Raw genomic sequence first — 72,089 nt, 5'->3', positions numbered from 1 at the left:
CCTGGGTTCAAATGCAATGATCTGGATGGTCAGGGTCTGGAGAGGCAAGAGCTAGACCATCAATCAGTTATGCTTCCAAAGCAGGGGGTCTGAGTGGCCCACTTTCCTGGCCACTGCAATAGCCTAAAACCACATGACCAGTAAATAAATAATAAATAATGGGACTGGGATTTGAGCTGAGACCTGTCTGACTGAAAATCCCACTTTTTTTGCCATGACATCCTATACCTACGGTCTTGGGAAGACAGACTTTACAAACTTCCCAGTCATGCTAAAGGCTTTCCTGATGGCATAAAGTGCAGTGTTGATAAGAAATGCCACTGGGAACGTGTTTGGAACTTTCTCAGATCATTTCAAAAAGCCATGCAGACTCCTGCAGCACAGATTTCTAACACCAAAATCTATCTGGGTAATGTGCACTTTATTTATGTTCTGTGGGAAAGTTCAAGGTGCCCTGAGAGAGAAAGCAGGAGAGACCCGGTGGAGATGGGGGAATGGGGAGTGTCAAAACGTCTAAGCAATGGATGCTCCAGGGAGGAACGGGGTTGGTGTCAATAGACCAGGGTCTAGCCCAAGGAGTGTGTTGTTGGTTCCTCCGAGCATGAGAACTGCCGGAGGCCAAACCCCTGCACTTGACTTCTCTTCCACAGGCCCTGTTTGTATCTTCCAGTGGGCTTAGCACATCATTTTTAGAAGAGGGTGTTACTTGACTGCGATGTTTACAGTGTTTGAATTCTTATTCCCTTGCAGTTGATTTGGAAGCATATAAATAAAATAAACACACCATATGGTTCTAAGCTTATTTTTTTTTCCTGGGAATAAACTAGATTGATCAGCTGGCTGTTTGAACTATCATGCATATAATGATTAAAACCTACATATTTTATGCTGGCGGTTGGTAAAATAGCAGGGAGTGCTCTTCGATTATATTGCTTAAAGGTTGTAAAGCTCCCCTCTCTCCTGGTTACAAAAATGTTTGCCTTTTGGTTGACTGATTTTGAGGCTCACTTGTTATACTACTTATTCAGGTTGGAAATCATTAAACAAAATGATAGCTCTTGGTTTAGGAGACTGACATCTAAAAACAAAATGCTTCTTGCTATTGAGTGCTCATCAGTTTCTCACTCCTACTAAAAATCATTCTTTTCCCATATGGAAGCCCACAAGACCAAGCTTTTGTTAAACAGATTTAAAACACTTACCAATCATCACCTCGTTAATCTTCACACTCTTCCCTGTTAAACGGGGACAAGTGCCATTACACCACACTGGGCCAAGACCAGAAAGAGTGCAGTTCAGTGGGCAATTATAGGTCTTACAGGAACAAACAGGGCACTCAATTTCCACTAAAGTATCAAGGTTGAATCACAGAATGATAAAGTATTAAAGCTGGAATTTTCTGTAAAGATGGAGAGGCAGGGTTTAAGAGCAAGTGCCCTGGAATTACCTAGTGCTCCTCTCAAATGGAAGCTCTGATTTTTACCTGCTTTGGCAAGTTTCTGAACCCCATTAGGCTCAGTTTCCTCATCAATAAAATAAAACTAGTGAAAGTATCTGCTTCATACTGTGGTTGTGAGATCATGCACATTGAAGCACTTAACACTCAGAAAAGTGTAGTTTAATATTATTATGGTCAAGCTCAAATCCTCGGAGATTTTAGAGGCGAAGCTACTGAAGCCAGAGAGGTTGTGCCCAAAGTCCCAGAGTTGTGCAAGTTCATTTAAATTTAATCCTGCTGGACAGACCGGAGCAGACTCACTGCCTCTCCGTCCACCCCTTTACACAGGGAAGACTTCACACAAGTCATCTCTCTCTTCTTTTTTTTTTTTTTTGAGATGGAGTTTCGCTCTTGTTGCCCATGCTGGAGTGCAATGGCACGATCTCGGCTCACCACAACCTCTGGCTGCCTCAGCCTCCTGAGTAGCTGGGATTAAGGCATGCACCACCACACTGGGCTAATTTTGTATTTTTAGTAGAGACAGGGTTTCTCCATGTGGGTCAAGCTGGTCTCGAACTCCCAACCTCAGGTGATCCGCCTGCCTTGACCTCCCAATGTGCTGGGATTACAGGCGTGAGCCACCATGCCCAGCGAGGTCATCTCATCTTTTTACGTCTCTGTTTCTCTTCTTCAAAATGCAGAGTGCTCATCTACGGTCCATGGATGATGCTCTGAAGGTGACTGTACTGAAGCTTGACTGAAGAGGGTCAGTGGCTTTCATTATGGGCTCTGAGACCCAAAGAAAGTATTAGGTAGGTGCAAAAGTCACTGTGGTTTTTGCCATCAAAAGTAATGGCAAAAACCGCAGTGACTTTTGCACCTACCTAATAAAAACCACTAAGAAAGATGCTCAGATCTCTCTGTAAAATTCTGTGACTCTAAGGGTGGATAATGGCCCAGCTGGGCCATCTTAACTGACTGAACACACCTGCTTCCTGAGCAACAACTTGTTTTTGTGTTGGACCTTGTCAAAGCAGTATCACATAGTATTTCACAGCAAAACCCAAGGTGGGCATTTGGGCACCACTTTATAGAACTTGAGATACAGAGAAAAGAAGTAACATAAAGGAATAGTGAGGCTTTAAGGAATAAAAATATTTAGTTTTCCAGCCGGGTGTGGTGGCTCATGCTTGTAACCCCAGCACTTTGGGAGGCCGAGGTGGGCAGATCACTTCAGGTCAGGAGTTCGAGACCAGCCTGGACAATATGGTGAAACTCCATCTCTACTAAAAATACAAAAATCAGCTAGGCATGGTGGTGGGCGCCTGTAATCCCAGCTACTCGGAAGCTGAGGCAGGAGAATCACTTAAACCTGGGAGGCGGAGGTTGCAGTGAGCCGAGATCACACCACTGCATTCCAGCCTGGGCATCACAGTGAGACTTCATCTAAAAAAAAAAAACCAAAAATCTAGTTTTCTATCATGAAGTGAGGGGAAGGGAAAAAACAATTTCATCTTTTTCTGGAAATGAGCAGAAAATGGATAATATTAATTATGTCAGTGAGGATCTTGAGAAAGCAGAGGATGAGTCAGAGTCAGGAGTGTGAGCGATTGATTGGGGAGCAGGGAGAGTGAAAAATAAAAGGGAAAGAAGCCAGACTGGGCAGGAAAAATCTTCAGACCCTGATGCAGCTCTGACATCTGCAAAATGAACGTGCATGCAAAGCATGGAAAGCATAAGTGGGCACAGAAAGCTTCGGAGCACCATGTAGCTCTGGCAAAGTCTTGGCCAACCCATGAGAGGAGTTTTGTGTTGGGCAGAAATATCCGTGCCCTAGTGCGCCCCACCAGCACCATGCACCATGCGCAGTTGTTGGCTGAAGGGGCTAACAGCTAACTGCGCTCTTTACAGCTGAATGAGAAGTTCTTTCTTGGAGAGATATCTACACAGTGCACCTCAATGACCACCACTCAAATTTAATTCATTCCCTGTACTTTGGGGAAGCAAATGAAAGGCAGTCATCTCTGATCCCAGTGGAAACAAGGGCTGTTTGGTCAAATGTCAGCAGAAAATGTCATCACTTATTGGAGTAGTTTGTTGCCAGGTACCAGGACTCCCCTGCAAAGGTCTATTATTTGACTGGCCAGCAAGTCCTTGATAAGGGATGCACATCCATTTGTGAAACCTCTGCAAACATCACGGATGGATAACCAGACTACTCTTAACCCAAAGTCGATTTCCACGGACACACTATAGGGCACGGATATCTGATTTGGAAGTCTGAAGTTTGGAGTGTAATTCTTTTTCTCTTTCCAAGGTGGGAAGTGGTGTTAGATTTCATGTTTCCATAGTAAGATGAACAGATGAATGTGGTACTTATGTTTTAAATTATGTAAGTGATTGTTTCTGTGACTACCTGAAGAGAGAGAAAATGAACAGGTTGTGTAGCTGTGTCCTCTCTGGAAGGGATCCTCCTAATTTGTCTTTGGATTGGTTCAAGGTGATTTGTAATCCTTTGCTCTTTCCTTGGGCACCTTTGGTTCCAGTCTTGAGTCTATTTCCCTCAGAGAGCAGCCCATCAGGGCAGCTTCTGTCTGGGAGTGATCAAAACCAGCTCCAAACTCAAACCAGTTAGGGATGCCTGGCACTAACCTATAAGATGAATCTCATCAGCTCTCAGGCACAGTCCCTCTGGGGAGCACCTTGTTACCTCTCTTTGCCTACAAAACTTCCATGAGGGAGTTTTTAGGGTGGGGTTCAACTCCAGCTCCTGCCAGGGAGACTGACAGGAGCCAGAATGCCCGCCAGTTAGGATAATTTTGGCTGTAAGTAACAGAAAGCCCTGATTCAAACCGACTCAATTATAAGGACATTTCTTAGCTCATTATATATCAAAAACTATTGTAAAGTTTCAAATACAAATTTTTTTTTAATATTGATAAATAGTAGGCTGGGTGCAGTGGTTCACGCCTGTAATCCCAGGACTTTAGGAGGCCCAGGTGGGTTGATCACTTGAGGTCAGGAGGTTAAGACCAGCCTGGTCAACATGGTGAAACCCCATCTCTACTAAAAATACAAAAATCAGCTGGGCGCGATGGTGTATGCCTGTAGTCCCATCTGCTTGGGAGGCTGAGGCAGGAGAACCGCTTGAACCCGGACAGAACGCGGAGATTGCAGTGAGCCCAAATCACGCCACTACACTCCAGCCTGGGCGACAGAGTGAGATTCTGTCTTAAATAAATAAATAAATAAATAAATAAATAAATAAATAAAGTTGATAAATGGCGCTGAGTGCCAGGGACTCAGAGCTGGGTAGTATATCTAGAGCCATAAGTACTGAAGCATGGAAGTTCCTCTGGACCTGAACATGAAGTAGTTAGGAGCTTTGTCTATTTCTCTAACTGTGCTGTGCCTGGCTGTGTAGCTTCTAAGCCTGGCTCTCTGGCCCTCCTGAGGCTCTGAAAGCTACCTAGTATTTTAATAAACTCCTTAAACTAGTGAGAGTGGATTCGAATGTTGGCAACTAAGAACTCAGCTGGATTCAGAAAAGCATATGTTTAAGATTAACCCAAGCCAGGTGCGATGGCTCATGGCTGTAATCCCAACTACTTAGGAGGTGAGGCAGGAGGATCACTTGAAGTCAAGAGTTGCAGACCAGCCTGGCCAATATAGTGAGACCCCATCTCTAAAAAAAATTTTGAAAAATTAGGCAGTCATGGGGGTGTGCACCTGTAGTCCCAGCTACTGAGGAGGCTGAGGTGGGAGGATTGCTTGAGCTTAGGGGTTTGAGGCTGCAGTGAGCAGTGATTGTGCCACTGCACTCCAGCCTGAGCAACAGAGCAAGATCCTTTCTCAAAAAATAAAATAAAATTAACCCAGTAATGTTGCCACAATTCCCAAATGGTTGAGAATCAGTATCTCAGAAATTTTTTCCAAAGTAAAAGTACCTCTTTCAAATTGTAGCAAAATAAGAATGCTTTTGATTCTTCTACCTTGGCATTTACCTCCACTAATGTCAGCAATCACCAAGCAGAAGAATGTTCATAGGCAAGGAATCTGTTGAAACAGAAATTCCTACTTTGCAATGATATTTTGGATGTTTCTTCCATAGTCTAACAGCCTCATTAGCAAATGCCTGGCGCTGACCTATAAGAGGATCCTCAAAGTTGTACCTTTTCCTTTACTAGTACCACCATCTCTTACTCTTGTAATTATGATACTGAAACACCATGTATGATCCACTTACTGTAATCAGAAATCTCCAGAAGCCCTGAGGCAGTGTTTTATATCCTTCACAGCAAGGTGAAAACTATTTATGGTTATCAGAAATCTCCCTAGAAGGGTAAGGGAATAGAAATGTCATTGAAAACAAAAATGTCACATGCATGAATATGATAACAGACTTAACTAACAAAGTCGGCCCACTTCCCTCCATTATATAATGGACAATGGTAACTGTTACACAATTAATCCACTCTTTTTTTTTTATCTGAAAGGGGAAAATAGATGGTGCCATGAATTTCAGGGTTACTGGAATTTGCAAAAAGCTTTCTCTCTAGTGAAGTTTCAACTTTCCTTTACAAGAACTATCTAGAGACTCATAATTCCAGTCATACATTAATTTTTATTCTTACATTAAGATAGCCTTGAAAGGCTCGGTACGGTGGCTCACACCTGTAATCTCAGCACTTTGGGAGGCCAAGGCGGGCGGATCATGAGGTCAGGAGATTGAGACCATCCTGGCCAACATGATGAAATGCCGTCTCTACTAAAAATACAAAAATTAGCTGGGCGTGGTGGCACGTGCCTGTGGTCCCAGCTACCCGGGAGGGTGAGGCAGAGAATCGCTTGAACCTGAGAGGCAGAGGTTGCAGTGAGCCAAGATCACACCACTGCACTCCAGCCTGGTGAGAGAGCGAGACTCCATCTCAAAAAAAAAAAAAAAAAGATTGCCTTTAAAAGAATTCTGTGCTCCAAAACTCCAATGATTCTACATACAAAAAGCCTGTTAGAAATAATGAATTCAGCAAATTTGCAGGATACAAAATCAACTCACAAAAATTGGTTGTGTTTCTCATACTAACAATGAACAATCTGAAAGGGAGATTTAAAAAACAATTCTATTTACAATAACACCAAAACAATAAAATATTTGGGAATAAATGCAACCAAGGAAAGACATATACACTGAAAACTACAAAACATTGATGAAAGAAATTAAAGAAGACATGAATAAATGGAAAGACATCCCACGTTCACGTATTGGAAAACTTAATATTGTTAAGATGCCAATACTACACAAAGTGATCTACAGATTCAATGCAAACCCTATCAAAATCAAAATCTCAATAATTTTTTTGCAGAAATAGAAAAAAATCCTAAAATTCACATGGAAGCTCAAAGAACTCTGAATAGCCAAAACAATTTTGAAAAAGAACAATATAGATGATTCATACTTCCTAATTTCAGGACATTACAAAGCTACACTAATCAAAACAGTGTGGTACTAACATAAAGACAGACCTATAGACCATGGAATAGAATAGAGAGCCCAGTAATAAACGCATTCATATATGGTCAAATGATCTTTGGCAAGAGTGCCAAACCACTCAATTAAGAAATGGCAGTCTCTTAACAAATAGGGTTGGAAAAACTGAATATCCACATACAGAAGAACGAAGCTGAACACTTATGTTACACCATGCAAAAATTAACTAACAATGGATTAAAGACCCAAACTTAACACCAAAAACTATAAAATTCCTACAAGAAAACAGGGAAAAATCTCCGTGACATTGAATTTGGCAAAGATTTCTTGGATATGACACTAAAAGCACAGACAGCAAAAGAAAAATAGACAAATGGGACTACATCAAACATAACTTCTGCACATCAAGGGAAATGATCAACAGAATGAAAAAGCAATCCATGAAATAAGAGAAAGTACTTCAAATCATATATCTAATAAGGGTTAATATCCAGAACACATACAGAACTACAACTCGACAACAACAAAAAATCAAATAACCTGACTAAAAAGTGCACAAAAGACTCGAATAGACATTTCTCCAAAGATCATATACAAATGGCCAACAAGCTATATGAAAAGATGCTCAACGTCATGAATCATCAGAGAAATGCAAATCAAAACCACAATAAGATATCACCTCTTACCCATTAGGATGGCCACTATTAAAAAACAAAAACAGAAAATAAATGTTGGTGAGAATACGGAGAAATAGGAATCCTTGTGCACTGTTGATAGGATTGCAAAATGGAATGACCACTATGGCAAACAGTATGGCAGTTCCTCAAAAACTTAAAAATAGAACTACCATATGACCCACCAATCCCACTTCTAGGTATATACCCAAAAGAATAGAAAGCTGGGTCTCAAAGAGATGTTGCACATCCTTGTTCAAAGAAACACTTTTCACAATAGCCAAGAGGTGGAAACAGCCTAACTGTCCATCGATGGATGAATGTGGTATCTACATACAATGGATATTATTCTGCCTTAAAAAGGAAGGACATCCTGTCAAATGGTATGACATAGATGAGCCTTGAAGATAGTGAAATAAGTCCGTCACAAAAAGACAAATAATATATGATTTTATTTACACGGAGTATCTACAAATAGTCAAATTCATAGAAACAAAGTAGAATGATGGTTGCCAGGGACTGGCAGGAAGTGGGAGAGGAGAATTGTCTAATTTGTATAGTGTTTCAGTTTTGCAAGATTAGAAAGTTCTAGAGATCTGTTTCACAACAATGTGAATATATTCAATACTGCTAAACTGTACACTTAAAAATTAAGATGGTATCTCATGCCAGTCAGAATGGCACTTACTAAAAAGTCAAGAAACAACAGATTCTGGCAAGGCTGTGAAGAAATAGGAACGTTTTTACACTGCTGGTGGGAATATAAATTAGTTCAACCATTGTGAAAGACAGTGTGGCAATTCCTCAAAGACCTAGAACCAGAAATACCATCTGACCCAGCAATTTCATTACTGGGTATATAGCCAAAGGAATGTAAGTCATTCTGTTATAAAGATGCATGCACATGTATGTTCACTGCAGCACTATTCACCATAGCAAAGACATGGACTCAAACTAAATGCCCATCAATGACAGACTGGATAAAGAAAATGTGGTACATATACACCATGGAGTACTATGCAGCCATAAAAAGGAACGAGATCATGTCCTTGGCAGGGATATGGATGGAGCTGAAAACCATTATCCTCAGCAAACAAATGCAGGAACAGAAAACCAAACATCGCATGTTCTCACTTATAAGTGGGAGGTGAACAATGAGAATACATGGATACAGGGAGGGGAACATCACACACTCGGGTCTATGGGGAGGGGGCAGGGGGAGGGAGAGTATCAGGTAAAATAGCTAATGTATGCTGGGCTTAATACCTAGGTGATGGGTTGATAGGTGCAGCAAATCACCATGGCACACATTTACCTATGTAACAAACCTGTACCTCCCGTACATGTATCCCAGAACTTAACATAAAATAAAAAAAAGAATTTAAAAAATTAAGATGGTAAGTTTTGTGTTATGTGTTTCTTACTATAATAAGAAAAAAAGCCCAAAAATCTCTGTACTTCAAAAAATATAACATGAAGGTGCATGTCAAATCCAGAGACCTCTGCCATAAGCATGTACTCCATTAGCATTTGAGGGCATATCAACGTTTTCCATATTGATTTTTTTTCTTGTCCCATATTACTGTACAACTGGGATGTCAGACTTTGATTTCCAGTTCAAGTGAAGGCTGCCCCCCAGTGTGTCCAGAATGCAATGCTTAGGCCCTTACCTGCCCAGACTAGTAGAATCCATTTATTCCCTCTCTCGATATCCTCTTATGTGCTGAGAGCCCCTTGGGATTTTTAGCATCCTAGCCTGAAAATCCCACTTCTCTTTGTGAGAATCAGAACTCATAGCACCCTCTTGACATTGGATAACACCGCAATCATCACCAGCTGGCTACAGACCACCAGGCCAGGGGAACATTGCAGCTGATGGGACCACTTGTCCCCACCTATAGCTGCCAAAGAAGGGATGTAGCCAGGTGTGGTGACTCACGCCTGTAATCCCAGCACTTTGGGAGGCCAAGGCGGGCGGATCACCTGAGGTCAGGAGTTTGAGATCAACCTGGCCAACATGGTGAAACTCCGCCTCTATTAAAAATACAAGAAATTAGCCAGGCTTGGTAGCAGACGCCTATAATCCCAGCTACTTGGGAGGCTGAGGCACGAGAATCGTTTGAACCTGGGGGGCAGAGGTTGCAGTGAGCCGAGGTGGCACCACTGCACTCCAGCCTGGATGACAGAGCGAGACTCCATCTCAAAAAAAAAAAAAAAAAAAGAGAGAGAGAGAAAAGAAAAAGAAGAGGGGATGTAGACTAAGAAGCCATGTGATGTGCGAAACAACAAATCCAGTGGCTAGGACTCTTTGGACCCATCTACATGGCCAGGCTAAGCCTGTCCCCAGGAGGACTGCACTGGGACAAGTTCATTGGTGCCCTACACTCCAGACCTGGGAATACCAGTTCTGATTCAAATCTGCAGCCAGTCCACTGCTCCAATCTTCCCCAACCCCATAGCAACTGCATTGCAGGGTCCTTGGTGCCATTTTCTAACCCCTGTGTTTGCTTCTGTTGTCCAGGTCCACATCAACAGATTTCATACTGAATCTCAGTGAGAAGGCTTGGTGCTGACAGTGCCTTTCCTTTGAAGGCCCTTGGCCTTCTTATACAAATTTTCCCATCCCCCTGCCAGCAACCTTCAAACTCTGTATATCATAAATTTGCTGAAGGAGGAATAGAAGGAGAAAAACTTACCAGGTACAAAATTACAACCCTTCTATATTTTTTAAATGGATGAGTGGGATGGAGGTAGGGTCAGTTAGAAATGTCAAGGTGAAAGAACTTGGAGAATATTCTTCACTACAACTTTTTACCACCAGCCAGTGGATTCAACTCTGAAAAGCCCAATGACCTTTTAATACTCCAATCTTTCTCACCCCTCCGTTTCTCTTTGGATCTTTAATTCTGTCTTTGACGACTTCCTATAAGTGTTCATTGAGTTGAATTGTGTGTGAGGTAGAGAGACAAGGGTTATTTCAAACAGGCACACTCCCTTGGCTTCAGATCAACTGCCAATATATTTTAATAAGGCACAATTACCCCTAAAGGCAGCGGAAGGTGGGTTCGTTCTGGGTTTGGCAATGAGGATTCACATTAAGCTTTAAAGGTCATCACCCCCAGAATTCCTTGCTGGGCCTTGAGAGGTAGACATCTGCAGAAGAGGGGTGTGTGTGTGTGTGTGTGTGTGTTGTGGGCAGAATCACAAAACCAGCTACGGGCAGGAGAAATGATGCAAAGTCTGAGAACCAGGTTAGGAATAGAATAACCCTTGGATGGCCTCCAGGTGCAGAGGAACAGTTCTGAGTTTTCCACAGGGCAGTCAAGGTCATCTTTTTTTTTTTTTTTTTTTTTTCTAAGCGCTGAGCTTACTTCTCTATGAAGTTCATCTCGACACTGGTTGATACCTCATACCTTCCTGGAAGACAGTGGGAATTTTCCCAAGAAAATAGCTTACAGTCTAATGCATCTCCCCAGGTTTTAAGGTTATGATCTAGATTCTAAATTCCATCCAAGATAGGCTTATATTTGGTGATATTTTCTTCCAACCAAAAATATGTATCAGGTCCCTTCTGTGTGGTAGGCATCATGCTAATTGTGAACAACCTCTATTATTTCAGCCACACAACACCTTATGAAATATGTGCAATTATCTCCACTTTGTGAGTCGGGGAGCTGAATGTCAGAGAAGCCTCCAAATTCACATGGCTTGTCAGTGAAAAGTAGGAATTTCAAACCCACATCAGGCTGCCTGCTTAGCCCGTATGTGCCCACTATACCACGACACTGCAGTACCTAGAAGTTCCAGCTTTCTCTCTTCACCCTTTGGGATGGAGGTGGTGGCAGCCATAATGGATGGAGAAAGACGGATGGCAGGTGTGTGTCTAAGCATGGCAGAGAAAATGGGCAGAAAAAAATGGCCAGACAAGTGAATAACTGAGCAATGATGGAGAAGTGAGGAACACATTCCCAGGTACCGTACAGCCAAAAAGACCTGGGAAAAGTTTACTCCAAATACTAGATCAGAGAAACTGTGTCTTCTGTGGTATTATATACTAGAGTAGCAATTCTGTCTGTTCTTTGCCTATATAGTCCAGAACTTGTTCGGAAGTTTAAACTATGAGTTCAGGGTCAAAAGCTGATTCCTGTGTGATTCAGTTTGGTAAACATGTGGCATAGCAGATTGTATTGTTGTCCTCAATTCTTTGCCCTTCCCCACATCATACCTTTTGTCTTGTAGCTTTATAATTCCTCTCACTAGAAGCAGAGTGTATTTCCCCATCTCACTGATGATATTGGGCTTGGCCATGTGACATCCTTTGGCCAGTGGGATGTTGGCAGAGGCTTGAAATGTACTTTGCAGTTGGGCTTGTTCGTTTATGTCTGTGCCATTTTTGTGAGCAGAGCATGGCCTACACATCCTACTAGTGCAAAGAGGATGAGAGGCAATTAGAGTATACCTAGGCCCAGCCTGCTCCTTAGAACCAAGCCCAGTCAGAGCTAGCCTAGATAAGCCAATCCACAGATGCATGAGCAAGAATAAATGATTGCTGTTTTAACATAATGAATGTGTTTTGGGGTGGTTTATTATACATCATAATTGTCGCAGTAGCTGACTGATACATAAGGACATACAGGCATAAGCAGCACCTGACAATAAGTATCTAATGGTGTGTGTGTGTGTGTGTGTGTGTGTGTGTGTGTGTGCAGGCACCTTGAAGGGGGTTTCAGCATGCATCTTTCACCATGATGAGATGCAACACTTCTTCCACAGCATCATCCTCACACAGCCAAAAGGACCATGCCTCTACATGCATACCAATACCAAGGGAATTTCTTTTGCTTTTTTTTTTTTTAACTAAACAGTAGGACAGCTGTTTCTACAAAGCCCATAATTCAAATGTTGTGACTGGGATGCTTCTAAAGTTTCCCTTTTCAGTGGGTGACACCTGATAAACCAATTCCCTCCTGGGTATTCATGTGTAACTAGAAGCCTCAATGATGTAGACACACAGCTGTGGTAGGCATAGAAAGGATTGGCTATGGGGTTCAGACCAGTGGTGTGCTATAACAGACTTGCATCAACTTGCAAGAGCTGATTGTTAAATCACCAGGAATTTTGCAAGCCAGTTGTTAAACATAGTCATTATTAAAAATTAAATTATGGGCCGGGCACGGTGGCTCAAGCCTGTAATCCCAGCACTTTGGGAGGCCGAGACGGGCGGATCATGAGGTCAGGAGATCGAGACCATCCTGGCTAACACGGTGAAACCCTGTCTCTACTAAAAAAGACAAAAAAAAAAAAAAAAACTAGCTGGGCGAAGTGGCGGGCGCCTGTAGTCCCAGCTACTCCGGAAGCTGAGGCAGGAGAATAGCGTGAACCCGGGAGGTGGAGCTTGCAGTGAGCTGAGATCCGGCCACTGCACTCCAGCCTGGGCGACAGAGCAAGACTCCGTCTCAAAAAAAAAAAAAAATTAAATTACATAAACATACACTAGACCTCACCCTGCAGCTCAACTCTGCCCTCAGTTCCCAGGGCCCATCCTGTAAGGTGGCTATAGTAGCAGGTCACGTGACTGTGGCTGTGTCCCAGTTATGATTCCTGAACTTTTCCCTTGCCCCCAGGCACTGCCTGGTCATAGCTCCTCCCCCAAGCCCAAGCCCAGCTCCTGTCATAAGGAGTCTTCTTTGGTCCTGTTGTCTTTCTCTTCGGGGGATCTGATTTGGGCTGTAACTCAGAGCTCCTTGTAGGTTTGACTCTTGCTTTACTCTTGAAAATCACTCTCCCAGATTCTAATATCTTCTGCCAAACCCTAGCCAAGTGACCAGCACTTTCAGCCTCTCAAAAGAGCTGTATGTTGACTGTGTGCCCTGACCCAAACATTAATCATAACTCCTAACCCTAATCCCTATCTTCTAACCCTACACCAAACTTGAAATCCTAATGCTAACCCCAATCTAAACTCCTAAAATTCACCCTAAATCCTAGCCCTAATGGTGGCTCAGACACTTAACCCTAACCCAAACACCAAACTCCACCCCAACACTAACCCCAAATTCTATCACGTAACTCCAATCCCTACTCCCGAACCCTAACCCCCCAAACCCAACCCTAACAAGTAACTCCAATGCCTAACCTTAATCCCCAACCCTAACCCTAACTCCTATCCCTAACCTCACCCCAACCCCTAATCTCTTTCTCCAGGATCCTCTGCCCGCCTTCCCACCGCTACAACCACTTTTCCACGCTCCCTTACAGGGTGAGCTGCTTTTTCTAGAGAAGGACTCTATTTCCCCGTGCCCTTTAGGCCAGTCTAGGCCAACGGGCTGGAAACTCTTTGGTCAACACTTGGAGGCTTCTCTGAGTGCCTGAACCATATTTGAGTCTGTCTTTCCAATCCCAGCATCTCCCTGCCAACCCAATCCTGCTCTCAAAAATCGTTTCCCTCCCAGCTCAATCCCAAGACAGACGACAAGCTTCAGTTACCTGGGAAATTAATTTAGGGGAAAAAACTCTTCCTTCCAAATGTAAATTAGGAAGCTTGGACTCTGGAGCCAGCCTGCTCAGACACTTAACTCCTTGCGTAACCTTGGGCAAGTTACCTTGCCTCGATATCTTCCTCTATAAAATGATGTAATAATAGCACCTCTCTCATAGGGTGGTTGTGAGGACTAAAATAAGTTGATATATAAAAGCACTTAAACAGTACCTGGCACCATAGTAACCACTAAGGAAATGTTTGCTTTTGTAACATTATTATGACTATTCCCCAAAAAAAGTGTACATTTTCCTCTTCAGACTCAACTTGCCTTTTATAAAGAGGGCAAAAAAAAAAAAAAAAAACCCAACAAACTAAACATGCTTATTTTAGAAATTCAACAAAGAACAGAAAAATATTAAAAAGAAGGAAAAAAAATAACCCACATCCAGCTGGCTACTTAGATTTCAAGGACAAAAGATAATTGACTTTGCGAACAGTCTGCATTTTAGTAGATTTTGAATTGCTGCAGCCAGGCCCAGCCAAGCAGAGCTGTACTCTGATTTTATTTTGCTCTTGGCGCTCAACTATAATTCCAGGCATAACATGGGGTCTCTGTATGTTTGTCTTTCCCACTAGGTTGGAAGCTCCCAGAGGAGAGAAACAGTGTCGTTTTAATCTCTGCATTGCCAGTAATGCCCAGCACAGAGCCAGGCCAGGAAAGATGCTCTCTAAATGACTATATGCCTTGTTCCCCACAGTTGTAACTAGTTTGGAATTCAGTTTCACAGCCCTTTGCTCAGAAATACAGGTTTCTAGCAGAACTATCCTTGAAATAAAATGTAAGAAAAGAATTTCCCAGTGGAATTTGTTGGGTTTTTGTATTACCTCTTCTCACAAATCTTTCAAAAGACTGCTTTCCTCTATTGGGTAATTTCAAACATTTTTACCACTGGTAACATAGCTCATTAAAGCAGTGATTTTCCACTTGCAGGTACAAAAATGAAAAGAAGACTGGCCAAAACCATTCCCCAAAGAAACATGGCATCTGTTCAGAGCTTATTATTTTGACTAGCTGCCTGCCAAAGACCACAAACCAACAGAGGGCTCTTACTCAACACAGATAACTATTCTAATCGACATTGTTCCCTCTCTTAAGTAAGCTTACCAAGCGATAGCAAGTGCTACCCAGGCAGTAAAATGAGAAATGGAAACATGAGGCTTAATGTAGCATGAACATGGGGTTTTTTAAATTGCTTTTTTAAGAAAAATTCGGAGGAAGCAAGACAATTGAACAGACATGTCCATTTCAGTGGGTAATCCCGCTTTCCATCCTAGCCCACTCTGCCCTCACCTTTCACTTTGATCTTTTTTCCAGTTGGCCTGATATTTATAGCAGAAAAAGCTGGTCTAACCTCACTTTCCTCTTTCCATAAAGGCATTTTGTGATGTTTCCATGCACACCCAATATTCTTACTGACAGTGAAGTAGGGGACAGAGGCAATAAAAAAAGTGGATGTGCTAGCTTACAATACAAAAGAAGAAAGGGCTCTTCTCCCAAGTTATGAGCAGCTTCTGAATCACATAGAGCATCAGCATCGGCAGAAAATAGATGTGTATGAAAGATATGCTTATGTGTTACATAAATCTATGTGTCTGCCTACAAAAGCTGATAATTAAGAAGCAGAAGAAAGTAATCAAGACTTGACTCTGTATCCCAAAACTCAGGAAAGTGCCAGGGCTGTTTTGTCATTGGTGTTTTTCCTCCCCGGTAATAGATTCTCTTCCCTCTTCCACAAGCATTTGGTAAGGCTATGTTTAGAATAGATCAGAACTGGGAAACCAACCTGCAAAGCAAGACTTTCCCAAGGGTGTCATCTTGTGGTGCTTCTGTGTATTACAACATTGCTTCGACCTGATACAGACCACAGCTGGAAACAAGAGGCAAGTAACTGGGAATCAGTCCTTTGATTTACAAAGTTGAATCAGTCCTTTCATTTACAAAGCTGAACCTTTGCGACTTGGCATTAGATAGTGTGTGGTGGGTGTCAAACGCACAGGTGCTGAGAGATGGTTTAAAATTTTTAAGTGCTGCCATAATGTGGAAGTCATACATTAGGAGATGGAATGTTTGGTCGGCCTGAACATTCAGCTAGTTTCATAAAATAGCACACTCAGCATCCCCCTTTTTTTGTATCAAGACATAAAAATGTTTACAGGCTGGGCACAGTGGCTCACGCTTGTAATCCCAGCACTTCAGAAGGCCAAGGTGGGCAGATCACCTGCGGTCAGGAGTTTGAGACCAGCCTGACCAACATAGAGAAACCCCCATCTCTACTAAAATACAAAATTAGCCGGGCGTGGTGGCACATGCCTGTAATCCCAGCTACTCGGAGGCTGAGGAAGGAGAATTGCTTGAACCTGGGAAGCAGAGGTTGCAATGAGCCGAGATCGCACCATTGCACTCCAGCCTGGGCAACAAGAGCGAAACTCTGTCTCAAAAAAAAAAAAAAAAAAAGTTTACAAAGGGTCACCGAGGAAAGAATCATGAAAATACAACTTCTATAGAAAGGACTTAGAATCACTGCATTTTAGAGATAGAAGAATCCCTTTAGAGGTGGGTTTAAGCTGGAGACCATAGTCCTGCTTTAGGAAAAATGAACTCCCTGAAACTGAACATAAAGAGTAGTGTGTTGGCACATACCGGCATTTTAATACATACAGAATCTATCATTTTTATCAGATTATCAAAAGAGTCCGTGGCCTAAAGAAGATTAAGAACTAATGCTTGGGGCCAGGCGTGGTGGCTCATGCCCATAATCCCAGCACTTTGGAAGGCCAAGGTGGGCAGATCACTTAAGGCCAGGAGTTCAAGGCCAGCCTGGGCAACATGGTCATGGGGGAAGCCCCATGACCATGGGGAAACCCCATCTCTGCTAAAAATACAAAAATTAGCCAGGCATGGTCATAGGCACCTGTAATTCCAGCTACTCAGGCGGCTGAGGCAGGATAATTACTTGAACCTGGGAGGCAGAGGTTGCAGTGAGCCAAGATTGCGCCACTGCACTCTCCAGCCTGGGCGACAGTGAGACTCCATCTCAAAAAAAAAAAAAAAAAAAAAAGAATGAATGCTTGAGATCCTAGCCTCATATCCTGTACAAAAATTCTGTCTACAACAGCCTTGACAGATTCAGTTACTCTCAGTTTAAACTTTACTGTTGTAGAGACACCACTACCTTAAGGCAGTTGTTTCATGCTAATTGCTTCTAAGCATTCAGAAGTTTCATACTGCATTGGACTGTCAATGGAATGTCAACCCACTGGGCTTAGTTCTACTCTCTACCCTACCACAGCCTGGTCCAGACCTTTTCCAAATGTCATCCCTTTGCATCTTTTGTGCTAGCTTGATGTCCTTCCTCCATGTCTCCCCCTTGCCAGACTATACTTACCCAGCACCTATAGCTTGCATTTGCCATGACTTTCAGAGGCCTCATTTCCCAGGTATTTTGCCCTTTTTTATAAGAGACAACGATTCTTTGAAAACTTGACATACAAAACTGAATGCACTACCCCCAATGACAGCCCCTTCCACCTACAGATTGCCTTACTTGAACTTGTTTAAAACAGTCACACTCTTTTCTATTTCTGCCTCTCTCTCTCTACTTTAACCAGAGTCTCTCACCATTTCCAGTTTAAAGAGCATTCTCTTTAATAAACAATAAGAAAAAGGGGGAAACAAACTAGGAGTTGTACAATTCTTTCTCCTAGTCTTTTGCTTGTATCACTTCACTCACCCCAAGCAGACCTATTTTTTCCTTATTTTATTTCTGGTCTAAATATAGCATAAATGACTTTTGTATTGCTGACATTAGACTTTCTGAAAATCTGGGCCATTCTAATCTTTTGATTTCCAGTCTAATAAATTTTTGACATGATATGTGTTGATCCTTTACTGATGTCTGGTTTCTGTTTTTGTACATATCCCTTCAAAATCAAAGCTATTGAAGAGCTGAAGCCTTGACGGCTTCTTTAGATCCACCCCATTCCTCTCCTCTCCAGCTTCCTCTGTGGTTATATATTATGAACAGTTCTTCAGCAATCATTTTCTCTTGCTCATCTCTGGCTTTTGGACTCTCCAGCCATGAGGTCATGACCATATTTTTTTGGTAAATGTTTTGACGTGTTCTTTCCCAAACTCTGGGGACATGCCTGGGGATCCCTGTCTTGGCTATGTCAAATTGTCCTTGTCATTTTCTCCTGTTTCCTGTCACCTCCACCATCACCTCATTGATGATCATTAGCACTGGTACATCAGTTCTCCTCATGGCTTCATCAGCACTGTAAGGTAATGACAGGTAAACAAAAGGGACAGTGACAAATGATCAAGGCTGGTGATGAAACTAGAAAGAAATGGATAGGAAAGACAGTTCAAGAAGAAACTCTACAAATGCTGACTGTCTTGCAGTTCTCTTCTTGGGCTCGGCCTGGTGCAATGGTGGCAGGCATGGATTTTTAGAGATCAGACGTGGCTCCAATAGCTAGCAACTCAGTGAACAGAAAATGTGCAAGGCCAGGGTGGGTAGAAGCTAATTCCTGGGCCACCAACAGCACACATCTTCAGAACCTCATGAACTAGAGGACCTGGACCTCTTACAATCCTTTGGCTGGGATTTTCCCAGAAATCTGGCCAAACTGAAAGCATCAGAACGTGAAGCTGAGGGACTGAGGACCATTGTAGACAAGCAGATCCACCTAACATAAGCCCTGTAGGCAGCAGGCAATTTCATGTGAGAAATCGTCCTTGTTTGTGAAATGAACAATTTCCACTCCCCCTGGCAGACACTATAGGAGTCCTGCCAGTATCCGCTCAGCACTCACCAGGCTTGTACATGCTGACAGCTTTCTATTGCAAGCATCTGCAACTCTGCCTGGGGCTTTCTCCAGCTGCAGGGGGGTGCTCAGCAAATACCCAGGGTATGCCAGAAGTTTCAGGAAGCGGCAATGGCAAAACGCCCCGGCTTCTCAGATGTGCATGGTCTGAGAAGCTGGGGTCTCTCAGATGTGCCCAGCAGGATCAAACCCCAGTTGCCCACAGTGGTCAGCTGCTGACACTGGTAACATATCTTTTTTTTTTTTTTTTTTGAGATGGAGTCTCGTTCTGTCACCCAGGCTGGAGTGCAGTGGCGCAATCTCTGCTCACTGCAACCTCCACCTCCCCGGTTCAAGCGATTCTCCTGCCTCAGCCTTCTGAGTAGCTGGTACTACAGGCGCACGCCACCATGCCCGGCTAAGTTTCGTATTTTTTAGTAGAGACAGGGTTTCACCATGTTGGTCAGGCTGATCTCAAACTCCTGACCTCGTGATCCACCCACCTCAGCTTCCCAAAGTGCTGGGATTACAGGCGTGAGCCACCGTGCTCAGCCCAGTAACATATCCTGTACTGAGTGGCTGCCTTCTCTGCCCTGTCCCTCCATCATCCACTTCCCTACTGGTGCTTCCTGGGATTTCTTCCTAGTAAACTACTTGAACTCAGATCCTAGTCTCAGGCTTTCTAGGGGAAGCAGCTGAAGACACTCCCTGATTGTAGTTCTTTAGATTACATCCCTTGCTCCCCTTTCCCTCAGGGCTCACACAATGGCCACTCCAGGGAAATTGTTCTTCTGCATCCTTCCTGAGAGGAGCCATCTTGTTTTGTGCCTCCCCAGGAAGGTAGTCATGAAGCAGTTTCCACACTTTCCCATGTCTGTTCACCAGCGCACTGCTGATAACACTACGCACAGTGGGAACCCTGCCTGTGAGCCAGCCTGACCACTCAACCTCATCACCTTCCTGCCAGTCCCCTAAGGCAGTGATTCTCAGGGCATGGTCCAAGGATCCCCACATCCGAATTACCCAGGGAGCGTGTTGAAAATGAAGTTTCCTGAGTCCCACCCACTGAATTACAATTTCTGGAGATGAAGCCCGGAAATCTACATTTTAAACAACTTCCAGGGGATCTTACACAGCCTGAAGTTTGAGATCCACTGTTTGGAAGTTCGGGTGGTCACCAATTAGCAGCATCAATTTGCCCCAATAAGTTATTTGCCCAGCCTTCTTCAGCAAAACCCATAATATTCAGTGGACAATAGCAGCTGCTTCATTCAAATGGCGCCATCCTTTTCCTATTTCTGAGTGACCTTCCCCAAAATTCTGTATGCTTTTCCTGCCCATGTGGACTTCTGACACTGCTTTACTAATTGTGCCTGGAGGTTTAGGCTCCCTGGGGTGGAATTTAGCTAATGACCAGCAGGCGTGAGCATCTCAAAGTCCAGCTGCCTTGTTTGGATTTATGACACACTCCTGCGGTGTCACTTACCCCCGAGAGCTCTGCTGTGGGATCAGTCTGGGGCAGGGGCTTCACTTAAGATCATTTATTTGCTTAGCTTCCTCCCCTTCTCTGTCCTGTCCTCCATTCCCTCCCTGCCTCCCCTGGGAGCATGTCCTTAATAAATCACTTGCATGTGAATCCTCATCTCAAGGTCTACTTCTGGGGACATTTACCTAAGAACCTATTTTCCTTACTTTTTCCTGACTTCTGCTACATAAGTGAACTTGAAAGTAGCTAATTACACCATAAATAACAGTTCTACTCAGTATCAAGTTGATCACAAGGAGTTTAAGTTATATTTAAAGAAGGTGCCTGAGTGGATGTAGGTCATGAAAGCTAATGCCCTTTTTCCTACTCTACCGTTTCCTTCTCCCCTTCAATGACAGCTAATATTTAAGTAGCACTTACATATTCCAGGCACTGTTCTAAGCACTCTCACATATGTCATTTAAGGCTCATGGCAACCCTATAATATTGGCACATTTATCATTTCATTTTATGATGAGGAAACTGAGCATATAGATAGCAAGTGACTTGCCCAAGGTCACGCAACCAGTAAGTGGCAGAGCCAGCAATCCAGGCAGTCTGGTTCTGATGTCTTGGCCAAGGTGCATCTCTCCCTTCTTGGAGACACATTGTATTTATTTGTTTGGCATAACTTTGATATAATGGTGTTTGGCATAACTGACATTATGACATTTGGCATAACTTTGAAATTATGGCATTTGGCATAACTGTGACATTATGGCGTATCTTGTTTACCATGTACTTCATGTGACTATATCTTGTCTCACCTCAGACATAGTAAGCCCTTTGAGAGTGGATCCAACTTTTCATACCACTTGTAGCTTCTCCCTAGGACAGAACATGCCCTATATGTACCCGTATAGTGATTGATCATATTCTTCATCAATTTCCTCCTGCCCTGTCCTTGGTCCTTTAATCACCTCCTTTGACTACAGGCCCAGACTTCCTCTTCTTCCTCCTCATCCACCACCATCACAGACAATGACCAGCAGGTTGTCTAAATCTCAGATACTATACGATCACGTTGTGTGTACACAGGCCCAATATGATGCATATTAGTAAAATGTAAACCTATATAAATCCTCTAGTCCTCTTCCCAAATTAAGATATATTTTGCATACTTTTCTGTGTTGTCCAATTTGGTAGCCACTAACCACATGTGGCTATTTAAGTTTACATTTATCAAAATTAAAGTAAATTAAATCAAATTAAAAATTCAGTTCCTCAGCCCCACTAGCCACATTTCAAGTGCTCAATAGTTGCTGATTACCACAGGAGACAGCACAGACACAGAACATGTCCATCATTGCAGAAAGTCCTCAGACAATGTGACTTTGGAGGCTGGCACAGATGATTTTTCTCTTGAAGACTAAAAGTTATTTCTTTCTTTCCAGCTTCTATAGACTCCTATACACTACTACTAAAATCACATTCATGTCTGCCCTAATATACAAGAATGCTGGCTGGACACAGTGGCTCACACCTGTAATCTCAACACTTTGGGAGGCCGAGGTGGGCAGATCACCTGAAGCCAGGAGTTTGAGACCAGCCTGGCCAACATGGCAAAACCCCGTCTCTACTAAAAATACAAAAAATTAGCCAGGCATGGTGGCGCACGCCTGTAATCCCAGCTACTTGGGAGGCTGAGGCACAAGAATTGCTTGAACCCAGGAGGCGGAGGTTGCAGTGAGCCCAGATTGCGCCACTGCACTCCAGCCTGGGCAACAGAGTAAGACTCTGTCTCAAAAATAAAATAAAATAAAATAAAATAAAGAATGCTAATATGCTGCCTAGGATGTGGGCTGGAGGATGGAGATGAAGGTAATCTCTTCCCCAACCCCACTGGGTTTCAGAGAATATTGGAAGCTCCTGGAGTTTTGCTGGCTGCGTCCTTGCTTCTTCATTTAGGGAAACTTTCTGGATCATCAAGCACAGCCCACGTCCCCTGAGCCCCCAGTCCTCAGAAGACATGGGAATGTGAAGGCTTTTAACACAAAACTACACAACACACATTTTCCCTATCAATGTCAAAATCTCTGGTTAAAAACAAAATGGGACAACTCATTAATAAAAAATCAAATTACTTGATCAAAAAATGGGTAAGTAACTTAAATAGACATTTACCTAAAGCTGACATATAAATAGCCAAGCATAAGATGCTCAACATCATGCATGATTAAGACATGCAAATCAAAAGCACGATGAGATATCGCCTCACATCCATTAGAGATGGCCATTATAAAAAAAAATTTAAAAAAAAACAGAAAGTAACAAGTGTGGGTGAGGATGTGGAGAAATTAAAACCCTTGTGCACTGTTGATGGGATTGTAAAAGAGTGCAATCACTATGAAAAACAGTATGGAGGTTCCTCAAAAAGGTAAAAATACAACTATTGTGTGATCCAACAATCTCACTTCTGGGTGTACACCCAAAAGAATAAAAAGCAGGGTCTCAAAGATATGTTTGCACATCTGTGTTCATAGCAGCTTTATTCACAACAGTCAAGGGATGGAAGCAATCCAAATGTCCATCAATGGATAAATGGATAAACAGCATGTGGTTTATCTTGGAATCTTACTCTGCCTTTAAAAAGAAAGAAATCCTGTCACATGCTACAACATGGATGAACCTTGAGGACACAATGCTGAGTTAAATAAGCCAGTCACAAAAACACAAATACTTTGCCTGAAGGGGCAAAGGGAAGGAAGAGCTACCAAAACGGGTGGGAGCTATAGCTCTGGGAGAGGGCTGCCTGATGGAAGTTGTAGCTCTCACCAGAGGAAAAAAGTTGCCAACCAGCATAGCCTGGCAGGGAGTGAGCTGTAGGAATAAGTATGCCTACCTCTCTCTCTTCCTATCTCAGATCTCCTACTGGTGTCCTCCATTGACTGGACCAAACCAGAAGCAGCCACTCTCCAGACTGGATCTGGAGGGACAAATGGGGAATATTCAGCCCAGGGACTCAAGCTATTTTCCATTTGGCATTGAAGGCATCTGGAGACTTTGAAGACATCTGGGTTACACATATACCCACCAGAGCCATTATCTGTGGCTTATCTCTGTCTTATCAAAAGGCAGCCCCCAATTCATTTCTTTTCTAACAAAGAGCAGCCTGAAAAATTGAGCTACAGACATAGATAAGCAAGCTGGAAGCTTGCACAGGTGAATACCGGCAGATGTGCCAATAGAAAAGGGCTACCTGGAAGTCAGCTATATTCAACATGGAGGCTGCATCTTCCCTTTTCTTTGTCACCACATGTACAGTAAAGAACCAGGCAACAGCACCAGCCAGGTAGAGAACGCATCTGCACAATAAAAGATTAGGGTGGAGTGGCCAGCTTCTTCGTGCACTATGCAAATGGCACACCTGATCCAACCAATTTTTTGTGCCCTATGTAAATCAGACACTGCCTCCTCAAGCTCATCTATGGAATATTCTGCATCTCACTGCAGAAGTGGCAACCCATTTTCTCCTGGACCCCTCTCTGCACAGAGAGCTCTTCTCTTTCTTTTGCCTATTAAACCTCCATTCTTAACCTCACTCCTTGTGTGTCCATGTCATTGATTTCCTTGGCATGGGACAACGAAACTTGGGTATTACCCCAGAAGAATGACACCACTTCACTGGGATGATAAGGGCTTTGACCTCACCTCTCTCCATGTAGAAGAATATCTAGGAGATAAAGAGATCAACACAGAGAAAATCAGAGCTGAGTTGAGAGAAGGTGTGGCAGAGAGCACTTGATGTCTTAGAGTCTCTGAAACAAGTTATATCTCTGGACTTGCCAGTTTCCTAAGCCAATAAATCCCCCTCTTTGCTTTAACTGGTTTGAATTGGATTTCTATTACTTGCACTAGAAATGGTGTAATACAAAAGCCCTAACAGAAAATATACATTCAGACACACTGATCTATCCTACCCTCTTCACTGCAGTCACCCTTACTGTCTTCTATTCTCTATCCTTAAAAACTGCATTTATGAAAATCTGTAATCTCATTAACCCCCACAAAATTGCTAAATCATTGTGTCATTGTAGTATTTGGTATAGGACAGCAAGGAACTTTAAGTTTTAAGGAAAAGTAGTTTGGATCAGTATATTATTAAAGATTGTATCATTTGCAGTTTAATGTATTCTTTAATAATATTTATAATAAGCCCAGGCACAGTGGCTCACACCTGTAAACCCAGCACTTTGGGAGGCCGAGGTGGGTGACTCACTTGAGGTCAAGAGCTCAAGATCAGCCTGGCCAACATGGTGAAACCTGGTCCCTAGTAAAAATACAAAAATTAGCCAAGTGTGGTGGTGCACACCTGTAGTCCCAGCTACTCGGGAGGCTGAGGCGCAAGAATCGCTGGAACTTGGGAGGCAGAGGTTGCAGTGAGCCGGGATCACACCACTACACTACAGCCTGGGCAACAGAGTGAGACTCTGTCTCAAATACTACTACTACTACTAATAATAATAATATAATAATAATATTTAGGATATACAAGGACAAAGTTTGACCTTTCTCTATTTAACAAGTGATGCATGCTGTTTAATTTATTTTTAATTAAGTATGCAAGAAACAAATATGAGGATGAGATAATGCCTGGGGCCACAGAAAAGTGAAAAATCTCTGAGAAGATGGTAAGAGAATGGGACTTCCATACCTGCAACACCTCTTCTCCCAGTCTGCCTGGCACCAAGCTTGCAGAAAATTTTTCTAGACTCACAGTTTCTACACTGGAAAAAGTGAAATTGAGGTGGACAACCACCTTCCCCACTATTTTTGGTTCCCTGGCAGGAGCTCTATCCCTGCCTCAACCCACAGGAAGCACTGGGAGTGCCTGAAGGGAGAAGTATCCCTGAGGACAGCCAGAAAAAAGGGGAATCAGGACTACCACCCCCAGCCCTGGAAACTCTGCCCTGTAACTTGGCCAAAGGAGATGCCAAATCAGAGTAGCTGTTCAGCAGCACCTTGTTGTAGGAGGTCTGGTGGCATGAACCCCAAGCCAGCCCTTCCACACTGCCAGGTTATCTCCTTTGGGACCTCCCCTACTCCTGACTGACAGCACTCCTATCCTTTGCTAGAGTGGAGGCAAACTTGAGCTTTAAGTACCATCTAATGCCAAAAATGAGGGAATGACCTAGTGGAAAGAAAAAGAAATTCAGCAGGTAAATTATGAAGAATCTCTAAGCAAACATAGCCAATAAAATCCAAAACAGGCCAGAAAGAAAAGACTAGAATAAATAATCCTTCAATGCAAAGACATAGACATACATCCACAAGAGACAATAGCAAATAGGGAAACATTATCCAAACAGACAAAGCAAGGAACCAATGGCTGATCCTAATAAAATGGTGATACATTAGTTATCTCACAAAGAATTCAAAATAGCAGTTTTAGGGAAACTCAGTGATATCCAAGATAACACTGAAAAGCAATTCAGAAATTTATAAGAGAAAATTAATGAAGAGATGATTGAAATAATTTAAAAAACCAAACAGAAATCTTGGAACTGAGAAATACATTTTCTGAACAGAAAAATTCATTAGAGGCCCCCAACAGCAGAATAGATCAAGCAGAGGAAAGAATCACTAATCTCAAAGACAGAACATTTGAAAATACAGTCAGAGGAAAACAACAGAATTAAAAGAAATAAAGATAACCTGCGAAATATAGAAAATCACCTCAAAAGACCAAATCTAAGAATTATTGGTGTTCAAAAGGGAGTTGAGCAAGAGCAAGGGGTAGGAAGCTCACTTAAGGAAGTAAACAACAGAACATTTTCCAAAACTTGAGATAGATATAAATATCCAGGTAAAGGAAGGTCATAGAACGCCAAACAGATTTAACTCAAATAAGACTGTCCCAGGGCACATAATAAAACTCCCAAAGGTCAAGGACAAAGAGAGGATTCTAAAAGCAGCAAGAGAAAATAAGCAAATAACATATAAAGGAGCTCCAATTCACCTGGCAGTAGACTTCTCAATGGAAATCATACAGCCTCAGAGGGAGTGGGATGACACTTTCAATGTGCTGGGGGAAAAAAGAAACATGCCATTCAAGAATATTGTATTCTTCAAATATGAAGGAGAGATAAAGCCTGAAAGAAAGGAACAGTAATGTGCAGAAAGGAAAAAATTGAAGGTATAAAATTCACTGTTAAAACTAGATATGCAGACAAACTCAGAACACTCTAATACTGTAATTGTAGTGTGCAATTCACTCATAACTCTAGTATAAAGCCTAAAAGATAAATATATCAAAAACAATAGCCATGGTAAGCTATTAAAAGATAGACAATATAAAAATACGTAATTGAGACAACAGAAAGTCAAAATATAGGGGGGGATGGAGTTGAAGTGGAGAGGCTTTTTTTTTTCATTTTTTTCTTTGTTTCTATTATTTTCTTTGCGATCTAAGATAAGTTGTCATCTCTTTAAAATAACTTGTTATATCCATAAGATGTTTTGTAAGCCTAATTGTAACCACAATGCAAAAACCTATAATAGACTTACTAAAAATAAAAAGCAATGAATTAAAACACAGTATCAGAGAAAATTACTTAACCACAAAGGAAGACAGTAAGAAAGGAAAAACGGAGTTACAAAACAATCAGAAAACAAGCAACAAAAATGACAGTGGTAGGTCCTTACTTAATAATAACACTGAATGTAAATGGACTCAGTTCTCCTATTAAAAGACAAAGTGGCTGAAGGGATACAGAAACAAGAAGGAACTATATGCTGCCTATAGGAACTCACTTTACCTATAAAGACACACATAGACTGAAAGTAAAGGGATGAAAAAAGATATTCTATGTAAGTGGAAACCAAAATAGAGCAGGAGTAGCTACACTTATATCAAATAAAATAAACAAGTCAAAGACTGTAAAAAGAGAAAAATAAAATCACCACATAATGATAAAAGGGTCAATTCAGCAAGAGGCTGTAACAATGATAAATATTTATGCACCCAGAACCACAAAAGACACAGAATAGCCAAAGCTATCCTAAGCAAAACGAACAAAACCGGAGGAATCACATTACCTGACTACAGAGCTATAGTAACAAAAACAACAGAGTACTGGCACAAAAACAGACACATAGACCGATGGAACAGAATAGATAACCCAGAAACAAATTTATATATCTACACTGAACTCACTTTTTACGAAGGTGTCAAGAACATACATTGGTGAGAGGACAGTCTCTTCAATAAATGGTGCCAGGAAAACTGCATATCCACATGCAGAAGAATGAAACTAGACCACTATCTCTTTCCATACACAAAAATCAAAATAAAAATGGATTAAAGACTGAAATCTAAGACCCGAAACTACAAAACTACTACAAGAAAACTTTGGTGAGACCCTCTAGGACATTTGACTGGGCAAATATTTGAGTTATACCCCATAAGCACAGGCAACCAAAGCAAAAATGGACAAACAGGATCAAATGAAGTTAAAAAGCTTCTGCACAGCAAAAGAAACAATCAACAAAGTGAAGAGATAACCCATGAAATTGGAGAAAATATTTGCAAACTACCCATCTGACAAGTGATTAATAACCAGAATATATAAGGAGCTGAAATAACTCTATAGGAAAAAAAATATAATAATCTGATTTTAAATGGGCAAAAATCTGAATAGGCATTTCTCAAAAGACGACATACAAATGGCTAACAAATGTATGAAAAAAATGCTCAACATCACACTATTATCACATCAAAAACACAGTGAAATATCATTTCATCTCAGTAAGAATGGCTTTTATTTTAAAAAGGGGGAGAATAACAGATGCTGGCAAAGATGTGGAGAAAGGGGAGCCCTTGTACAGTGTTAGTGGAAATGTAAATCGGTACAATCACTATAGAGAAGACTATATAGGTTCCTCAAGAAACAAAAAATAGATCTACTACATGATCCAGCAATTCCACTACTGGGTATATACCCAAAAGAAAGGAAATCAATATATTGAAGAGATATTTGTACCTCCATGTTTATTGCAGCACTACTCATAATAGCCAAGATATGGATAAACCTAAGCTCCCATCAACAGATGAATGGATAAATACAATGTGGTGTACATACACAATGGAATATTATTCAGCCATAAAAATGGATGAAAACCTTACCACTCAGAGTGATTGTGAGGATAAAATCCTATGTGGTGAGAATATTCAAAAGCCTCCTCCGATAAATGCGTGAGGTTATAAAAATAAATAAATAAATAAATAAAAAAAGCACTGGACCCCCCAAAATCCCATGTGGACTTGGATATGCTTCGTTATCTGCAAAGTCCCATACAAACATAAAGGATTTGTTTCTCTCAGGAGAAATGCTAATGTCATTGGCAGCAACATAAATGGAACTGGAGGTCATTATGTTGAGTGAAATAAGCCAGACACAGAAAGACAAATATCACATGTTCTCACTCATATGTAGGAGCTAAAAAAGTGAATCTCATGAGGGCAGAGAGAAGTTTGGTTGTTGTCAGAATCAGGGAAGAGGGAGTGTATTAGTCCATTCTCACGCTGCTCTGAAGAAACACCAGAGACTGGGTAATTCATAAAGAAAAGAGGTTTAATCGACTCACAGTTCTGCATGGCTCAGGAGCCCTCAGGAAACTTACAATCATGGCTGAAGGCACCTCTTCACAGGGTGGCATCAGAGAGAATGAGTGCCAGCAGGGGAAATGCCAGATGCTTATAAAACCATCAGATCTCGTGAGAACTCACTATCACAAGAACAGCATGGGAGAACTGCCCCCATGATTCAATTACCTCCTACTGGGTCCCTCCCGCGATATGTGAGGATTATGGTGATTACAATTCAAGATGAGACTTGGATGGGGACACGGCCAAACCATATCAGAGGGCATGAAGAGAGATCAATTAATGGGTACAAACACACACTTAGAAGAAATAAGACCTAGAGTTTGATAAATCAGTAGAGTGACTATAGTTAACAATAATCTATTGTACATTTCAAATAGCTAGATGAAAATAAATTCATCCTAGAATAAACAGACGATAAATACTTGAGGCGATGGACATCCCAATTACTCTGATTTGATTTTTACACATTATATGAATATATCAAATTATCACATGTACCCCAAAATATGTACATCTATTATTTATCAATAAAAATAAAAACAATTCAAAAAAGTCATAGCAAATAATTTTTTAAAGTATACAAGCGGCCGGGCGCGGTGGCTCAAGCCTGTAATCCTAGCACTTTGGAGGCCGAGACGGGCGGATCACGAGGTCAGGAGATCGAGACCATCCTGGCTAACACGGTGAAACCCGTCTCTACTAAAAAATACAAAAAATTAGCCGGGCGAGGTGGCGGGCGCCTGTAGTCCCAGCTACTCGGGAGGCTGAGGCAGGAGAATGGCGTGAACCTGGGAGGCGGAGCTTGCAGTGAGCTGAGATCTGGCCACTGCACTCCAGCCTGGGCGACAGAGCGAGACTCTGTCCAAAAAAAAAAAAAAAAAAAAAAGTATGCAAGCAAGAACATGGTTTATCTACAAATTCAAAATGACATATTAATAATCGTGTTTAGGGATCAAAAGTGTATTAATAAGTGGACTGAAATTTAACTATGTGTTGAATCCATCCAGACTGCTTCCATGGCCTGTTATTTGGAATTCTTGACTTTTGCAATTTAAAAAATACATTCCTTTATTATTATAATTATTGTGTTTTGTTTCTAAAAGAGGAGACATGAGCACTTTTTGGCAGCTATTTGCAAGCACTTCTTCAGAAGTAACAAGCTGTGGAAATGGATAATTTTATTCTCAATAAAGGAAATATTGATGTGGTAAGAAATGATAATATGAATGTTCCTTACAGGTATAAGGTCAAAATTCAGAATTATCATTTTTATTTCCCTCATTAGCTCATTCTATTTTTTTTTTTTTTACCATCTTAACCATTTTAAGTGTATACAGTTCAGTAGCTCATTCTATTTTAAAATCAGTATTTTTGATGCCTCCTTTCTGAACCCAATAATCCATTGTGAGAATAAGTTAGACAATTGAATAAAAATAATTGAAAGCTGCAAAATGGTCAAAACCCCCACAGCAGATGAGGCTGTCACCTGAGTGCTAAAAGAACCAAGTGGCTGATGCTAGAACAGGCCTGCTATGAAGGGCACAGGATCTTGACTGCCCCAAACAGCTAGTCAACACTTGGAGGCTTTTACAGTTGAAATGAAAACAGATTCCACTATTATTTTTTAAAAATCATAAACCTCAGAACACTTTCACAAACCCTGGAATATTCTTAGTACCAAAACTGAAGTTGGAAATCTTAGATTCATATCCCGGTTCCACCTCCCCCTAGCTCTGTGACTTGAGCAAGTTATTTTCTTTTTCTTTTTCCAGTGCTCAGTTTGTGAATATACAAGTGAGGATTTAAAATATCTACCCAGTGAGCCTGGCCAGTCTACAATCTGGGCACACCACAGTTAGATGCAAAGACAGGGAGAATGTCAACTTGAACTTGGCTTAAGTTGTTCTCACTTCAGTTTATCATCAAACCAGCAGATGGATAAAAGCTGTGCAAAGAATAAAAGTGATAATAACCCAAATAAGTGAACAGATGTAGCTCGTCAAAGCAGCTCTAACAGAGTGAGGAGTCTGCCAGGTCAGAGAAACAAAAAAAAAGTCTAAACTCATTATATCATTAGGTTGGGGCAGGGCCATGTCACAATAGCAGTGGTTTTCAAAGTACTGTCCCCAGACCGTATTTGACCTGGGTGTTTGTGAGAAATACAAATTCTTGAGCCCCAGCCCAGACCTACTGAATCAGGAACTTTGGGGCTGAGTCCCAACAATTTGTGTTTTAACAAGCCCTCAGGGGCATTCTGATTGGAAGCTCAAGTGTGAGACCTGCATTAAGGCATGAGGCAATTCTTTTGGAACTGGTTTCACGTTCTTGTTATTTTTCTCATGGGTCTGATTACCACCCAGGGTGATTGTTAGGATAAAATCCTATGTGGTAAGAACATTCAAAAGCCCCTTCTGATAAAGACATGAGGTTATATAAGTAAATAATAGCACTGGCCAAAAAAGAAAAAAAAAAAAAAGAAAAAATCTCAAGTGGAATTGAAAATGCTTCGTTATCTGCAAAGCCCTATACAAACATAAAGGGTTTGCTTCTCGCAGAAGAAATGCTAATGGCTACGAATTTAACGACCAGTTCTGCACAGCACTGGCCAATTCAGCCCTATAATAGGTACAAGATTGGGCTATCCCAAAAGGCAATGGCCAGTAGGATCCTTTCCCCCTGGCCTTTGGGGATCACTTGCATTTTTATATGTGAAGGAGGAATAGATGGTGCGTCAAGAGCCTACTAGCTTGAACTATCTGCCTGGGCCCCAGTCTCCAGGAACATCTCCCTGGTTTGCTGTAAACAGTAATGTCCAACAGAAATTTCTGTGATGATGAAAATGTTCTACAGCTCGCACTAGGCTACACTGTCCATTGTGCTAGCTACTAGCCACCTGTAGCGTTTAACAATATGACTAGTGCAACAAAGGAACTGCATTTTAAATTTTATTTCATCTTAATTTGAATCTCTACATGTGGGATGTAGTTATACTAAAACATAATTATTCTTTGTTTACCTGAAATTCAAACGTAATTGGGCAAACCGTATTTTTATTTAGTAAATCTGGCAACCTCGGTTAGAGATTATCAGTGACATTGACATTAACTCCTCCCACGGAAAGTTTCAGAGATTTTCGCCCATGACCAGAGGAAGCAGATTTGATCTCACTTTGGTCAGAAAGGGCATGGTGTTCTTTTTCGAAGAAAATTTTTGAAGGAATAGTGGCTGAGAAAATCAATGTAACAGATGACTAGAAATACAAAATTGCACTATCATCGTATACTCATGCTTATTTCTCTGCAACTGAATCCATTCTCCACAGACAGGTTTCAATGGGAAATGGAAGGCAGTCCAAAGAGCCTAATTCAGTCAGGGATAATTCTGGGCTTGGAGCATGGTCCTAGGTATTACGGAGGAGCAGAGAGGAATGGTATCTATAGGTCATGCAAAGAAAGGATTGTAAAGCAAACCTTCCCTTCTTAATTGCTTAATCTCTTAATCACCTCAATGGCTGATTACCTTATGAAAGTAATCATGAGATTGAAAAAAATAAGGCCAAGATTGCCTTATGACTATGCTTATGCTTTTGCTTTGCTTCAAAGACAAACAAAAAAAAGTATGGCGACCAGAATATTACTAGTTCTCAGACAATATTTTCTGGCTGGGTGTGGTGGCACATGCCTGTAATCCCAGCACTATGGGAGACTGAGGCGGAAGGATCGCTTGAACCCAGGAGTTCAAGACTAGCCTGGGCAATGTGGTGAAACCTCATTTCTACCAAAAACAGAAAAATTAGCTGATCATGGATGAGGGCACCTGTAATGCCAGCTACTCCAGCTGAGGCTGAGGTGGGAGGATCGCTTGATCCCAGGAGGCCAAGGCTCCAGTGAGCCGAGACCATGTCACTGCACTCTAACCTGGCAACAAAGTGAGGCTCTGTCTCAAAAACAATAATAATATTATTATTTTGCTGACAACCCTATAATTTCAAGACGTGATCAAATACAGATGCCTTTATCCCTCTACACACTCTAGCCCTCACTTTTTGCCATAACTATCTCCTCTCTTAAGAGATATTGACAAGAAATCAGTTCTTAAGGCCTCTAAGCTCATCTTTGATATAATAAAGAAGGTATTATTTTGCAGTTACTTATCAAGTAGATATTTGATAACATTATTTTTAACCAGAGGAAAGGATTTTGAAACTGGCACTCCTTCCCCAGGAATAGCAAAGGAACATGGTGTTTTGTTGTTGTTGTTGTTGTTGTTGTTGTTTTTGAGACGGAGTCTCGCTCTGTCGCCCAGGCTGGAGTGCAGTGGCCCGATCTCAGCTCACTGCAAGCTCCGCCTCCCGGGTTCACGCCATTCTCCTGCCTCAGCCTCCCGAGTAGCTGGAACTACAGGCTCCCGCCACCTCGCCCGCTAATCTTTTGTATTTTTTTTTTTTTTTTTTTTGAGGCGGTGTCTCGCTCTGTCGCCCGGACTGGAGTGCAGTGGCCGGATCTCAGCTCACTGCAAGCTCCGCCTCCCGGGTTCACGCCATTCTCCTGCCTCAGCCTCCCGAGCAGCTGGGACTACAGGCGCCCGCCACCTCGCCCAGCTAGTTTTTTGTATTTTTAGTAGAGACGGGGTTTCACCGTAGAGACGGGGTTTCACCGTGTTAGCCAGGATGGTCTCGATCTCCTGACCTCGTGATCCGCCCGTCTCGGCCTCCCAAAGTGCTAGGATTACAGGCTTGAGCCACCGCGCCCGGCCTGAACATGGTGTTTTTATTAACTAAACAGCATTCCAAGAGTTGATTCTTACAAAATTCACGTCTTCCGTTTTCCAATAATTTTTAGGTCAAAGAGTAATGGTTGTAGTTTTCCTCTTTCAAAAGAAGGTTTTGATGTAACAAACATAGCCAGCAGGTTTAAAACATGAGTCTTAATAGCATTGTGTCTAAACCATCACCTTTGATGTTTTCCTATTTTCTCTATGGCCTAAAATACCCACATGGATATAATTTTAGCTTTGGAGATCTGATGACTTGGGAACCAATGGGTCTCCAGCAAGAGATTATTAGCGGATGCAATTGTTCTCCTCTCTCTCTTCTCTCCCCTCTCATGGGGTCTTTCTCTATCTTTTCTACCCATTTCCCTACGAAAAGGTATTGAGTCTGGAAGACAGCCAGCATTCTAGTATTTGAATGGTTTAAATAGGTTGAAATTTCAATAACTCAGGTTTAAATTTGGAATTACAGCATTCACCCTGGAGGGCCGCCATGTGATTTGCATCCAGACAGGTTCTCAAAGTGTGGATGGTCCCTGATCCAGCAGCAGCAGCAACACCTGGGAACTTGGAAATGCTAATTCTCAGAGCCCATCCACCCAGACCTACTTGGTTGACTTCAGTTATCTGAGTATTCTATCCTTTTAAAAAAAAGACTTTCATGCTTCTTTCTTTCTTCAGAGTAGAAGAGTAGATCATCCTTCTCACTGGCACATTCAGACTCTTCTCCATAGAGTAGAGCATTTTTCAAAGAGTGTATGGTCCCAGGACCACCAGCGTCAGCATCCCTGGGAACTTGTTAGAGATGCAAATTCTCACGCCCCACCCCAGACCTGCTGTATCAGACGCTCAGATGGCGGGGTTCAGCAATCTGGGTTTTAACAAGCCCCCTCGCGATTCCAATGCATGGTTGGGTCTGAGGAACAATGAGATAAGAGCATTTCCTGCTATTGAGCCTATTCTATGACTTAGATTTATTCTGAGATACCAACAGCTATCGAAGCCCTATTAGAAAAGCCCTGTGAGTAGTTTACAAGCCCATGGGATTGGATTGTTTTGTCAGTCTGCCTTATCCTCAAAAAGGTATTAAAAACAGTAAACACCATTCACAATATTACTCTGTAGATATAAATCTGTTTCTCAAGAGGATTCATTGGAGGGAGGGTGTCTGAACCAGCTGTGTGGGATCTGTGTGGATGAGATTGCAAGTGGGGAGAGTCATGGATTTGAAAATGCCTCCTTTCCTTTCCTCCTTAATGTAGGGGTGTGTGTGTGTGTGTGTGTGTGTGTGTGTGTGTGTGTGTGTGTTTAAATTAGGTTGGTAGAACAGTCTGCCCAGATTCGAATCTACTGGGGTATGAAAGCCCATTTTTATAGTCCACCCATTGTGGCCTATCATTGAACTCTTGATCTTTTTTTAAAACCATATAAATGTGAGTTTCCTTATTTAAAAAACAAGTAAGTACAATTTGGTGACTATTCACTACATCATGCTATGCTCTACATATGATCCTTAATATGCATTATCTCTATCAGTCATCACAGCAACTTGGGGAGGTTGGAACACTAAAATCCATTTTATAGATGAGGACACAGAGGAGGCTTGTACAGATGAAGCAGTTTGCCCAAGGTAAGTAGACAGCAAGCATCAAGAGTCAGGATCTGAAAAGCCACTGTTTCAACGATGCTATGCCACCTCATGTGAACTTTGCATTTCCTCATTTGATCAGGGAAGACAAGGACCACGCACTAAATGTTGAAAAATGACACATCCAATGGATGGAAAAGATACTTTAGTCTGAGTGTAATTGGTTTGGGATTGAGCTGTCCTTTTCAAACTTGACCGTGTATACAAATCACCTGGGAATCTTATTAAAGCAGATCCCACTGGACGTGGTGGCACACTCCCGTAATCCCAGGGCTTTGGGAGGTCAAGGCAGGAGAATCACTTGAGGCCAGGAGCTTGAGACCAGCCTGGGCAACATAGAGAGACCTAGTCTCCACAAAATAAAATAAATAAATAAATAAATAAATGAAATGCAGATCCTGATTCAGCAGGTTTGTGGTAGCCTGAGATTCACATTTTTTTCATTACAAAATAGTGCTCTTTATTATAAGTTACTGAAATGTTTATTTTCTGAATATAATATAAATATGTGCAAAGTTTAATTTGGATTAGGATTTTATTGAGTTCTTCAAGTATCTCCTAGTAGCCTCGAGGGCCTGAGTAGGCGGGAGGAGAGAGGACTGGAGGTGGAATCTTTGTAAAAGACACAGTGATTGAGGCAGATTGTAAACATTATTTAAAAAACAAGAAACAAACAAAAAATAGAGAAAAAAACCACCCCAACACACAACTGCCCTGTCCAGCCCAATACCTGACACAGAAAACTTTGTGTTTGTTTAGTTGCACCGCTCCCCGCTCCCCCCCCCCCACCCCGCCCACACACACACAAACTGTTCCGGGTAATTCCAACACTGCTACATTCCTATAATTTGTCACTGATCAGTGCTATGGCAGCAGTCAGTGTCTCTGACGACCTCCAGCCTCCCCTACCCAGGCAGGAAGGCAGGCTGTGCAGGGCTGGGGGCAGTGGGACCTGGTGGCTCTGCTCTGGCCACAAGGCGCCTGACTGGCCAATACTTACTGAGCTAACACTTCAAGTACTCAGCTGGAAGGCATGGGTTTCCGCCTCCTCCCCACTTCCCTGACTGTGGGCTGGCTGGGTGCCCTCCGGTGAGTCCTTCAGCCTCTCCACGCATCCAGGCTGAGTGTGTGGCTTTTCTATGCTGGGTCCCTCTCCATGGGACAGAGAGCATTTAAGGCGAATGAGAGTCACATTTCTAACCGGCTCCCAGGTGATACCTCTGCTGCTGAGCTGCAGACATTTCAAGTAGCAGGAGATAAGATACAGTGTTTCTAAACGTCTCGTTCATGTATAATATCATTTGATCCTTACCTAAGCCCTGTGAAGTAGCCATTATTATATCTACCTCTTAGATGAAGAAGTTGTGAACTCTCAATCTTTAATTTAAAAGGTGAATGCTAACGTAGCTCCTCAGTGCATTTATACTATCAACGAATCTAGGGGTATTCTTTCAAGTACAGTGGGTATAAAGTATGGTTTGACCCCCAGGCTCTCCCCCTCCAATTCCTCCTTCGCATTCCTGCCTCATAAACTATGCTAAACCACAGTTCCAATCATAGCGTTTCTCCCCCAATGGTGGCTCCTCAATATTTCCCAAATTAACTTCATATTTCTCATTTGGCATTTAAGACTGAAACTGTAGATTTTACATTGAATTGTATGAAATTGCCTTTTTTAAAAATTATTATTATACTTTAAGTTCTAGGGTACATGTGCATAACGTGCAGGTTTGTTACATATGTATACTTGTGCCATGTTGGTGTGCTGCACCCATCAACTCGTCAGCACCCATCAACTTGTCATTTACATCAGGTATAACTCCCAATGCAATCCCTCCCCCTTCCCCCCTCCCCATGAGGATTAAGAAAATGTGGCACATATACACCATGGAATACTATGCAGCCATAAAAAAGGATGAGTTTGTGTCCTTTGCAGGGACATGGATGCAGCTGGAAACCATCATTCCAGCAAACTATCGCAAGAACAGAAAACCAAACACCGCATGTTCTCACTCATAGGTGGGAACTGAACAATGAGATCACTTGGACTCGGGAAGGGGAAATTGCCATTTTAATGGGGCAAAAGTATCAAATATCAGCAATCTCATATGGTTTGACCTAATATTATCTACCTCATATTTACTTTGTTAAACTTCTCTATAGCCTTTCTTTCCATATTGTTTTTTGTTTGTTTGTTTTTTGTTTTTTGTTTTTTGTTTTTTTTTTGAGACACATTCTCACTCTGTCACCCAGGCTGGAGTGCAGTGGCGCGATCTGGGCTCACGGCAATCTTTGCCCCCGGGTTCAAGCAATTCTCCCACCTCAGCCTCCCCAAGTAGCTGGGACTACAGGTGCGTGCCACCTTGCTCAGCTAATTTTTTAATTTTTTGGTAGAGACCGGGTTTACCATGTTGGCCAGACTGGTCTTGAACTCCTGACCTCAAGTGATCTGCCTGACTTGGCCTCCCAAAGTGCTGGGATTATAGGTATGAGCCATCGCACCTAGCCCATATTGTAATTTTTAAGCTTCTTGGAATTTTAATACTTAACCTGCTAACGACCAGCCCCAACTTCTGGTGAAAAAAATCTCAGAAAAATAAAGAGAAAATGTTCCCTCTTCCCTGCAGCTTCAGAGAAGCAGACACTATTATGTGACACACAGCCAGTTCCATGTCATAAAATTCGAATGGGGAACATTCATGCAAGTATCTATCCCACTCTCCTTGCCAGTGTGGAGGCTTGGATGAAAGGCCATAATCCTAGTCTGTTTTGTTACTATAAAATTGTCCTTGGAAGTGTTCTTCTAAAGAAGTGTATCTCTTAAGTTACCTGGATATCAGAGTGTGTTGCTATGTCCTGTGAAATGGCACCTATAACACCTAAAAGTCTGGTGTTGGATGGTTATCTTATTAAATAATGTGTTGCTCTGGTAATAATATGGACATTGTCAATTCTGTTTCCACAAGGTAACAAATATTTCTGTTGAAGCCTTTGTTAAGTGGAAGAAGGGCTTTAGAATTTCTTTTTCCCCCTTTAGGCATTGTCAATCCTGTGACTCTGTTGGCTTCCTTATTCTTTTTCTTTTTTCTTTCTTTCTTTCTTTTTTTTTTTTTTTTTTTCCAACAGGGTCTCAGGGTCTCACTCTGTCACCCAGGCTGGAGTGCAGTGGTGCAATCATGGCTCACTGCAGCCTCCTTGGGCAAGCAATTCTCCACCTCAGCCTCCCGAGTAACTGGGACTACAGGCACGCACCACCATACCTAGTTAATTTTTTTTTTTTTTTTTTTTTTTTTTAGAGAGAGAGACGGGGTTTTGTCATGTTGCCCAGGCTGGTCTCAAACTCTGAGCTCAAGCAATCCACCTACCTCAGCCTCCCAAAGTGATGAGATTACAGGTGTGAGCCACCATGCCCCACCTGGCTTCCTAATTCAAACAGTAGAATCTGTCTCATTTAAATTACCAAGAAGATCCATGCTATGGAGCCAGCCTGTCTTAGCCCTTTCCTTCACTCTGCTCTGCACATACACCATGCTATAGATAGCGCCTCTTCTGCGCTGATCATCCTCCACTGTTCCTTTGCTCGTGTGATTCCTCTACTTAGAACACCTTCTTCCCGCCCCCATCTTAAACCTATAAAAATCCAAGCCAAGGTCACCTGAAGGTCACCTCCTTTGTGAAGCCTTCCCCAATTCCACCCAATAAGATTTATTTTAAATGATATTTGTCATAGTCTCCGTGATGTAAAATCATTTGTTTATTTCCCTTCTCTCTCTGAGTAGACTTTAATCCCACTGAAGACAGAGAATGTGCCCTACTCTTCCCCACAAGTACCTAGCAAAAGGCCTTGCATGTAAGCATGCTCTCAATACTTTAAAAAATGACACTGAAGGCCAGGCACGGTGGCTCACACCTGTAATCCCAGCACTTTGGGAGGCCGAGGCAGGCAGATCACATGAGGTCAGGAGTTCGAGACCAGCCTGGCCAACATGGCAAAACCACGTCCCTAGTAAAAATACAAAAAATCAGCCAGGCATGGTGGTGGGCGCCTGTAATCCCAGCTGCTCAGAAGGCTGAGGCAGGAGAATCGCTGGAACCCAGGAGGCAGAGGTTGCAGTGAGCTGAGATTGCACCACTGCGCTCCAGCCTGGGTGAGAGAGCCAGACTCTGTGTCACAAAAAAAAAAAAAAAAAGACATTGAAGAATTTCCCTACAACCAGTATTAAGGGTCATCTTGATGTAATTGACCTCTAAACCAAACCCCACTTCTTCCTACCATACCCTGAAGATTCTAGGGCCTGACTCATTGTCATCCTCTTCAACACTATGCCAGCAGTATGAATTCTTGATGATTTTAGTATCCACATAGATAATCCTTCCAGTAGCCTGGGACTTCAGTTCCTTAACCTCCTCTCCTGCAAAGATCTTGTTAGACACCAACCACAGGCAATCATTCCCATGGTTTTACAGTAGAACTCATCATTATCAACAACCATAAGGGCCTCCATAATCTCAACTTCAAACCTCCCACTCTCCAAACACTGCCAAACAATCATTTCAAAATAACTGGCTTCTCAGGGAGTATGAAAAAGATGCGGCCGGGCGCGGTGGCTCAAGCCTGTAATCCCAGCACTTTGGGAGGCCGAGACGGGTGGATCACGAGGTCAGGAGATCGAGACCATCCTGGCTAACACGTGAAACCCCGTCTCTACTAAAAAATACAAAAAAATTAGCCGGGCGAGGTGGCGGGTGCCTGTAGTCCCAGCTACTCGGGAGGCTGAGGCAGGAGAATGGCGTGAACCTGGGAGGCGGAGCTTGCAGTGAGCTGAGATCTGGCCACAGCACTCCAGCCTGGGCGGCAGAGCGAGACTCCGTCTCAAAAAAAAAAAAGAAAAGAAAAAGATGCATAGCTCCAAATACCACTTGTTAAAAATCACCCCGTTCCCCTTCCCCTTCTTACTTCCGGTGGAAGCTTTAACGTTTCTGTAGAGGAGCCGCTTACAGCCCAAGAGTAATCCTGCTTAGAAAAAGGCAGGGCATTAGGGGATTTGTTTTGAAGCTCTATTTGCATAACACTTTACACAATGCTTAGAGAACATCACTTTTCCATATCAAAGAATGCGCTCCATAGCGATGACAGGCGTAGAGAGCTAAAGTTTCTCAAGCTGCCTCCCGCTTCACACTGACTTTCTCAAGTCTTACGATAAACTCATTAGAGTTTATCAGACTCACCCAAAACAGTCCTTCCAAAACCTGTCTCACCAGCCATAGGCCTCATCGCTTTTCCTTCTGCTCTTTCCCATTGGAAATTGGGAGGGCAAAGCCAGAGATTTTAAATAGGCAAGGATGGGAGAAGGCTGGGAAGCACTGTGTGTGTGTGTGCTCGTGCGTGTGTTCGCGCGTGCGTGTGTGCGTGCTTGTGTGTGCGCACTTGTGTGCGCGTGTGTGCGTGTGCGCACGCGCCTGTGTGTGCTTGTGTATGTGCGTGCGCGCGCGTGTGTGCGTGTGTGTGGCGCTCACGCATGATAGGACTTTTCCTGTTGTCCCAGTGTTGCCAAAGGTGGAAACAAAAAGCATCAGGAGCTCCCACATCCTAATGAGAGGCTGCAACGAGCCAGCAGACACGTTCTCAGAGAGTACTAAGAAATGGCAGAACTGGCCCTATTTGGACTCTGACCGTTCCCTTCAACCACCCTTCTCCAGCCTCTGTAGCTACGGGAGGATGGGGAGGGGAGGGAGAGAAGTTGAGTGTTCCTAGGGAGGGGCTTTTCTTTTCTTGGGACAGAGTAGGAAGGGGTAGGAAGGGAGTGCTGGACTCCCCTGCTCTCCCAAGCCAAGAGTTGTATGTACAAGGAAGACCTCTAAGAGGGTCGCTCCGGGAGAGTGGGAGGTCTGCATGAAGGCAAAGCTGGCATCCAATTTTACTGCCTGGGCTCTTGTGGAGCTGCACAGAACCGCAGGCCCACACTGGACCACCCTGGAGCCTTGGGAACTGTGGGCGAGCTTGACAAATATTCTTTGAGGGACGTGTTGTGTGTGAACCTGGAGTCTGGTGCCCCCTTCTGGTCTAGAGATATCTGAACGTGACCGGTTCAAAAGGTACTGAGGGAGCGGTGTGCCTGGAAAGCAAATGGGAGCATCACTCCCACCTTGATCCCGTGAGCCTACAGCTTCTGAATTTGGAAAGGCTCCACAGGAAGGAGCACAGGGCTTACTTAGAAAGCCGCTCTTCAAGAGGCCCCAGAGAAGTCCGAATCCAAGTGAAGTTCAACACCGTCGCCTCAGAAAAATGGACCAGCCCCGTGCTCAGAGACCCTTCACCTCACTCGGCAAATCAGAGCTTCACACCTGGAAAAGGACCATTTTCGCAGGAATATTTCTCTCTCCCTTCTCGAGTCCTCCCCTACCCCCCAGAGAATACGATGTTGAAATTGTAATTGGGACTGTCAGCTTTACCAACCAAGAGAGCCCAGCAAGTCATGAGGTCCACCCAAGGTGTCATTAAAGGATGGGAAAAGGGACTTGGTGATGCATGGTTGAAAGCAGTGATTGGGAAAAATAAAATGGTTTCACCTGTATAGTCCACCACTGAGTTGAGACTCATCAATGCATCAGTTACACGTACCCAGGCACAAGGCATAGACTTCAGAAGCAGACAGAAAGGGAGCTGAAAAATTGTGCCACTTAATAGCTTTATTGCCTCAGGCAAGGCCTATCTGAGCCTGTTTCTTCACTTGCAAGTAAGGATAATCATACTAATGGACATTATGACTAGGTTATTAAAAGGATTAGAGGCAGCATATATAAATGAATAGAAGCTACTACTTATTGATGGATATGTTGACACATAGAGGGGCTGTTCCCAGTTTCCCAAGACAAAAGACAAATAAAAAGAACTAGTAAAGTAGAAAGAAAAAATAAGTAAGGAATGCTCAAGTGCTAACCATAAATGTAAACGCAGTGATTTGATCTACAAATTTGGTTTTGAGTTTCCTGGCAGCTGAGGCACAAAGAGAAACCTCAAAACTTGCACAACTACAGTTATCAGAAAGGAGGAAGGCTGCCTTCTCAGGAGAGACAAAGCTTTTCCTGGCTCCAAATTTCAAAAGCAACATCTCAGAAGTTTTTCTGCATTGGCTTGTAAATTACCTGAAACCTTGACTAATCTTTACCAAGTGGTTTCTAAAGCTTTAGAACTAGTGATGTAGTAATTGGGATTGGGACAAATTATTGAAGGTGAATGACCTAGATCTCTATACTCTGGATCACAATGGTATTCTGCAGCAATTACTCTCCTATAATTCTTTAAATTCTCTCAGTTGAGCTTTCCTTGCTACCTTCATTGTGAGATTCTCACCCCTTAGACTCACCCCTTCTACCTCAAAGAAATGTTTTTATTTCCAACTCATGCAGAAGCTTCAGATTGATGACAGATTTAAATAAAAGTATAGATATATTTTTAGATGAAATAGCTACATTCAAAAGGCTCTTCTCTTTCCCAGGTGTAATTCTGGCCTACGAAAGCCACACTGCTCTCCCTTCAAAGGCCATAGTCCCCTTTCCGGGGCATTAGCACATGAAGTAAACAGCCTTTGCAAAACAGTGCTACGTGAGCTTTCCCACCCTAACTGCAGGGGCACCTCCACTAATCTGCATATGCTAACGTGGGTTTCCAGGGAAGCTGCCAAAAATAAGCTCCTGTCCTCCCTCACCTTTACTTTAATCCCCAATAGGTTTTGCTTTTACCATATGGTAATTATTTCCAAATCACAAGTGCAAACACTCACTCTGATTGGAAAATTAGCAGATTTCAAACTCAGGTAATTTGTCCCTAATGAGGAACTTGTTGAACTGAATTTAACAATTAACTCACACACCCTTTGCTGCCTGCAGCTATGGGAGTAAAGCAGGGAAGACAGAAGGGCAAGTCGAAGGCTGGGGCCTGGACTTCGAGTACAAGATAAAGGCTGGGATGGGGAGAAGGTGTGTTAAGGAGGCTGTAGGAATATCAGGAACTTGACTATTCAAATGGTATAATATCTATGAATTCATATATAAATGAATTTCAAACATATGCCAAAGCAGAATACTATAATGAGTCTCCATATACCCATTAACCAGCTCCCACAAATATCAACTTATGGCTGATCAAGTTTCACTTCTGCAGGAGGAGCTAGAGACCCAGAAGATGCACAGGAAGGAGGTGCAAAAGGAAGAATAAAAGTGCGGTGCCGGCCGGGCACAGTGGCTCACGCCAGTAATCCCAGCACTTTGGGAGGCCTAGGCGGGTGGATCACCTGAGGTCAGGAGTTCGAGACCAGCCTGGCCAATATGATGAAACCCCGTCTCTACTAAAAATACAAAAATTAGCTGGGCGTGGTGATGGACACCTGTAATCCGAGCTACTCAGGAGACTGAGGCAGGAGAATCACTTGAACCCGGGAGGAGGAGGCTGCAGTGAGCTGAGATCATGCCACTGCTCTCCAGCCTGGGCGACAGAGCAAGACTTCATCTCAAAAAAAAAAAAAAAAAAGTGCAGCACCTCTCCTCTCTCCCACTCCCTTAGGTTCCAAGCACTTTAGAGTAGATACGGGTTGGTGAGTTGACTGCTGGGAAAATGATGTCCTCCTGGTAGGTATTTTGCATATGGCTGTGCAGAGCCTGGCAAAAGGCTGACCTTTTCCACCCTCCTTGCTCCATGGCTGGGGCCACTTGATCTTTAGCTGCAGGCCCTGGCCCAGGTGACCATAGGCCATGAGGATTTCAAGAAGTTCCAAACCACTACATGCATCAGCGTCATAAATCTCACTCCACCTATGTGCCCCAAACCCAGGTCATGCCTGATGCTCTGTCCCCATAATCTGCTTTGCTCCTGTCCCTCTAGAACTGCGCTGACCCACACGATAGCCACTATCCATACATGACTATTAAGCACTTGAAATGTGACTAGCGAGACTGAGGAACTAATTTTAAATTTTATGTACTCTTAATTAATTTAAATTTTAAAACTGGTACTTGATTCAATTATGGGAAAACTTCCAAGTATGTTTGGAAAGTGAACCTACATTTTCAACTGTAAGGTTTACAAAATCTAAATACAGATCAAATATTTGATGAAAATTTGATATATGAATTGAGAGTCTCTGGAGTTGGAAGCCTTATGTAAAATGTCTCATTGAGAATTTTAAAATATTGATAAGATAGGAATATTTGGATATATTTGGTTAAATAGAAATTATTATTCAAAGTAATGTCTCACTTCTTTTTACTTTAAAAAATGTAACTACTAGAAAATTTTAAATTATATAGGGGTCTCATATTATACTTCTATTGGCTAGCACTGCTCTAGGGCTAGGGACCTCTCTTCACTTGCAGTTATCCTCAAGGAATATAATCCTGTTCCCAAATTCCCGCCCTGTGACAAAGGCTCAATTCCGCCTGACATGTCCCGTTGTGCTGGGCCTACCTGGATTTTCCTGGATGCTCATCTGCAGGCCTACCTTCTCTGCAAACCGTCAGAATATGATAGGGACAACTGCTTTCACACAACCACTTCACCATCAACGTTCTGCTGTTAAGCCCTGAAGATGCAACCTACAGAGAACTAATTTTGAATTTGTCCTGGGATAGTATCCAGGTTCTCATGATACTAAAATAAATAAAAAGTTTACTCACAAAATGTAGCCAGCTAATGTCTTCAGAAGGTACCCTGTATCAAAGTACCAAGTAGGTGGGGATAATTAGAAGGAAATCAACAAAGTTTGCCAAACAGTCATCTGAAACAAAGCTGAATTTATTTGCCTGCCTGGGAAGAAAAAACTACATCACTCAAGCACAAGTTTGGCTGGTAGCTCCATGTAGTACTTGAAAGGACCAGATAGACAACAAAGGAAGGAAGTAGACCAAATCTGATGATATTCTGAGTTCAGGTCTCTAGTTGGCACCCAAAGCTAAGGAGAAACTCTTCTTTGCAACCAGCTGTTGCACTGGTTCGCTTCTTAAAAGTGCAGGCACCATTCCCAATTATGCCCAGGATGATCTGATGGACTTGGTGTCACTCAGGAAATTCGACGTGTTTTCTTGAAGTTGGCCAAATCTTTCTTTAACAGCATCACTAGCACATTAGTAATAGGTTTTGTCAAGTAAGATTAACCAGTTACCTGCCTCTTCACTGATGTCTTTTGGGACTGCCAGACCAAACTTCTTTTCATTTAGTTAAGGCAAAAGGCAGAGAAACATACATGTGTACTTAGAAAAACAAATATTATATAAACAGGGTACCCTTCAAAGGTGTAACAGAGCAAAATATAAGAGGCACTAAAACAAATACTTGTACACAAATGTTGACAGCAGCCCTATGCACAACCGCCAGAAGACAGACAAAAATCAACTGTCTATCATCGGATGAATGTAAAAAATGTGCTGTATACAAACAATGGAATATTATTGAACCACAGAAAGGAATGAAGGAGCAATACATTTTACAACATAGATGAACTTCAAAAACATTATGCTGAGTGAAAGAGGCCAGACACAAAAGACCACATACTGTATGACTACATTTACAGGAAATATTTAGGTAAATCCATAGAAACAGAAGCAAATTGGTGGTTGCCAGAGGCTGGGGGTGTGAAGATGACAAGCTAGTGCTTAATGGATACACAGACTTCTTGGTGGGTGATGAAAATGTTTTGGAAACAGAAGGGGTAGTTGTACAACATCATGAATGTACTAAATGCCACTTTACAACTGTACTTTACAATGGTTGGTTGTTCTGTGATTACCCCTTAGTTGTTAAAAAAGGAAAAAGAAAGGGAAAACAAAAGCACACAAAATGAGGTCCCATTGCAATGAGGGAAAAAAATGAGGGAGCAGAAACGGCTGAACAACTGATGATGACGCATCAACAAAGAGAAAAAGACAAAGAAAAAGACGGGGGTTCTACTTAGAAACAAGGCTACAAATATTTGAAAGCAAACCAATAAAATGGATTTCAAATGTTTCACTATTAACTTCTTGCAAACAAACTACAAAAAATGTAAATGATCTTATAAAGAGAGAGCACACAAAACATCCAGAACAGCCTTTTCAAAGCCAGTGAGAGAGCCTCACTCTGTGGTGCACTAGGTGCAGACAGGGCCTTTGAAAGGGCAGGGGACTGTCACACAAGCAAATCTGCCACTAATTCCATTCCACAGCTTTAGAGATCTCCTATGTACTCAATCGCAGTATGACAAGCATCACTGTACTGTACTTTCTTTTCATTTTATTTTTCAAAATGAATATGTAATAATTTCATTCCATATATTGTGCATAAACCTATTAATCTAAATACAATTACACTCTTTCAGAATTCTTCTGAAAGAGGTTTCTCAGAGTTCATAGGTCACTTTCATATATATTATGTACAGGGAAACATTTTTAAAAAGCAATGACCTTCATGGGACATGAGACAGCAGGGATAGATCGTGAGGACATTATGCCAAGTGAGATAAGCCACTCACCAAGGGACAAATGCCATATGATTCCACTTCCATGAAGTGGCCAGGGTAGTGAACTCATAAAGAAGCAGAACAGTGGCTGCCAGGGACTGGGCAAGGGAGAATGGGGAGCTGGTATTCAATGGGCATGAGTTTCAGTGTTGTAAGATGGTCTGGAAACCTGCGGCACAACTGTGGGGGTGGACTTAATACTATTGAACCGCGCACTTAAAACAGTTAAGGTGGTCCATTTTAGATTATATGTTTTTACCACCATTTAAAAAAATTTAAATTGCGCTCTTCTTGTTAAAATATTAACTTAAAATTAAAATCTTGTTAAAATATTAACTTAACATTGTTGGTATTGCCATCTTATGGCTTTAGAGAAATTATACACTTCACAAGTTTAAACTCAACTTGGTTAGGATTTGGATACTTTAAAATACTATATTAAAACTAATTATATCAACAGCAACGACAACAAAAGGAGTAACTTAAACAAAACAATGCTCCTTTAGGAGATCACTTCCCTGTTTCTAAATAAAAATCAGTGGATTGTGCTTCTGTGTAAAGTGTGTATTTTAAAATGTAAAATACCAAAACATGAGAAAAAAACCACAAAACTCAAGTAAAAACTGGGAATTCATTTGGGTCAGTGCTCCTGTGCTTTTAAAAGAGAGACAAACTACCACAAGCCTCAGGGCGCTGGAGGGGTTGGCTTGCCTCCCTTCGTCTGAACTACGGACTGGCTCGCTGCTTGCCCCCCTGGATGTGGCTGCACTATCTGAACAGTGCTTGTTACCAAAAACACTGGCTGCTGCAGGACTCTCAACTGCTGCGTCTGGAGCTGGATCGGCTGTGGCTGTGGCTGTGGTTGTGGCTGCAGCGGCTGTGGCTGTGGTTGCTGCTGCAGTTGCAGCTTCGGCGGCTGTGGCAGCCGCGGCTGTGGCAGCTGCGGCTGTGGCCGCATTTGCAGCTTCAGCCGCAGCTGTGGCTGCTGCTGCTGCCTCAAGACAGAGGGGAGCTGGATACCCTGCTGAGGAACCTGGGCGGAGCCAAGCAGACCCAACACAGCTGCCTGGGGCTGGGGCTGCAGACCACTACCTGCGCCAGTGGGGTTCACCTTAAGAAGCTGCTGAGCAGGTGCGGAACCCTGTGGCCCTGGCTGAGGACGGTGAGCAGCTGTGGGCTGCTGGAGCTGCTGCAGGGGAACCAGCTGATGGAACTGCTGCTGCGTGCTGCTCAAAACCACGGAGCCCTGCGGAACCTGGAGGACAGTCATGGGCCTGAGACCTTCAGAAGTATTTAGGAAAAACTGAAGGGGTGCTTGAGAAGATGACTGTGCTGCACCGGGCCTTGCATCTGGTAGTGAACCTCCTGAGGACTGAAGGCCACTGCCACTGATTCTGCAGGAGCTGGGCCACCCGAGCCAGGGGCCTGCACAGGCTCGAAACTGCTACCCAAAGCCTGGGCTGCCGGACTGGGCCCTCCTTGTTGATGGCCTTTAGGCCAGTGGAGCCTGTCCTGACCTCAATGGCTGGGGCTATTTTTATGAATCTGGTGGGGGGCTGGGCAGCTGGACGGGGCCTGCTAACTTGAATGAAATGCACAGAGGGCTTCTGAGAATGACTTGGTGCTGCAGAAGCAGCAGCTACAGCAGGAGCAGGAGCACTTGCAGGAGCGGCAGGAACAGGAACAGGAGCAGGAGCAGGAGCAGGAGCAGGAGCAGCAGCAGCAGCAGCAGCAGCAGCGGGAGAAGCGGCAGGAGCAGCAGTAGCAACTGCAGCAGCAGGAGACGTGGCAGAAGCAGCAGGAGCAGCAGCAGCAGCAGCAGCAGGAAAAGGACGCTTAAGAGAGCTGCCTGCCTGTTGTGGGGGAAAACTGTTACTTGAGGAAATCTTTCCTGAGCTTGAGGGAAGTTGGTTGCGGGGAGGTGCATGTTTCTCTCCCTTCCCCAATACTGAAGACTGGACCCACACAGGCTTAGGCTGTTCTGGTGTTTTCCATGAGGACAGCTGACTGACACTGGCTGGGCCACTGGAGCTGTGTGACATCTTGCCTGGACCTTTGACTTTGCTCTGTGCGGATTCCTGGGCCTGACTCACTGCCCTCCCAGCATCAGTCTCTGACCCAGGCCTGAGACCAGCTGAATGGTCATCTGGGAAGGGCTGCCAGGGAGACTTCTGGCTCTTCCGCCTGGCTTTTTTACGGGGCTGTATTTTACCACAGAGAAGTGGATCATTAAATGACTGCATGATGCTTGGCTTGGTGTCCCAGGCCTGAGAGCCAGCTTCCCATGCAAATCCGAAAGGGTCTTCTACCTCCTGGGCTGGCCAGACTGGGAGCTTTGGCTCAGCAGCTGTGACGGGCTGACACCCTTTAGCAAGTTTCTCCACATCCACTTCCGAAGGCACGGCCAAATCACAGGATCTCTGTTTCCACATGTCTACACAACTTCCTGCTTTAGCAATGTCCAGCTCACAAGGCTGACCTGCTTTTCTTTCTTTTTGGCCAGAAGTTGACACTCTCAGCTCAGGAGGAGGGGGACAGTCAGACTGCTCCTGCTGCGACCTTACAGAGGGCCACGAATACCTCTGGAGACACCGTTTCATCGGGTTGGTATTCATCTTTTGCTTGTTGTACAGCAGTCTGTTTGCAGTGCAGGCGACTGCTACAGAAGGATCGAGACACAGTGGTTCAGCTGTCGCTAAGATCAATTGGCTCTCAAGCTGCAGCTTGTCTTCCTGGCTCCATTGCTGGACATCTCTTGTCATCATCTTCACATCATGGGCTAAAGTCTGCATCGTTGGACGTAGGAGAATATGCCTGCTTTGGTAACCAGGAGGTTGCATATTACTGGACTGCCTGTAGTCACGAACTTCTACTATGACACACCCACTATGAAAAATGTTAACTGAAGCTTTATCAAGGACATCAGCCAAAGCAGGGGGTAATTCTTCTGCATCCAAGTAGTCGAGCAATGCTCTTTCATCATAAGGGAGTCGAATGGTCTCTGCAAAGGACCCATCTTTTCTCTGGAGCATCACAGAATATCCCTGATTGCCTGGGTATAGATTGACCAATAAACATGGCAAGGACTCTCTCCTAACAAGTTTTTCTAACAAGTTTACATTGCTTCTCAATTCCTGAGGATCCTCAGGCTCTTTTCCACATTCTTCTACATAAATGTCATAAAGTTTTTCCTGCAGAGTTTTCCCCGCCCTAGGTGAATATCTCCTCCTAGGAGGTCTCTGTTGGGCAATTTCAATGATATTCTCTGCGCGATCCAGAGCCTGTTCTAAATCTCGATCCATTGTAACAGAAAACAGGGCCCCTAAGAGGAGAGAAAACGCATGTGCGTTGGTGAAGCAGGATGGAATCACGGCTGTCATATTAATGTACAGAACCGCAAGACGCCGCAAGTCCACACTGAGTTCAACATGGGCATCTGCCCAGAAACCCGCCCCCAGGGAAGCGTTACCCAATTGTTTGACGGTTTCTGAAAACATCGGTACCTGAGGGGTGGTCGACCTGGCACTGGCTTCGCGTCTCCGCGTGCTGGACTGGAAGTGAGCGGGAGGGCCGGGGTCAGCTCCTGGGCACTGTCCGGGCACCTGCCCAGAAACCCGCCCCCAGGGAAGCACTACCCAATCTGTTTGAGGGTTTCTTAAAACATGGGTACTTGAGGAGTCGTCGTCGTGGCCCAGGCTTTGCGTATCGGCATGCTGCACCGGAAGGGAACTGCAGGGTCGGGGTCAGCTCCTGGGCCCTGTCTATGCGCATGCGCACTCGCTGCACCGCAGGTTCCGGGGCTCCTGCTTCTCTGGCCTCCTGGGCGTGAGGCTCACCCGCTGCACTTCCGGGTCTGCTGCCAGCACTTGCACTCGACCACTTGCCATTTCACCTTGAAAGCGTACATGCAAAAGTACAGGCCACCGACGACGGTATAGATGCATCTTTCCTACGGTGCATAGACATCAGTTTCCACAGGAATGACACTGTCGGGAAATCATGGGAAGTTGTCACTGGTCTTGGTGGAAACTTCAACAATTGTTGGCACTTTTGGAATCTCTTGCCATCAATGGCAGCGCTGCTGCTGGTGTCCGTCAGCCACTGGGCTGCGGAATGAGCCCGAAGTGGCAATGCTTCCATGCCCGGAGACCCCACAGGTTGTGGCAAGCGTCAGGATTCTTCATGTCGTCGTCCAGTGAGCTCCCGCCTGGGGGTGTTCATGTAGATGCACCAGTACATGACGTTCATTTACATAATTACTCACCTTTTATTTTTCCATGTGTTGAGTTAGGGCACTTACAGATTAAAAAATTACATGGTGGGTCATTACATTGTCTATGGATTGCAGTTCAGGATGGTAGAGAGACATGAAACCATTCATTTCTACAAGGTGATTTGCACCTGATAAAGATGAGAACAATTGTTCCAGGTGATGGCAATAAATTTTCAATGATTACACTAAACTGTAGACCTTAGCTGAGATCCTAATGATGGATTTGCAGTGTTATCGTTCAATCTTAGGTAACCTATGGGACATTGTTTTCCATTAACTTTGTTGCCTTGAAATCTCCCAGTTTGTTTGTATTTGTTTTATTGGACAAGATCAATAATGCTTTTCTGGGGAGAACTACTCCATAGCCTGTTTTTCTGATCCATGAGTGTGATCTAAATTCTGCCCCTCCCCCAGCTGATATTCCAGGGTGCATCTCACTTATTAGAGAGGTACATCTGCCCGCCCTGCCATGGGATGGACTCGATCTTCAGCTGGTGAATTGCCCGTGTCTTCACTTGGGTTTTCCCAAAAGCATTCCTGGAGGAGAGGATTTGAGTGGGAGTAGTTTCTTTGGGCGCTAATCCTTAGAAGTCTTGGTGACAGAAAGGGGAGCTGAGTCAGGGATGGGGAAACAATGGAAGACGTATTCCTGAGCACAAGCAGCTCTGGAAAACTGGTCCACGCTGAGAACCTTGGAAGACAGTCCAGAATAAGCCTCAGATTGTTCTGCCCTAGATGCAAGGAAGCTGGGGTATGTATTCATCAACTTCTTTCTGATTGACTTAGGACAGTGCTGGGAGCGTTATTTCCTGATACTTCTGGTTGCCACATACAGGGGCCACCCATGCTGATGTGGCTTGAGGATGCCCTCAGACAGAGTCACAGGTGATTGCAGTAAGACTCTGTGTGTACAGAATGGTGAGTGCCTTGGGGAGATGGACATGGTACTGGCAGCATTTGCTACATTTAGGACTGAAGATAAGTGAGACAGGTCAGCCATTCATTCTTAATGATGTAGATAATGTGCTATGTAATATATCTGGGCATATGGAGAAGTGAAATTGTATTCCATCCTAGTGAAATGGGCAATTTCATGTAAGGTTTTTTCAGGTATTAAAGCTAACAAGACTAAAAATGGAAGATGTGACTCACTCTTGACTTCCCAAAGAGAAGACGCCAAGGCTGCCTAGGCCACAGGTGCACTGGAAGAGGCTGTGAACCTGTGTGTATGTGTGTGAGTGTGTGTGTGTGTGTGAGTGTGTGTGTGTGGGCCTGACATTGCCTATCATGGGTTGGCTATCCCCTTCACTTGAGCTGCCTAATTGCCTTGTTTTTACCAATATGATGTTTTTAGAAAAAAATTACTCTGTGTACACACCATCCTTTGAGCCTTCCAAGCACGTTAATGAGCACTCTGGTTCATTAAAAGATTTCAACTACAGCCCTCCCCTGTAGCAGCTTAGCAGAGATTCACATGCTAAGAAATGTCCTGGCCAGACTAACCTTTGCTAGAGGAATAAGAGAATTCAATTAATTGCAAGATAATTTACATAATTTTCAATCATAAATTTCTTTCTTTCTTTTCTTTTTCTTTTCCTTTTTTTTTTTTTTTTTTTTTTTTTTTGAGACAGGATCTTACTCTGTCGCCCAGGCTGGAGTGCAGTGGCGCAATCACGGCTCACTGCAGCCTTGACCTTCTGGCCTCCACTTCCTGGGCTCAATCAGTCTGCTTGCCTCAGTCTCCTGAGTAAATGGGACTACAGGCATGCACCACCATGCCTGGCTAATTTTTGTATTTTTTTTTTAGAGATGGGATTTTGCCAGGTTGCCCAGGCTGGTCTCCAACTCCTGGGCTCAAGCGATCCTCCTGCGTCAGCCTCCCAAAGTGCTGGGTTTACAGGTGTGAGCCACTGCACTTGGCCTAATTTCTTTTTTCTATACCCATTCTGGGTCAAGCATGAAATTTTAAAAAATTAAATATAATAGACACAGAGTAAAATTCATCCTTTTCAGATCTGTGAGTGTTGAAAAATATGTATAGCCATGCAACCACCACTGTAATCAGTGATAGACTGTTCCATCTTGCAAAACAAAATTCCATCATGCATCTTTGGAGTCAGCTTCTTCCCCCCACCCAGAATCCCTGGCAACTGGTTATCTTTCTTCTGTGCATATAGATTTGCCTTACCAGAAGGGCATATAAATGGAAGTCATATAAATGGAATCATAAAGCATATAGCCTTTGTGACTGGCTTCCTTCACATACCTATGTTCAAGATCCATCCACAGCCAGATACAGTGGCTCACGTCTATATTCCCAGCATTTTGGGAGGCTCAGGCATTACATTTAGGCTTATGGTCCATTTTGAGTTCATTTTTGTATAAGGTGTGAAGTATAAGTCATGGTTTATTTTTTGCATATGGATATCCAAACATTCCAGCATCCTTTGTTGAAAAGACTATTCTTTGGCTGGGCGCGGTGGCTCAAGCCTGTAATCCCAGCACTTTGGGAGGCCGAGACGGGAGGATCACGAGGTCAGGAGATCGAGACCATCCTGGCTAACATGGTGAAACCCCGTCTCTACTAAAAAATACAAAAAACTAGCCGGGCGAGGTGGCGGGTGCCTGTAGTCCCAGCTACTTGGGAGGCTAAGGCAGGAGAATGGCATAAACCTGGGAGGCAGAGCTTGTAGTGAGCTGAGATCCGGCCACTGCACTCCAGCCTGGGCGACAGAGCGAGACTCCATCTCAAAAAAAAAAAAAAGAAAAGAAAAGACTATTCTTTGTCCACTGAATTGCCTTTATACCTTTGTAAAAAAAAAAAAAAGATTGACCATATATATGAAGTTCTATTCTATTCCACTGATCTATTTGTCTATCTTTGTGCCGTTATCATTGTGTCTTTATTACTGTAGCTTTACAATAGTTTTTGAAATCAAGTAGTGATACTTTCCAACTTTGTTCTTCTTTTGCAAAGTGGTTTTGGCTCTCCTAGTCATTTTGCTTTTCCATAAACTGTACATTTTAGAATCATCTTGTCAATTTCTGTAGCTTACAAGGCCTAAATCCTTGTTCCATTAATTATTTGTGTGCCCTTGAGCAAGTTATTTAACTCTTTTGTGTTCCTGTTTCTTCACTTACAAATTGAAATGATGATAATGATGATGATGACTACTCATTTAGTTGTTTTAAAGTTAAGTGACATAGTCCAAATAAATTGTGCCCATAGAACAATGCCTGGCACATTGCAAGAACTCATTAAAGTGACATAGTCCAAATAAATTGTGCCCATAGAACAATGCCTGGCACATTGCAAGAACTCATTAAAGGTTAGCTATTTTCCCCTCAACACCATCCTTCTAATTGCTTCAGAAACCTTTTTTTCCTGGGGACAGTGGGGAACTAATTAACAGTTTGGAGAGGAAGAGTAACCTTTTTTAGCATGTTAACTGTAGTCATGGTGACAACAGTGGACTGGAGTGGAGTGAGATTGGTGGCAGGAAACAGATTAGGAGTGATTGCAATACCCCAGTGGCAACTAATGAAGTCAGTGTTTGGGAAGATGTAAAGGAAATACTTAAGTCATATCTCAGATATTTTGAACAGGGCTTGCTAACTGATTGTAGGAGTTGAAAACAAGACAAGAGTTGGTTTTTTTCCTATTTCTAATTCTTCCCAAGGTGAAGCACTTCCTCAGGTGAAGCTTACAGTCCATTAGAACCTCACTCAGCAGACCCGCAAAACATTAGAAAGAGGAAAATCACAAGGAAATGAACAGGTCCAAAATGTATTCACATCCACGAGACATCGTGAAAACAACATTCAGGATCAAGATGCAGAGACAAAGCAAGATTAGCATTGTTATGAACTCAATGTTTACATCCCTCCCAGATTCATATGTTGAAATCCTAACCCCCAATGTGATGGTATTAGGAGGTGGTGTCTTTGGGAGGTGGATTAGGACATGAGGGCAGAGCCCTTATAATGGGATCAGTGCCCTGATTAAAAAAAAAAAAAAAAGGCCCTAGAGAGCTGCCTTGCCCCTTCTACCATGTGAAGACACTGCAAGAAGGCACCATCTATAAAGGATGAAGTGGGCCCTCACCAGACGCTGAATCTGTTTGCACCTGGATCTTAGACTTTTCAGCCTCCAGAACAGAGAGAAATAAATCTGTTGTCTATAAGCCAGTCAGTCTATGGTAGTTTGTTTTAGTAGGCTGAATGGACTAAGACAAGCATCATCATTCAAAGACTCACTTACATTCATTGTACCCTACCTGCAGAGGTAGAAAAGTAGACCATGCTACCACTTAGAAAGGCTTCCAAAGACAAGGGCTAACACCCAAAAATCTTTTTCACTATCCACAATACTCTAGTGCCTAAATCAGCCCATAGATTGCATGGTTTTACAAGAATTACCAAATGTGGCTTGGAGAATTAAAATTATAATCGGTGTTCAGGCCGGGCGTGGTGGCTCACACCTGTAATCCCAGCACTTTGGGAGGCCAAGGTGGGCAGATCACCTGAGGTCAGGAGTTCGAGACCAGCCTGGCCAACATGGTGAAACCCCATCTCTACTAAAAATACAAAAATCAGCCAAGTATGGTGACAGGCACCTGTAATCCCAGCTATTCGGGAGGCTTAGGTGGGGGGGTTGCTTGAACCCGGGAGTTGGAGGTTGCAGTGAGCTGAGATCATGCCACTGCACTCCAGCCTGGGTGACAGAGCAAGACTCCATGTCAAAAAAATTATACTTGGTGTTCAGAAAAATAAAATTCTATTTGTATGTATTGTGTCTATATGTTTAATTATATATATATATAAATACTAAAATTTTATATGGAAATATCTCAACAGTATAGATAAATATATAGGGTTACTATGAAAATATAAATATATAAGGGAAACTAGCAGCTTCAGTATATGTATAGCTTTAATATGTGTATAATATATTCATATATTAAAATTATATGTATATCAAATTTCACTATTTTACCTTACCCAAAGAAGTTCCTGTAGACAAAGTACCTCCTGTTTAGTCATTCTACATTTTGAAAAGAGTAAAAACTTAGAATATTTTTAAAAGAAAAAAATTGTGTCATCAGATCCATTTTAATAAGGCTGACTAATGTTACTAAGTATATAACACTGTCTAATACCAAATTACAGTCAAAATGCATTGCTAAGAAAAGATGATAGCCCCAACTATAATTTTAGTTTTGTCAGATATGAAAGCTGGATATGACTCCTGGCCTACATTTTTCTGGAAAGATTGTTCATTATCCATTCTTCTGGCTCAGACAGTCATTGCCTTGTGCCATCACCATTTTTATAACAATCTGGCCTTTACAAAGCCGACATACAAAAGTATCATCTCTTGTAAGAACCTCTCATAGCTGGTGTGAAACTTAAACTCTAAGTGTAACGCAAACATTAGCTTCCTCTACTCTCTTCAAAGATGACTTTTTTCTATTATATTTGCAGAAAAAGAGGTTCGTCATCTGCCTGCTCCTGAGTCATCCACTTGGCATCACCCTTTCTGCTTTGTGAGCTCCTGTTCTGGGCCACCACCTGCGGATATGTCTTCCTCTATGTGACGATGCTGTCATGGAGCAGTGAAGGGCAGCCCAGGGTGGGCCGTGTTCCCAGTTGTGCCCTGCCCTCAATACCCCCACAGTAGTAGGTGATAATGTGTTTCAAGACTTGATCGACTGAGGCCGGGTGCAGTGGCTCCTGCCTCACGGGAGTGGAGCGGCTTTTTTTTTTCCAAGACAAACTGTATCCAGCTTTATTAAGCTTTATTAAAGATACTTTCCATAAACAGTCATGGTATTTCAGGCAGACATGGGCAGACAATCGTTAACAGTATGGGACTTTCAAACTCCCTTCTTCAATGGACTACCAAAAATCAGAAAGTCACTATAGAACACAATGAAGTTTTCATCTGATGCTCTGAACAGGGAAAGTTTAGAGTGAGGGTTAACATTTCACATTTAGAATGTTGTTTAACAACTTTTCATGAGCTGACCCTGACTTTCAGGAAGTGAAATGAAAATGGCCGAATTTGTCTGAAGATCCACCATCTAGAAACGGAACCACTGCTCTTTTGAGGGGTGCTATCTCAGCGGCATCACTGGAAAGTCCAGATTGCCTGACACACTGGTAACCAATGACTGGGGGTGAGATCCCAACATATGTCTGGCTTTAAGGGAGTTAAGTCTGTGCCGAAAGGTGGAAAGGGAAAAGAGGATATAAAAATGAATTTGTTTTTCCATACCACAAGACTTTTGAAATGCCAAGGTGGCCACGTGTGTCAAAGTCAGGGAGTCCCTCCTCCTGGGAGCCAAAATGAAGTCTTGGGAAAGGTATTTTCCCCACATCAATCCAGCTTCTGAAACGTTCTGTTAGTGACATAGTATTTCAAACTGTGCGGTCACTAGAAGTACACAGTTATCAAAAATGCACACACTTCCCTCAGCATCTCTGGCACCTTCAGCTCTCTGTGCCTGCTCTGTTTGGCATCTCCATTTTCTGCAGGGTTATTCCCACCTTGCCGGCATCAGCCTTTCCCTTTTTTCTTTTGGGTACCTTCTCTCCCTTCTTTGCAGGGGCCTTTTTGGGTTTGGGCTCTGACTTTTGAAGAGCAGGTTTAGCAGACAACCTCGCGGATCTTCTCTGTGGTTTGTCCACACTTTGGCTTTATCTCCTTTAGCATCCCCTTCAACCTTTCTCTTGGGCATGGTGGCAGTGGTGGCGGCAATGGTGGTGGGACGTAGGCACAAGATGCAGCCACGTGCAAGCTTTGGTTGGTCCAGGGTTCATTCTCGCCTCTTCTTTTTGGATTTTATTATTATTATCATTATTATTATTATTTAGGCTAGTCAAGTGAAGGAATAGGAGTGGTGAAGGAACAAAGAAATCTCTAACTGGTTGTGATCAATTAGTTGTAAACACCACTGCACTTGGATCAGCCAAGTTCTGGATTTTATCTTTGCCGAGACCAGCTCAGTCGGGGAGACCCTAACCCAGCGGTGCTAGAGGAATTAAAGACACATACACAGAAATATAGAGGTGTGAAGTGGGAAATCAGGGGTCTCACAGCCTTCAGAGCTGGCACCCCCAAACAGAGATTTACCCACATATTTATTAACAGCAAACCAGTCATTAGCATTGTTTCCATAGATATTAAATTAACTAAAATACCCCTTATGGGAAACGAAGGGATAGGCTGAATTAAAGGAATAGGTTGGGCTACTTAACTGCAGCAGGAACACGCCCTTAAGGCACAGATGGCTCATGCTATTGTTTGTGACTTAAGAATGCCTTTAAGCAGTTTTCTGCCCTGGGCGGGCCAGGTGTTCCTTGCCCTCATTCCCGTAAACCCACAACTGTCCAATGCGGGCGTTACGGCCATTATGAACATGTTATAGTGCTGCAGAGATTTTGTTTATAGCCAGTCTTGGGGCCAGTTTATGTCCAGATTTTGGGAGGCTTACTCCCAACAATCTTCCTCTCCTTTGCTGTGTGTGTTTATCTTGGTGATTTTCTTGATCTTCCAGTCGGATGTAACTGCCTGATGGGTTCATCTTGCCCACTGTCCAGATAGTTCTGATTTATCAAGACAGGGGCGTTGCAATAGAGAAAGAGTTTAATATACATAGAGCCAGCTAAATGGAAGACTGTAGTTTTATTATTACTCAAATCAACCTCTCCCAGAATTCAGAGGCTAGGGATTTTTAAAGATATTTTGATGGGCAGGAGCTAGAGAATGGGGAATGTTTATTGGTTGGGTCAGGGATGAAATCACAAGGGGTAGAAGCTGTCCTCTTGCGCTGAGTCAGTTCCTGGGTGGAAGCCACAAGACCACATGTTTGGAAGAACACACATGAGAGCATTATAAGAAAGCAAATTATTTGCACTTTTTGTGGTCCAAGCAAGGGTTGGCAAACTTTTTCACTAAAGGACCAGCTGGTAAATATATTAGGCTGGCAACCACATATAGTCTGAGTGGCACCAACTAGTCCATTAGAATGGAAGGTCTGAAAAATACTTCAAACACCAATCTTAGATTTCACAATAGTGATGTTATCCTTAAGAGCAATCGGGGAGGTTAGGAATCTTGAGGCCTCTGGCTGCATGACTCCAAAACCATAATTTCTAATCTCGCGGCTGATTTGTTAGTTTTACAAAGGCAGTCTTGTCCCTAGGCAAGGAGGGGGTTTGTTTCAGGGAAAGGGCTATTATCATCTTTGTTTCAAAGTTAAACTATAAATTAAATTCCTCCTATAGACAGCTCAGCCTACACCCAGGAATGAACAAGGGCAATTTGGAGGTTAAAAGCAATATGGAGTCGATTAGGACAGATCTCTTTCACTGTCCTAATTTTCTCACTGTTACAATTTTTGCAAAGGCAGTTTCAGTGACATCAGCATGATTCAGATCACTCCATGCTTCCCTATACACAACCTTTGAGGTCACCACTAATAAAAGAAATATGAAGACTTTGAGACATGGTGAGCATTAAAATGAGTTTACTGATAGACAAGATGGGAAAACCTAAGTAGAATTAGGTCCCGTAGGATGGAGTCTTCAAACTGTCAAAGAATCATTCAGAGACAATTGAAAATTGAAGTACTGAAACTTTTTTTTTGTTTGTTTTTTTGAGACAGGGTCTCACTCTGTTGCCCAGGCTGGAGTGCAGTGGCATGATCTTGGCTCACTGCAACCTCCACCTCCTGGGCTCAAACCATCCTCTGGCCTCAGCCTCCTGACTAGTTGGGACTATAGTTGCATGCCACCACGACTGGCTAATTTTTGTTTTTTTGGTTTTGTTTTTTTGGTTTTTTTTTTTTTTTGAGACAGAGTCTCGCTCTATCACCCAGGCTGGAGTGCAGTGGCAGGATCTCGGCTCACTGCAAGCTCCGCCTCCTGGGTTCATGCCATTCTCCTGCCTCAGCATCCTGAGTAGCTGGGACTACAGGCACCCGCCACCATGCCTGGCTAATTTTTTGTATTTTTAGGAGAAACGGGATTTCACCGTGTTAGCCAGGATGGTCTCGATCTCCTGACCTCGTGATCTGCCCACCTCGGCCTCCCAAAGTGCTGGGATTACTAGGCGTGAGCCACTGCACTGGCCCCTAATTTTTGTATTTTTTAAAGAGACAGGGTTTCACCATGTTGCCCAGGCTGGTCTTGAACACAAGGGCTCGAGAGATCCACCCGCCTCAGCCTCCCAAAGTGCTGGGATTCCAGGAGTGAGCCACCATGCCCAGCCTGACATATTAAGGATTTACTAGCATTTGGGGAATATACAAGGGAGAGCATACCCTCTGGAGACCCTCAGGGTGGGTCTTATAAAAGCAAAGTTGCAAAGTTTTGCAAAGACTGACTGGTTGAACAAGGCCAAGCTTATTCGTTCCAGATTGGGTCATTGTAATGAAGCTTGGCACAGGCCATTTACTGAACCCCAAGTCTGGTTGTAGTTTTTAGGAACTGTGTTGACCCATTAAGTTGTTAGGCTGACCTCAGATATACAAGCTGCAAACAGTCATAGTTTTATCAAGCTATTTTTTCTGCTGAATCAGACCAATTTTCTAGCAAGTGGTCACCCAGTTCCTTTTAGTGGAGCCCTGACCACATGCTGTCTTGCAATTTCTCATGCCCTCCAGGCTCAGGATTCTGCAAATCCTGTACTATATTAAACCCAGGTGTTGTCACTGTGATCAGGAACATTTCCAAAATTTAAAGTTGATGGTTTACATCTGGAGGAAAAGGACATTAAATGAACAAGGTAGGAAATAATGTACCCTGTGTTGGGAGGTCCCCAAGCCCACCTTCAGGTCTGACAATTTGCTAGGAGGACTCAGCATATACTTGCACTCACAGCTATGGTTTATGACAGTGAAAGGATACCAAGCACCATCAGCAAAGGGGAAGGGTGCATGGGACGAAGTCCAGAGAAGATCAGGCACAAACTTCCAGAGTCCTCTCCCAACAGAGTCACACAGGACATGCTTAATTCCCCCCAGCAATGAGCTGTGACAACATGCACGAAATGTCACCAACCAGGTGAGCTCATTAGAGACCCAGCAATCAGGGCTCTTATCAGAGGCTGGTCACATAGGTAGCCTCTGCCTAGCACCTTCCCAAATTCTAGACTCCCAGAAGGAAAGCGGGGGTTCAGCAAAGATCATATTGTTTGAACAGTTTATGCACAGTGAACCACTCTTATCAGTTAGGGTAAAAACACTCCCCCAAATCTAAGTTGCCCGACACCAGTCAATGGCCAACTTTGCAAGCAGGTTTTTAATTTTTATTTTTATTTATTTATTTATTGAGATGGAGTCTTGCTCTGTCACCCAGGCTGGAGTGCAGTGGTGCAATCTCGGCTTGCTGCAACCTCTGCCTCCAAGGTTCAAGTGATTCTCCTGCCTCGGCCTCCCAAATAGCTGGGATTGCAGGCATGTGCTGCGACATCCGACTAATTTTTGTATCTTTAATAGAGATAGGGTTTTGCTATGTTGGCCAGGCTTATCGCAAACTCCCGAACTCAGGTGATCTGCCTGCCTCAGCCTCCAAAGTGCTGGGATTACAGTCATGAGCCACCACGCCTGGCCGCAAGCAGGCTTTTTAAGGATAGCAATTAGGTACGGTATGTTAACTCTTTTCTGCACATATCCCCACTTGAAAACATTCATTATCATGTTCAACTTCTTTATGTAGAACACCGTGGAAAAAATTAGATATTCGTATAAAGGATTTACCAATTTGGGAAATAGTCTGTCTCTTAGCTTATGTTGTACAGGGCTTTTGTTCCTTTGGTTAATTTTTTTCTGTTGGATCTCCTAGACAAGGGGTTGGCAAATTATGGCCTGTAGGTTAAATAAAGCCTATGACTGCTTTTGTAAATAAAGTTTTACTGGAACACAGCCATACGCTTTCATTTACATAGTGTTTATGGCTGCTTTCACTCTGGAAGGGCATATGTGAAGAGTTGCAACATAGACTGTATGGTCGTCAGCCTATTATATTTACTAGCTGGTCCTTTAGTGAAAAAGTTTGCCAACCCTTGTCTGAGACCACAAAAAGTGCAAATAATCTGCTTTCCTGTAATGTTGGCATGTGTATTCTTCCAAACCTGTGTTTCCTGTATCAAATATAGTATTCATTCAATAAGGAGAAAATGCTGAGAATAAGACTACTAGATGAGTAATAGTTAACTCGTGGGTTGATTTTTTCCATGTAAATTGTTTACCTGTGCCCAGTATGCAAATCATCACAACAGTGGCTAAAGCGTTCTAAGAAAAAGTGTCCTCCTATAATACAAAGAACTGCTGCTACATTTATTTTTTCTTATCATAGTGCCAGGCCTCAGTGTGTTAGAAAAAATCTAAATATTAGAGAAATGGACCAATTCTCTTGGTTTTGGAAATTCTGTAGTGATCATTTATGGGCTTTAAGACAGTTGGCTTAAGCTAATTCCTTTGAAGGCAATTTTCAGAGGAGAAGGTGGGCCATTTCTCAAAGTCTCACTACAGTACAGTGGGGAAGAAGAGTGCAATCAATCAAGCACAGGCCTGGGATTCACAAATCCTACAGTCAATCTCACATTGCTTTGGATGGAATACACCTGAAGGTGGTTCCTGAGCATATCCCTGCTTCAGTAACATCATAAGTACAAGATTCACTGTTAGACAAAGAAAGAAAAAACCAAACCAAAAAGATTACCACAAATGTCAAGAGACCAACTGTCCATGGACACCAAAATTCTGTACAGGAAGCTGAGGGTTAAGAGTGCAGGAATCAGCTGGGCGCATTGGCTCATGCCTGTAATCCCAGCACTTTGGGAGGCCAAGGCGGGCGGATCACAAGGTCAGGAGATCAAGACCATCCTGGCTAACACGGTGAAACCCCGTCTCTACTAAAATTACAAAAAAATTAGCCGGGCCTGGTGGCAGGCGCCTGTAGTCCCAGCTACTCAGGAGGCTGAGGCAGGAGAATGGCACGAACCCGGCGGGCTGAGATTGCAGTGAGCCGAGATTGTGCCACTGCCCTCCAGCCTGGGCAACAAAGTGAGACTCCGTCTCAAAAAAAACAAAAAGAGTGCAGGAATCATTCTCCACTCCTCCAGAATTTATAGAAGCATGAACTTGTGTAGGGGCCATTCCAACTCCTGGGGCAGCAATCAAATAGTATTACCCTAGTGTCTCCTTCTTACGGAAGGACAAGATAAGGCCCAGGAACTCTCCAAGGTCTAGACACAGAAACAAATCTTCCTTCAACATGGAAGCTTCCAGAGTCCTCTCCCAGTAGAGTCACACAGGCTGCTGTGTGCTGCGGCAGAAGGGATGTCAGCAGGCTGTGACCGCAGGTAGTAAGAGTGATTCTGAGGAGGTGCCCATAATCAAAGTGAAGAAAAGGAAGATCCTGAACTTTCAGAGGCATTTCTAGCAACCTAGGCAAAAGCACTGAATCACAAAAGCAGGCCTATCTGGTATTCATTCATTCATTCATTCATTCATTCTTCATTCATTTAGTCAGAAGTATCTATTGATCACCTGGTATGTCTAGGTGCTGGGTGCTGGGTATTAAATGGAGCTTGCAGCATAGTACGGGAGATGGACATTAAATAAATAGCTATGAGCTGCAGTCTAGCATAATGGTTAACAGAGCAGAGTCAGATTACTTGGGTTCAAATTCTGACTCTGCCACTTGCTAGTATATGATTCTGAGTAAGCTACTTGACCTTTCTGTGACTCCGTTTCTTAGCCTATAAAGTATGGTTAATAATAATTCCCACCTTCTTTGAGATGAACCAAATTATAACTACACACAACAATATAGATAAATATTGAGCAAAAGAAGCCAAACACAAGAGTAGAGGCTGCTGGTGTACTCACTGGAAGAAAACATGAGGGGGGCTTTAGATACATGTAATATTTTATTGTGGCAATTCATTGAGCTGAACATTTACATGAACTTTTCTACATGTATATAAAGTTTCCACAAATAGGAAAAAACCTACAGGAACAAAGTTAAAAGACAGATTTAGGTAAGTATAATTTTTATGAAAAAAATATGTTCCTTATAGTTGTATTTATCTCTATGAAAAATTAGAGACAGTCTAAATGTCCGACAAACAACTTTTTAAAAGATAATCATGGCCAGGAATGGTGGCTCATGACTATAATCCCAGCACTTTGGGAGGCTGTGGCGGGCAGATCACGAGGTCAGGAGTTCGAGACCAGCCTGACCAACATGGTGAAACCCCGTCTCTACTAAAAAAAATACAAAAATTAGCTGGGCGTGGTGGTGCACGCCTGTAATCCCAGCTATTCAGGAGGCTGAGGCAAGAGAATTGCTTGAACCCGGAGGCAGAGTTGCAGTGAGCCAAGATTGTGCCACTGCACTCCATCCTGGGCAACAGAGCAAGACGCTGTCCCCCACAAAAAATAAATAAATAAATAAAAATAAAAATAAAAAATAATCATGGTGACAATAACATGGAAAAATTTTTATAATCTATAGCTAATTGATCAAAGCAGAACATAACATTTTGAATATACATGTTTATCTCTGTAATAATTGAAATGTATCATTAAAAAGAAAAATAATGACCTCATTAGGTTGTTGGGAGGATTAAATGGGATACTATACTTAAAGGGCATGGAAAAGTACTTAGCATGTAATAAGTGCTCAACATTGTTAGCTGTTTTTGTTTGGTTTGTTTGGTTTACTGTTGTTGTTTTTGAGACAGGGTCTCTCTCTATTACCCAGGATGGAGTGCAGTGGTGTGATCTCAGCTCACTGCAACCTCCACCTCCCGGACTCAAGCAATCCTCCCACCCCAGTTTCCCAAGTAACTGGGGCTACAGGCACATGCCACCACACCTGGCTAATTTTTGTATTTTGTATAGAAATGGGGTTTCACTATGTTGCCCAGGCTGGTCTCAAACTCCTGGGCTCAAGTGATCCTTCAGCCTTGGCCTCCCAACATGCTGGAATTACAGGCATGAGCTACCACACCCGGCCAGCTATTATTATATTTATACAAATATATACAATTGTAGACTGTGAAAATAATATAATGAAAAATGTGGTGCTCTAAAAGTAGACTTGGGTCTACTTTTTGTTTCCAAAACAAAGGATTTCTGACATCCAGGATGTCTTGCTGCTAACAAAGAGCTTCAGTCACTAAAACGCCTTGCAGCCAAGAGTCAGAGCCACCAACCTTGGAACAGACCACAAATGGACATCCAAATAGAAAGGGCTACAGATAACCACTGATAACAATCATAATACAGTACATGGGTATAGCTTGTTAAAGCTTAAAAAGTGTTTTCATGCAAAAAAGACTCCTATGCTTATAAAAATAAACCAATGAGGTAGATAGTATTCTCATTCTTCAGATGAGGTAACAGCTGTACTAACTCCCTAATGTAACACAAAAAGGGGACAGCTGAGATTTGAGCTTCAGTTGGTTAAGTCATCTGTCCGTATGCCCAGCTCTAAAACCCTCATTTCCCCAGTGCCCCAGAGCTTCCACAATCTGGACAGCCATACACAAACACAGAAGGCACCCTGCCTCCCACTCCTGTTCTATGGAAACTGGTAAGGAAAGGGTTAGCATCAAGCTGCAATCCAGTCTCCTCAACTGAAGGATTTCCTGGGAAGAAAAAAAAAAAAAGTAAGTTACTCAAATCTCCTTGTACACATGCTAATAACAGACCTCCTGGCAAACATACTAATAATATTAAACTAGCGGGACAGTCCTTATCTATGGAATGCTTTCAGGAGAATGTATTTTGTTCATCTAGCATTGTTTATGGTAAACAAACTTGGAATGTGTGTATTTATGGAGCATGGCTCTCTGGAAAATGTCATGTGTTCAATCAAGTTTAGCCTGAAGCTGCCTTCTTACATATTTTAAGTTTGGCATAAAGGTTTCTCTTTACATCGTGAGCTATAACAAGTGGGGGTGTAAACAGACTGCAGCCCACATCTGTGCCAATCACCGAGTTTTGGCCAATCAAATGTAGCCAATTGTTCAGACTGTGTTCAAATGAGGCCAATGCCAACCTGTAACCAATCCAGATGTTTCTGTACCTCACTTCCATTTTCTGTGCATCACTGTCCCTTTCTGTCCATAAATCTTCCACTGCATGGCTGCACTGGAGTCAGAACGTGTTCTGGCTCAGGAGGCTGCCCAATTTGCAAATTGTTCATTGCTCAAATAAACTCCTTTAAATTTAATTCAGCTGGCCAGGTGCGATGGCTCACACCTGTAATCCCAGCACTTTGGGAGGCGGAGGTGGTGGGGGGGAGGGATCGCCTGAGGTCAGGAGTTCGAGACCAGCCTGACCAACATGGTGAAACCCTGTCTCTACTAAAAAATACAAAAATTAGCCAGGCATGGTGGCGGGCACCTGTAATCCCAGCTACTCGGGAAGCTGAGGCAGGAGAATCACTTGAACCTGGGAGGTGGAGGTTGCAGTGAGCCACAATCGCACCATTGCACTCCAGCTTGGGCGACAGAGCAAGACTCTGTCTCAAAAAATAAATAATAATAATAATAAAATTAATTCAGCTGAAGTTTTTCTTTTATCAGATGGCATCAAAAGTGGGATTCTAAGTAGAGCTTGTAACAACCCACAGGAGTGCTGAGTGACCAAGCAGGGCACCTGCCGGACCCATTGTGCTGGTTCTCTCCTGGAGCAGCTGGAGATCATGGTAAGTTCTCTCTCCGGTTCCAAAGCTCCACAGATTTGTGTTTGGAGCTGAGTTTGGGCAAATTTCTGATCCAAACTAGGTTTGGAAGTCGTGACAGAAACTGGACTGGGTCCGGGATCAGATTGGATCTGATAATTAACTGGCTTGGATCCAGTTAGAGGCCTATTACATCTGATTGAGTCAGAAAGAACTCAGTAGTAAATGGCAATATTGCAGGGGGTGTAAAACTTGGCTTTTGGAAATTCACAGGGATTTTTGTGTTCTATCCTTTTGTTTCATTTTTCTTGCATGCTAAGGTAGGAAAAAAAGTCATTGGCTAAGTTGATCAAGGGAACCTGAAAGCAAAGACAAAATTTGAGGTAAAAAATGGGATTCTTAATTTCTGAAGAACTGAGTTCCTTCCAGCTTACACATGCATAAGTGTTAGGCCCTGGAAGCAGCAAAGTCTTACAGAAATGGTGAAATCTTACTAAAGATAACTTACCGTGAACATTCCAAATGAACAACACTGCACTGGAGAAGTGCATTTGCAAATGAGAGCTCCCAAATTAGTCTTATCTAAAGATGCCTATTGATACACAGAAGCTCCTAAAATTTCAATATTTTTTAAAGACTTTATGAAAGCCAAATAAAAAGCTTAAGCGACTAATTGATTTTTAAAAAAATAAATCTGCTAATCTTTTGGCTTAGTTACAATCCCGATCCAAAGGAAATAGACTGCACACCAATTGGCCAGTTTCGGGTAAGTAGTGGGGTACATTTTACCTGGGTAAAGGATGGGATTTGGTTAGAGGCCCTCCCCTCAGTAAAGTCCTTCTTGGTTAAAAATGGATTTGGCATGATATATGTATGTGTGTATATATATATATATACACACACACACACATATATGTGTATATATGTGTGTGTATATATATGTATATATGTGTATATATATTATATATATGTGTGTGTATATATATATAATGTTAACCAGTATTCTCTTTGGATTAGTCTGCCTTGCACTTTTTGCTGATGGCTTTAGGTGACAGGATTAGGCATGTACAGGATCATGGGGCGTGGGGAACCTTTTTTTCCTCTAAAAGGGAAACTTGCTGGCTGATGGGACTGCTAGAAAAGATCCCTTCACAACTGATAAGCAGCCACCTGAACTTTTGATTCAGTGTTGCTGCAATGGATGGGCCTTTCTCTGGCCTCCCTGAGCTCCTTGCCTTCCCCAACTCGCCGCAAGCAATGCTTTTCTCTTTTTCTCCTTTCCCTTTCCTGTCTTTTCTGTTACTCAGGACAACCATCTTGCCCAGAGACCACATGTTAAAACTCCTTTAATCCACTTGGAATGGATTAAGATGACAGAGCCAAACTAGGGGCAAGTTTAAGCCTGGCCAGTTTGATGTTGGGCGCTAAGCAGAGTGGTTAATGTCTGTTTTGTCACACATATTTTGCTCTGGCGAGAACGGAAAATGTTAATTTGGGTCCCCCATGCAGCCGGTTGGGCAGCAACTTATAAAATTGAGAGGCTTTTTAGTATTGCTCCATGAAACAACAAAAGATTTTCCTTCGTGTTGTGGCTTGGGCCCCACGACTGTGGAACAGCTAGCAGGGTCGCTGGTGCCGCTCAGGGATAGGGAATCCAGAAACCTGGCATGCTGTCAAAAAAAGGCAATTTCTTACCAGTCAGACTTCTGGCCTCTTGCTCTCTGTGCAAACTGGTTGAATGAATGGTAAAAATCACTGTTAGCTCCCATGTAAAGTTTTGATTAATGGGAAAATGGATTTATGAGGCTAGTCTTAGGCTGTAGCAAATCTGATGTACTTTGTGCTATGAATTTCTCTTTCTGCATCATTCTGTCATAAAAAGGGGTACTACCATAGGATAGAATGCAGGCCTAGGACCCCCATAAGTTCACTGTTCAAGCCAGCCCAGCAAACTGGTCAGTTATAAACTCTGCTGCAGGTCCCTGAAACAACAACAAACTGGATGAGGTTTCCCTCTCATCTTGTTTTATGTCCTTGGGAGCCTGACCTTATAACCATATGGCGGTACTTTCTCTTGGTCTCTGCCATCCAGGGAACCAGAATTTGGGGGTTGAGGTCATAGTTAGCTCTAAAAATTATCTTGAGCAGTTAAAAGCCTTTGCAAGCTCAAAATTGACTGCTGTAGGCTCCTTCTGGGAAGAGCAATGGAAACCCTCCAATGCTATAGCTCACCAGCTGAGGCTTTGCCATTTTACAATGGCAGTCCAGGTTCAGTCCTGGCTTAGGGAATGAGTACTTTCTGGTTGATATCTGTGTGACACTTACCACTTGTTGATTCTCTGCCCCTCCAGGTGCAACTTTCGGCTTCCTTTCTTGAATCTTCCTTTCTGTGAGCTACTTCTGGAGATTCTAGATCTTGTAAAAACTGCTAACACCTCTTTGAAAATACCTTCTACACTTATGGTTAAGTCATAACCTTAGTTAAGGATTATTGGTTTCACCTGTGAGGTTGCCGTTGTAAAGTTCAAAAGCCAGAAATATTGGCCATTTGGCCTGGCTAAAGTCAGGTAATAAGAGATTTAGGAGGACTTCAAAGGCCCCAACAGACCAGACCAAACCAAAATGGAATCACTCGTGCTAAATGTGACATAATCAAACTAAGACTTTAAGGAAGCACATAGATCCTAGAACAGACCAGGTTTGTTTTTTCCCCTGTAACAGGATGTTCCAGCATAAGCAACTACCCTCTACTCAGTCCTTCTTCCTACCTTGGAAAACCCACCGTTTTGCTGTTTCCCAGTGGGTTTCAAGACCAAATAAGTACATTTACAATGGCGATAGTTATATCAATGACTAGAGTTTTGGTCAGTCTCTCAAAATTGAAATGATGACCAAAAGGGGGGAATTGTTAAATCAAGTTTAGCTTAAAGCTGCCTCCTTTACATACATTAAGTTCGACCTAAAGGTGTTTCTGTTATCATGAACTATAACAAGTAGAGGTGTAAACAGACCATAGCCTACACTTGTGCCAATCACCGAGTTTTGGCCAATCAACAGTGGCTGACTATTCAAACCATGCTCAAATAAGGCAAACACCGAGCTGTAACTAAGCTAGCTGTTTCTGTACCTCACTTCCGTTTTCTGTGTATCACTTTTTTTTTTCTGTCCATAAATCTTCCACTGTGTGGCTGCACTGGAGTCTCAGAGCTATTCTGGCTCAGGAAGCTGCCCGATTCGCAAATTGTTCATTGCTCAATTACACTCCTTTATATTTAATTCAGCTGAATTTTTTCTTTTATCACATGTAAGCTATGTAAGAAATTTTCTTACTGATTGAGCCAGTTTGAATCAGGGCTTTCTGTTACTTGCAGCCAAAATTATCCTAACTGGCAGGCATTCTGGCTCTTGTCAGTTTCCCTGGCAGGGGCCAGAGTTAAACCACACCACAAAGACCCCCTGTGGAAGTTTTGCGGGCAAAGAGGGATGATAAGGAGCTCCCCAGAGGGACTGTGCCTAAGAGCTGATGAGATTCATCTCATAGGTTAGTGCCAGGTATCCCTAACTGGTTCGAGTTTGGAGCTGGTTTTGAACACTCCCAGACAGAGGCTGCCCTGATGGGCTGCTCTCTGAGGGAAATGGGCTCAAAACTGGAACCAAAGCTGCCCAAGGAAAGAGCAAAGGATTACAAATCACCTGAAGTTGATCCAAAGACAAATGGATCCATACTATCACCAAAGTAGCCCTCTTTTCTGTAAGTGATGACTATATACATTGTTTCGCTACTTTATATGTTAAATCTGGGCTAGTGTGCATCTTAATGTTATGCAAAAAAGGACCAAGAGAGCTGCACTGGCAGTTGCTGACCTCTCTCTGCTTTGTCTGTGCTTCATAATTACTTGTATCCTTGAGATTATTAGTAAAGCTTGATACTGGGTGAGAGTTCTTGTTCTTGTAAGTCTAATTTGCCAATTTGATTCCTGTGTTATTTAGCTCAGAAGTGATGGGTGTAGAGCAGTTACTGTAGCTGTAGCTGTTAAGTGTCCAAAGAGCACACTAAACAGGAAACCATCTAGAGACTACAGTCCACAGGGCATCAGCCACATCAAGAGACATCCCAGGATGCTCCAAAGATGTGAGTAGCCCAAATCCAAACTAAGATAGTTACTCCAGATAAGGCTTAGTTTCCCAAAGTGCACAGGATGATTCCACTGAGAGAGATATATAGGTCTTTCTAGATGGTCACAATTTTTTTTTTTTTTTTTTTTTTTTTTTTTTTTTTGAGACAGAGTCTCACTCTGTGTCCCAGACTGCAGTGCAGTGGCATGATCTCGGTTCACTGCAACCTCTGCCTCCCGGGCTCAAGCGATTCTCCTGCCTCAGCCTCCTAAGTAGCTGGGACTACAGGTGTGTGCCACCATGCCCAGCTAATTTTTGTATTTTTAGTGGAGATGGGATTTCGCCATGTTGGCCAGGCTGGTCTCAAACTCCTGAGCTCAAGTGATCCTCCTGCCTTGGCCTCCTAAAGTGCTGGGATTACAGGCATGAGCCACTGCAGATGGTCACAGATTCTTGAGCCAGAACCTTCGCCCTAGAAAAGACAACATTATTTTTTACTACTTCTCACATCCAAACTCAGGTTCACCTTCCAAGTTTGCTGATCATACTTTATTTTAACTAAAGATCATTTGGTAAAGAAAGGAGAAACCCTTCTTCAGAAAGCTTACCGGTTCATAACTCACCTTTTCAGTAAGTGTTCCTGACTGGTCTAGTTGGTTCCAATCACTCTAATCACTAACTGGTTCCCAGGGAGACCCCCAGACACTCTGTATTTTTTCCTTTTGCCATAAGTAAGCCTAAGTACTGCCCACAAGCTTGGACCTGGGACTCCCTTGTGAATACTTAAAACACCAGGCAAATGCAGAATTTTCCATTATTCATCCACAAGCTTCTCTTGTTGAAGCAGGAAGAGAAGATCCACAGGAACCACCTCATCTACCATAGCTAATAAGCTGATGGTGGATCAGAATAAGGCAAAACTGCAACCTCTTCCTACACCCATCCCAATCTACAAATAAAAGTTGTTCTTTCATGACTACACAGAGTGGATTCATCTGTGGAAGTGTC

The 72,089-nt window shown here is 42.9% G+C and overlaps 1 protein-coding gene across 1 annotated transcript; it reads right to left on the bottom strand.

Moving 5' to 3' along the window:
* Positions 1-47,448: 47,448 nt before the first annotated feature.
* Positions 47,449-50,465, bottom strand: LOC117074072 (putative transcription factor SPT20 homolog-like 2). The gene is given in 3 exon segments (XM_033195307.1): positions 47,449-48,382; positions 48,385-48,450; positions 48,453-50,465. Coding segments are annotated over 3 exon segments (2,691 nt in total). The 5' UTR covers positions 50,368-50,465; the 3' UTR covers positions 47,449-47,672.
* Positions 50,466-72,089: the final 21,624 nt, after the last annotated feature.

This window comes from Trachypithecus francoisi, unplaced genomic scaffold (genome assembly GCF_009764315.1).
Source record: "Trachypithecus francoisi isolate TF-2019V2 unplaced genomic scaffold, Tfra_2.0 Contig01603, whole genome shotgun sequence".
NCBI lineage: Eukaryota > Metazoa > Chordata > Mammalia > Primates > Cercopithecidae > Trachypithecus > Trachypithecus francoisi.
The sequence above is the reverse complement of the archived record's forward strand: the minus strand, read 5'-3'. Positions and strand labels throughout refer to the sequence as shown.